Genomic DNA, 71,076 nt, shown 5'->3' on the forward strand with positions numbered 1-71,076 from the left:
TGCAGGGTACAGTATGTGGTCTTCATAGTTTGATACCACTGATATCAAATGCACGTTAGTCTTGATGCACACGAATATAAAATCCACCACAGTATGTGTTTCAGTCCAGTTATTTCTGATATGAACTTGTGGATGTGCAAATTGCATGAGAGCTGCTGGTTACTTTGCATATAATCTAAAATGACCTTGCTAAAGTGCCAGTTTTATCTTACTGTACATTCTCCACTTTCAGACTTAAAGGAATTCATTTATGAAGTACAGTAACTAAGTTATCTTGCTAATTTTCAAAATGTCCAACGGTAGGCTTGGATAATTGCTGTATATATCCTACATCTTTATATTGGAAACTGAAGTCTTAATGAAACTGTACTCAGGTCTCATTATCCTATTTCCTGTTTTTTTTTTGTTTTTTGTTTTATTCATCCAGGAGCAATATCTTCATGGGTGGTGATATTCATACTCCCAATCAACAGTGCCCTCAAACCAATCTTGTATACTCTGACCACGAGTTTCTTCAGAGAGAAAGTGGAACTACTGCTGTGCACATGGCAGAGGAATTCAGCTCATAGAAAAGGCAGAAAACGTCTGTCTAGTTCAGGCAACTATACAGACAGTTCAAGATTTTCCTTAGGATTTCTGCAACGATTTCAGAGAGGTGAATTCAAGACGTGGATGACAAAAGATATTGAAAGAAAAGATAAGGCAAACTTTACGTTTTTTGCATCTCCATGGTGGGGGGCGGGGGGAGGCACATGGTGGTGGTTGGTTTCATCTGCACTGTGCCATTACTTTCCAGGCTAGCTATGTCATGAGTCCTGGACCCTAGAAGCAGCCAACATATTTTTATTTAGTTCTCTGCCGCCCTCTGCTGGATACCTATTTTCCTAGTGAAAGTAGAGGTAGTGGAAAAAAACTGGAAACACCTGGGTAAATGAGGGACACCAAGTATATTGAAAGCAAGGGCTTCCACACAGGTGTGGCTGATGCGTTAATTAAGCAAATACCATCCCAGCATGCTTAGGGTCATGTATAAAAATGCTGGACAGGCCTGGTTGCCTATAATTATGGCTAGCATGGCTGCAAGAGGTGACCTCAGTGACTTTGAAAGAGGGGTGATTGTTGGGTCGCGTTTGGCAGGAGCTTCAGTGACCAAGACAGCTCAACTTGCTGATGTTTCACGAGCAACGATGTCTAAGGTGATGTCGGCATAGAACTCTGAGGGAAAGACATCATCAGCCAAGGGCAACAGTGGGCGGAAGCACATACTCCAGGATCGTGATATCCGTGCATTAATTCGAAGTGCAAGGCAAAACAGGTGAGCAACTGCAGATCAATTGACTGCAAATTTCAACCTGGGGCGCGAGCAGCCAATTTCATCAAAAACGGTCCGCCGAGAACTCCACAGAGCAGGATACCATAGTTTTCAGGATGGTGATTTGTTGGCTCATTAAATGGGTAACTTTAACAGTGAGTTGACTTACTAAGATATTCAGCAGACGTGGGTTTAGACTCATTCCCCACAGTCTTCTATTAGCCATGGGGGAATAAAGAGTTTCTAGCTGCAGCCAGCTGCTGTCAGCTCTGTGCGTGGAATAATATACAAGAGAAAAGAATTACACTGTCTTAAGGTTTTACAGTTTGCTCCAAATGTTCCCAAAGTTGTTGTGGGTCAGGGATTGGTGGTAAAGAATAACAGGTGAGATTCATTAATTGGAGGTCCAAAGTTAATCTATTTTAAACCTCATACCGCAACAGTGGCACAGTCCTGCTCTCCTTCACAGTCGTGTTACAGACCAAATGTGACTTGGAGCTGAATGAAACCGAGCAAAAGACTCAACATTCTCAAACCTAATTCACAGTATTTAGTGGTATGAATATATTGTATTAACCAAAGTCAATTTAAGATGTTTGTTAAACTACAGTTTTTTAATTGGACAGGCCATTGGGAATATTAAGTACTAATTATGCTCTATAAACTAGTGATTAACTAAAACATGTGTCATGACACTCCAACTGCCAGATCTCAAACCATTACGACAGAGTGTGATAACGTTAACTGACAAGCACATACAGTAGATAACTGTACTTGATTGTGAAACTTTGCCAAAGTCCAGGATTAATGGCCGTGTTCCAGTTCCGTTTCCAGACCGCTTGCGCTACACTGAAAGTTCTGGACTGTAGTGTCATTCCGTTATACACTCCCCACACCCCAACACAACTACAGCCCTGAAACTTAAAGACCTGCAATGGACCAAGCTCAATTCCTGGAGTTCCTGCAGGAGCAGGAGTGTCGACAGGATGCGCAGGAGAGTCAAAAGCAACTGCAGTGGGCAGGGCTTTTTAATCAATTGGCTGAGAAAGTAGCCACCAACCTTGGGTCCAGTATGGATGCGATTGTTGCTCGGACCATGGCCGTGACCCCCAAACTGACCAAAATAGCCCTGTGCCTGATGGGGGAAGCCCAAGCGGTGTACCGAGCCCTGGAGGCAGAAGAAGCTCAAGACTGTGAGCTGGTTAAAAAGGCCAAACTCCACCGCATGGGGATCAATCCCGAAACGTACCAACTACGGTTCAGAAAATTCCAGATGGAGGAGGGAATGCGGCCGCGAGTGGCTGCCACTTGTGCCATCACTGGTTGGAACCGGAGGACCAAACGGGACCTCGGGTGGCGGATTGAATTTTCACGGAAGAGTTGCTGGAAGTACTGCCCCAGCGGGTCAGTGCATGAGTCCGACGGCTCCAGCACAAAACCACCGCAGAGGCGGTAGATCTAGCAGAAGAGTACAAGGAGGCGGCCAAACCAGCCCCTTCACCCAAGCCTGCGAGAGAGGGGGCGGGGAGCCCGAGGGCAACTCTCCGGGCAGGAGGTAAGGTAAATCCTTGTGGGGCCTACCAACAAGTCACGCCACAACCCCCTTGGCCGGACCCCAGGTGCGGTATAGAAAACCTCCCTAGCCCACCCCTGGCTGGGCGAGACAATGATAAACCTTTCTCCCCGAGCTTGCGTCTGTTCATAAGGCATAAGATTGCTACCTGCTCCCTGATGGAGTGTGACCTCAAGTGGACGGGACAGCCGGTGCTGGAAAGTATGGGGGGAACTGGGTGTCGGGGGTCTTCCTATCTAGTGGCGGTACAGGTGGTCAAACCTTAATTTGACTAGAGCTCCTGGGGTGCACGACCTGGCAGTCCAAACAGCCGGTAGCCATCTTCTGTATTCACAGGGATACCAGGTGGTACCCTACCACTAAGATTAGGATGACAGTGGGTCATCGGACAGCAGACATAAATGTTGCAGTCGCAAAAAGGCTACCACATTCGGTTATATTGGGACAAGAGTGGCCATTGATTAATGAAATGTTGAAGGAGAGTACAGTGTGTGTGGCCACTCGGTTTCAACCAACAGGGGAACAATTGATTGGCGTGATTTCCCCCTTGCAGTCTGACCTGTTTAATCCCTGCATCCGCCTTAGGAAAACAAGAAAGGAGCATAGGGCTGAGATAGTAGAGGGTACTAGATGTAGACTGGAAGAGGGGGAGGGGTCAGATCAAACCCCACCGAGAAAAGGGGGGGGGGGGAGTAGGGGTGCAGTGTGAGCTTCAGGGTGTACCCAACCATGAACCCCCCATTTGATCGGATCCTGATGGATATCGTGGGCCCGTTGGCTGGCACAGACACAGGGTATCGGTTTGTTCTGTGACTGGTTAGTTTAGTTTTGTGTTGCCCCCTTGTGGTCACCTTTTATATATTTCCTAAGTGTCATGTTCTTCTGTTAATTTCTCGATTGGTTTGGAGGCATCACATGACCAGAAGTAAAAGTCTCCATTGCCTCAGCACATTGTAGTACACTGTTCAGTACTCAATCTGTTTGCATCTGTAATCGTTGCTGCCTTGGAAAGCATTATTTGTAAGTATCTGTTGAATATATATATATATTAATTGTGATTTTGACATGATTATTATATTGATGATGTGCTTTATTTCGCTATTTCCAAGTTCTGTTAGTCCAGAGGCTGTGTAAATAAACAGCATTAGCGGATTGATAGCCAGCAGTATTTTATGTTTGTTTCATTATAAGTATGGCTTAGTGTTATACGATATACAAACTAGGATTGATGGGTGTATATGCTTAGATTTAATCGCTATATTGTTACATGTTTAGTATATACTGTACTTATTGGTTATGTAAGTACTGTGCAGACTGAAAATAGGTATATTTTATATATTATAAAAATATGTCCAATGAGGATGGTGTTATGCGGTTATATTGCACTGTATGTACACCTTGTAAGGAACATCTGCAGTTGTGATTAAGTACTGTACTTCTTTCTTTCTTAGTTTCACACCATTTTTTACTGCTGCATGAGTGGCTAAACAATAAACATCGGCATTCAAATGTTCTTCACGTTTCTTCGTGTAGTGGTGAAAGAAGGAGTTTAGCTGCCTGTTAAATTGTACAGAGTTACGTGCAAGGAGAACAGAACACGGTTCATTTTACCAATAGTGGACTACGCAACCCGATACCCTGAAGCTGTCTCAATGCGCAGCCTCAGCGCAGAGTCAGTGGCAAATGAGTTGGTGAAACTGTTTTCTTGCGTAGGTATACCTAGGGAGACTCTGACTGATCAGGGGACAGCCGTTATGTCTCAATGCATTCAACAACTTTGTGGGTCCCTTAAAATACATTCCATCAGAACATCGGTTTACCATCCACAATGTGATGGGCTTGTGGAACGGTTTAATAAGACTAAAACAAATGCTGCGCCGACTCGCCAAAAAGGAAGCAAAGAATTGGATCAAAATGCTTCCCTATCTTCTATTTGCTATCCGAGAAGTACCACAGGCATCAACTGGCTTTTTGCCCTTTGAGCTCCTGTATGGAAGACAACCCTGGGGTATTCTCGATTTAGTAAAGGAAGGGTGGGAAGCAAACCAAAGCCGAGCACAGAATATAGTAAAGTACGTGCTCGAATTGAGAGACCGTCTGGAGTTGGTTGGTCGTTTTGCTAAGAAAAGCCTGGAGGCGGCGCAGCATACACAGGAGCAACAAAATAATAAAAATGCTCGCATCAGGACTTTCCAACCTGGGGACCGAGTGCTATTACTCCTCCCCTCGGCGAAATGTAAATTGTTTGTAAAATGTTGCATTGACTCTGGCCCTCCTGTGGGCCAGGAGGCAAAATTATCAGGGTTTGTTTCTCCTCACCACAGTGGACCCTACTGGCCAGGTGCTCAAGCGGACTCCTGGTGGACTGGCCTTTGTCCACCAGGGGCCAGTAACTCGCTGACACCAGTTCTTAAGCTCCGGGAAGTAAAAAGGGAATTGGTTTGGGTGACGGATAGGAGGAATCACTGTCCTTCAGAACTGCTGCAATGAGGGAACTTACTGTAATTGGACATTACAAAGTGTGGAAAGAACAAGTGTCAAATAATTGAGCACTCTAAGTATGTGGATATACAACACATTTTGTCAGGTTCTCAGGATGAATCTATCGTATTCTAGATTACGATTGTGTTCTAATAATTACATGTGGGTTGTATATTGGTTTGTGAACTGTACACACACTGTACGGTAGTACAGTAAACAAAAAGATAATTATAAAACACTTGGATAGATGTACAGTAGCACACCCTATTGACCAAACACATGCCAGTTGCATCTCAAAAAGGAATCATAATGAAACATCATTTCAGAACGTTAATGCCACAGGAACCGAAGAAGGTGTGAATATGCTAATACCTTTATCATTGCATGTATTGCCTGCATCTTGGCTCTAATAGTGTAGTTAGGCTATGTGAATGTACTGTACTTAATGCTTCATAACTATTTCAAAGAATCAGTGGATTCCCTAACTGAGCATCTTTACAGTATTTTGTGGTGAAGTAGATAAATACCATTAACTTTGCAACTGTTATCTAATAACTTTATATAGCACTTTTCATAGTGGACCACCATCACAAAGCACTTTACAGCGGTAGGCTGTGAACTGTGCATTATATGCAGAGCCACTTACATTGATTTAACATCTCATCCGCAGGATGGAGCACAAGGTTAAGTGACTAGCTCAGGGTTACACAGTGAGGTAGTCAGTCAGTGGTGGGATTTGAACCAGTGACCTTCTGGTTACAAGCCCCTGGACTTTAACCACTGGACCACACTGCCTCCTTGTAAATCTATCAGGGGCGGAGCGTACATTGAAGCAGCCGAGGCAGCTAGGTACATTTTTTAAAAAATAAAAGTACAAAAATATATCTATAGATTTTTTTTTTTTTTTAAATTATGTGCCCACTTTCATTTTTAAGAGTGTGTGGCAAAGTGGTTAAAAGTGTGCAGGTGCAGGAATGCAGCTAGTGATCAATGAACAGACAGACACCGGTAATCCAGGTGCAATGTTATTTATTTTTATACTCCAATGTCTGATGACAAAACGGCAGTAAACAATAACAATGAGAAGTAGGCAATACAACACCGTTTATTGCACTGTTTTCATCCACGGGTTGGTCCCGAAATAATAGTCCCGATCTTATACACCCAGACGTAACACAAAACACAAACACAAGTCCACAGTGAGTGCTAAAGTGCTCGTGGTGTAAATACAGTTATTCGTGAAACAAAGTGCAGTGTAGTCCGGATAAGTGCTGGCCTTTTGTGACAGCTCCGGATCGTGTTAGCCGTGTAAATAACAGTATATTTAATAACGACAAAACACTCACGATAATAACACACGTCTTTCCTTCTGGTTCAGCTTAACCATAACAAGGAACAGATCACTTCGCTGCTCCCCCTTTCATGACCCCTTGGTTAACTAGAGCAACTGCTCCTCCAATCCACAGCTGCCATGTCGTTTCCCTTCCAGGTCGATGATTTAGTGTATCGTACTTTTTGAGTAACTCATTTGTGTGAAAAGAAACATTTGTACGAATAAACCGTTAGTTAAAACAAAAAGGAGCTAGCTTTAATTCACCTATACCTTTTACAGTAGAATACACAAACAGCTTTATAAAGGACTATAATATTTACACAGTATGCAAATCATGTAATGGTCTGAAACTTGTACATCTGTTGGGTTCAGTTAATGGGTTCAGTTAAAACAAACTGTAAAGACCTTAAAGACTCTGTCAATGTGTCTGTGAACATGCAGCCTGGGTCTGCATTAACCTTTTTCCAAAGCAGGAGGAATACATTTGAGCCATTCTTGTCCTTTAAAATTACCTGACAATAAATGTGTAACTGTATACATTATATATATAGAAAATGTGAGTTATAATTACATTAAGACACGATTGAGTATATTACATAGAAATACATTCTATATCTCATGTAACTTGTTTGCCTTCTTAGAGTGGTCACTTATACAATGCATACTTGATAATTTAAGACATTTTCTGTAAACGGATCCAAGAGACACAGATGAATACATAGTTAAGGTAATCGTGTCTTGGCTCTGATTGCATCATTATACAGTTTCCAACAAGAGACCATTAAGGATATATGTAATGAATTCTTTGTAACTGTTCTGAATCAAGTAATTCCAGCTGGTGTAGGTGATTAACACTCAGTCAACGATGTCCCTCTATCTCTTTAATTTGCTCATCTGCTTTCCCATGAGGGGCAAGGGAGCATATGCCATTGTAAACCCAGACAGCATAGCATGCTGCTTGCACCAAGCAGACAAACACAATCCATCTTCCTATATACACACACACACTATACCTTCTCCAGCAACAGAAGAAATGCTGGAAACATAAGCAGTGTATTATTTCAAGTAGAGACTTGCATATCATTTTTAGAACATTGGTCTTTTTATTGTTGAACACCATATTGAAAAGTGATAACACACAAATACAGCCACTGTAAAACTAAAAATCCCTAAAACCATCTGCAGTGCACTGCAAGATGTCCGTTGACAAAACCCGTTTTAACAAATGTTTTGTTAAGGAGTGTTGAAGATCATTTTGATTACATAAATCACACATGCAGTTCCTAACCCTTTATTTTTTGTTTTACTGTTTTTCAAAGCATTAAATTGACAACAGTTTTGATTAGGGCCCATTGCCTCCAAGTGTATTTGTTTTGTCTCATTTGTAGAGACAAGGATTTCTATTTAAACAGTGGCAGTATATAGAGCCACAGCCATTTCAAAACAATAGAATTCAGAATGTATTCCATTGAAGTCCTATACTGTATAATACCTTTAGTGCATCCACTGCATTATCTAGTCAATGTAATGCCTTATTTTGTTGTGTGTACTTTTAACTGGTAGAAGAGGATTTAAAAATTTATATATATATATATATATATATATATATATATATATATACATATATATATATATATTACACACACACACGTAATGCAAGTCGGAGGGTGGTGAAGTATTGAGACTACACATCTGATTAGGAATATATACAAAAAAAAAAAAAAGAAGCAAGACAGGAGAACATTTATGACATTTTCAAGGGAGGCCTGGCCAAGTGCTGACTTCAGTGCTGTAAATGTTGCAAACCCCCGGTATATGAAGTGGCAAGAAAATGTCATCACTGTTCCGTATGACTTTCAAAAACAGCCTGTTGGAAAACATGGATTGAGAATTGATTAGCAGTTTGCTACACATGTGGACTGGCAGAACTATACTGGTGTTCTTTTCTGAAAAGACTAATATTGCAGATAGCAGACTGGTTGGTTCAAATTGCATGTACTGCTAACAATTGATGAGACCTTGAGTCTACAAGCTTCTTGTCCAACATTGACTGCAAGCTAACTATGCTGTGGACCAGAAGGGGCCAGGCTCCAAGACTTTTGGAATACAAAGCATAAAAGGAGCTAAAAGGCTCCCAGGGACTGCCGTTGGACCCAAAGGTTCACAGGGAGAATAAGAGATAATGCCACTGGACGCAAAGGGTCTCAGGCAAAACTGAGAGATAGGAACAAGGAAGATGACAAAAACCCAGATGTAGGGACCTTTTGGGGTACCAGGGGTCTGAAGAATGCACAGAGTTCAGAGGTCGCCGAATTAGACTAGAAACACACACATTAATTAAATGCATATGGTACACGGCAATTGTATTAACTGTATTGTTTTCTCTTTACATTGAGTAAAGAGATAGTAATTGTTTGTTGCTCATGACATACGTACATGGAGAAACAGCAAAGGCACAGTAGATACCTACACATAATGTAGAGATTTAGAATGGGAGGACAGATGCTTTACTATAATACATCATAACAACATGTTACTTGGTGCGACTGCTCAGAATCGGCGAAGAGGACGTCAGATGGTTCAGGGGTACCTCATGTATGGACAAAATGTCATGGTAGGACCCCACCCATCTTATATTTTAAAAGTGGGGTTATGTTGGAAAACATGAAACAAGCATTGAATAGCAGTTTGCGACGCATGAGGAATGACGGCTGTATTCATGTTATTTTTCTGAAAAGTGATTTAACATTGGATAGAAAAAAAAAAAAGCTTAGTTCAAAAAAATGCAAGCACTACTGTAATAGATGAAGGCTGGCTATATACTCTGGGTATATAGATACTTGCACTGCATTGACTCCGAGCAAGCAAGAAATAGCAGCTTCATGGAGCAATGGATGGTAGCAGAGAGCTGAGAAACACCAAGTTAACGTATATTTAACTATTTAAACAACCGCACATTAGAAGTAAATTGAAGGCAATATGGTAGAGAAGTTACGACAACTGAAAAGTTGATTCTTTTGTGTCAAAGCAAAAATGACTGGCCAGCAGCACAAGGTTGTACAAACAAGTCCTTTGACCTCCAGCCCCGACATGAAAGACGTTTGCCCTTCGGGGAGTCCGCTGTGGGGTATAAAACTAATTAAACAAGTTTTTGCTTCGAATATACAGCTGGTTTATGAGGGGTCATAAAGCTAGTCTTCAGGGGGATCTGGAAGGAGCCAGACACTTCAAAAGGGGCCGATAAGAGATTTGTATAAACTAATCAAGAGAAACTTGTTTTTTCCTGATTGGAGTGCACATGGTACATAGTGACCAGAATAATGCATTGTCCCTTTGCCATTGGTTGAGTGTTCGAGAGAGAGAGAGAGAGAGAGAGAGAGAGAGAGAGAGAGAGAGAGAGAGAGAGAGAGACACACACACCTATGCAGAAGGGTATTTAATGTCATGTAAAAGATGTAACAACTGGTAATCGGTTCTATACTTTGACTGGTTTCCCTGCGTGTATGAAATAAACTTAACACCGATTAAGAAATGGCATCTGTGCAGTTTAAGAAACACCGATACTCACGTTTTAAGTTACATCACAGCCAAAGACCGATTAAACACTAGTGCCACATGTATTCCAGCTGAATATGCCCACACAAGATCATATGTTCCAATTGTATAGATCAGCAAGTCAATGGTTCTGGGGGCAATGTACCAACTCCTTTACTAGCACCAGATGAAGCGCTCTAAAAATAATGCAGCAGTCATTTTTTAAAAAAGCCAGCAAATTTACTAACATACAAGTCAGTTTCTCTAATCCTTCTTGACAATAATAGTGCAGGATTTTAAAAGTTAGTTGGCAGGGGAAATAAACCCACAAGGAGGAGACAATGTCAACACAAGATAAAAGGTTTATTCAAGTTAGAGACTGCTTCTCTAGGACCTGGCCATTTGCAAGACAACCCATTTTTTGAGGAAGAGCATTACAACAGATACCGAGACCAGCAGAGCAAGCAGCCCCAGGAGACCATGGAAGTGTGTCCAGTGCTTCTCTGCAAGAGGAAGAAATAAAACGGTTACTGGCAAAGCATTCTGGTGTTCAAGTGAGGAATAAGCTTCAGGTCTGGCTTTGGCCCAAAGAGGGCAACCTCCATCTTCAAGTTAACAATACATGAAAAAGGGTAGTACTGCTTTAGTCCACATGATCTCAAAAATCACTTACCCATTTGTTCATGGGGCACAGGCTCATCCAAAAGGAAGGTTCCTTCACCGACAGCGATGAGGCCAGTATGACCATGAGCAGCTCGCTTGACTACATTGGATTTCCCAGGACAGGGCTTTCCTGCACAGCGCCCTCCCACACCAAGATCTACTGGAACAGGCATATCTGTGGAAGGGGAAAGTTATCTGGAACATTTTAAATCAAGTGGTATAACGATCGCCCAAATGTTAGTCAGGGGAGCAGAACGTAAATACTTCAGGGGAAGTCAAAAATTACATTATATATATATATATATATATATATATAGCAAGATGCAATAAAATTTAAGGCTAGACCTAAAAATAGCCAAACTTCAAAAAGGACTAACATCCTCAGAAACTGTGGGTCTAGAGTGCTTTTCAGCAACATACCTCTCCCATCAAAGCATCCTTCATTACAAACACGGTGTTCTGGGGAACACACTTCAGTTGAACACATAAAATAGATCTAAAAAGAAAGTAAATGGCATTAGAGCAGCTGTAGATCGGCATTTGTCTAAAATATACCATTTATGACTAGGCATTTGGAGACAAGCTTGGAGTACATGATTGGACCACTATTAAAACAAACAAAAAACTCACTTCCTCATCCAAATGCTGCTTGGTCTTGTAGTCCAGGAACTGGAAGCTTTGTATTTCAAAGCGTCGAGTGTGCTTGGATACAGGCATGTTATTGTATTTCACATGGAGGCCAGCAGCACTGCTGTAATCCAGGATGTTGGGACAACTGTGGGGTAGAAATTCAGAAGGGAGTCTGACAGCTGCCAACTAGGAGGCTTGAAGTGCATGGCAGCCATACTGCCACACTTCTAGCAGCTGCGACAGTCCAAATAGCGTGCAAAGATTTACTTCAGGCGTTTGCAGCCAATAGTATTGGATAATCTGAGCCACTCCCTTAACCTGTTGCCGAAATTACAAATCCTGTATAAAACAGCTCCAATACAAGTAGGTGCTGATGCAGCCGTTGAGTGGGTAAGAGTATGAAGGGTTGACTTCAGAAGGAGAGAATAAAAAGGTCAGCAATTTGGTCAGTAGTCATATCTGGCATGTTGCTTTGTCCAGACAAATGGAGACATCAGGATACTTGAACACCGTCGATGATTCAGGATACTCACCCTTCATAGAGGATCACCCAGGCAGCTTGAGAGGACTGGGGATAGGCGATGCAGTAGTGGACCAGCAGAACTACATTGGGGTTAGGAGGGTTTACAAGCTGCACTTCCAGATACACCTTGCTTCCAAGCAAGAAGCTCAGGGGCAGATGGGACCGAGGGTAGAAGCTAGTGTAGCTGGTGTCTGCAAGAGACAAGTGCTTTAGAATAACTGGACACCAGGTACTCCGTGTGCATCTCTTCATACACCAGCCATTGAAAGAGGGACTTCAGCCAGTCAAACCTAGCAGTCATTACGGGACATGATGCCCAACATAGGGCTACAGCACCACAAGACCAAGTGGGAGGAGAAGTTCTACTGACATCCACGACCCTCTCATCAAGAACTGTAGTGTACTTATTAATGGAATAAAAATAAATAAAGGTTAGACATCATGCATGATGTTCAATTACCTGTGGCAATCCTTAACCTAACCCCAAGTGAGCCAAAAGCCAAGGCTGCTGATGGAGGCGGTGGGTTCACCACCAAGTAACCAGTGCTGGCCAAATGCCCTTTAGAATAGCGACATTCCACCTGGAAACTGCAGTGCAGAGAGGAGACAGTGAAGAGAAAGAATCAATGTAGATACCAGTTGGCAGAGATGGTCCATTCCTTGACAAAACCCATACTCCGATCATGGGGTCCCAACCCACCCATTACAACCAGCAACGTATGCTGGAAAACAGGTGTCTTTCAGCAAGTGGGTTAACTGACACTTCCCAGCTTGTAAAAGAAATTACCGATAAGGGCCATCTCTGGTAATTTGTCCATACATCTGCTGGTTCCCCCGAACCAAGCCATGAACTTCAGCAAGATAAATTGTAGTCTCCGCCACCGTCTACAGAAACAAAAAAAGCTTGTGGGTGAGAACTGAAGCAGATAGGAGGACTGGAAAATCAACTGGGCCAGTGCAAAACCAGTGGTATTGCATTAGATTAGCACCCTACCACCATCCTTTAAAAAACATATGTAGCCTAAAGTCCTAACCTTTGATGTAGTGACAAAACTAGCAAACCCCAGAGGAGGAGTGAACTTACAAAGACATGTGTCCCACAGCCAGTCACAGGAAATTTGAAGACGGCAAAGTCTGGAGTGCAGATTACTGGGGCACATGACCGGTTTCCTGCAATTACTAGACTGCCAGGATCAATTTCTGGCTTAGTTGAGGTGCGGTCTACGGAGAATACAAAATGGCCATCTGCAGTGCATGCTGAAAAAGTAGAAGCAAAGAATTCCATTAATGCAAATAGTGAAGCTTGTGAAAGTGTTTACCTGAAGGACCAGGTCTCCTGTACAGCAAGATTGCAATTGAAGTCAATTATCTCCCCGCCCTCCCCAAATACTCCACAAGTTTTCCTATACCAGCTGTTCAGTTAATCTGGATTGCTCATTAGATGAGCAGTGCTATATTAAAACCAAGCCATACCATTCAAAGGATAGTAACACTGGGAAGTTGTTGCATCCACACAACATCCATTGGCCACACACAGTTGTGGATCAGCATTAGGTGGACCACAAGCAACCTGCTGACTTCTTGGTATCTTGCACCCTGCAAAACGGTACACTTAAATGTTTCACATTGTATAGGGAAGACCCTGTAGTTTAGGTTAATATCTTGGGTAGGGAAAGCTGAGACCGACGTCGTCAAGAGGCACATGGCATTCAAGTAAAAGAAACATGCAGCAACAGCAGGATTTGGTAGACTAGCAGCACCAGACTTGAGCATTCCTGCATTATGAAGAAGTGTCCAGTGAATAAACACTTACCCTCACGTGGTACTAGACCAGGAACAGGACACTTGGCCTGTATATCTCCTCGCTCCCCAGTAAGAGTGGTGTAAATGACTCTCAGGATGTAGAAGTTGTTCTAGAAGTGGAAAGGGAGTTGCTCATTCCTGACAGTATTTTGATCACTCCTAATACAAATGGGGATTACAGCTGCAATTGCCCTCCGCTTACCAGTATCTTGACATTGCAGGCCTTGTAAGGAGCGGTCAAGATGTTCTTGCCGTTCCCCCTCACCAAACTGAGGCCACAAGTCTTGGGAGCACTGGTAACAGCTACCAAGTTGTTGGATTCATCTACAACAGATGCCACATTTAGAGCATGCTTTCTGTTTTACAGCACCCAAATTACTGTGTACCAAGCCAACTCACCCATTAACTGGATATCTTGTAGCAGTCCCCCAGGAAGTTCCACTGTCATGCAAGTATCACTGCAGAGGACAGAAACCCCAAAGGGAGGGAGCGGCAACCCTGTTGGTAAAGCTGCACTGACTGGACATTTCATCTGCACCAGTACCCTTTCCCCAGTAAGGGTTACATATGCTAGAGTCAGGACATAATTCCCATTCTGGAAGAGAATTAAGGGAGGGGAGAGCATATGTACATGCTTTTAAAATTCATATGCAACAATACAAAAAGCTAAATATTTACCAGCATCTTCACATCACAGGCTGTGTAAGGGGTTGTGAAGAGGTTCTTTCCTCTCCCATGCACCAAGCTGTAGCCACACTTTCTGGTATCATCTTTGACAGTTACCAGAGTGTTGGATTTATCTGCAAAAGGCAAGGATGCCACGAAATTGGGTTTCCAGGGTTATCCTCACTGCCAAGCAATTCGGGAGGAAAGTTACCTGGGCCAAGGCACAACTTACCTATCAGGGCTACTTGTTCAATTGGTCCTTCAGGCAGCTCTATTGTCATGACTGAGGCTTTGCAGACAGTGGGTATTGGTGGTTTTCCAGTAGTGGTTGTAGAGGAAGGTGTTTTTGTGGGTGCTGCAGCACTGGTGGGGCATTTCATGTGAACATAAACTTGTTGCCCAGAAGTTGTATAGCGGAGGGTCAAGATGTAGTTCTCATTCTAGAACAAGGAGGAAGTTGGCTTCAGAATGTAGAACAAGCAAATTGCAGGCTTCGGGTAGTAGTCCAGACATTTTGGTCATGTCAGCAGGTGTCAAATGGCTTGCTTTGATGCAGACCAGAAGATCTACTAGGCACACTCTTGCAATAATGCCTTCAATTTGTTGTCCCACTTCAGTGGGATCACACTTACCTGGACTAGTTTCAAAACTAAATCCGTTTACATTTCAAGCCTGCAGTGTGTTGCTGAAGTTTCAGGATGGAGCTGCACTTTGGTAGTTGCAAACAATATTGCCAGCAAGATGCATTTATACTACTTCCAAATATCTGACATCACTTCAAAATTTCTATGGATTTGATGCTCAGATTTCCTGGAGAATGAGTTTGAGCAAGAAATGGCAGGTTACCAATCTGTCTGATCTACTTCCCCAAACTGCAACAATTTTTTTTTTTTTTTTTATATATATATAGAACCTTGGGCTAAGCAGCCATAAAACAGGGTTCAAAATGTCATGTCAAAGCTTAGGGTGTACATGGATTGCATTACGCAATTACCCAAATTAAAATGCAACATACAAAATGGACCATGCAGCTTTATGCAATTAAAGCAGCTTATACATATAGCCGTGTGATGGAGAGAGAGGAAGGATCAATGCTGTAAAATCTCCCTCCCAACTAGAAAGGGCGCTGTGTAAGGGGGGGGAAGGTATGCTGCCTCCTAGATCTGCCACCTCTGTGGTAGGTGGAAGCCGGGAGGTGACCATATTAGGAGGGGCGCATAGCTGCAAGTACTCGGGACGATTCCATTGCAGTCAGCTGCAGGGCCGCCCTCTATTGGAGAAACCATGGCGACGCATTAACCGCGGGCAGGAGTTTGCTGGGTACAAAGGGGAAGCAGCTACGTCCGTACCTCCCCTTGCGCTGAGAAAATAGAGCAACTGGCTGGAGCCGTTTATTTTCTGTGCGTTAAGGGTTTGTGTTTTCTAGAGGAGCAGGAGGACGGGAGGCTGTAGCCGGAGAGCCAACTTTTACCCCAGAGCACGCCCCTCACCACGATCCCCCTAAAGGAATAAAGCACTGTTTACGGGCACGGAGGATTGTGGCTATCGTAGTGTCTGGTTTATCTTTTTTGGACTCCAAACTGTTTTGCCCCAATACCATCGTTGGTAGCGGGGCTTATTTATTTGGAATTATTATTGATGGACTTTGATATTAAAAAAGGCTTTTTTGGGAAAACAGCAGTTTGGACATTACATTCTTTGCACTGCACCAGGTCAGTCACAAGCTGATATGCATTTAACCATATCATACAATCATCCATCCATCTAATCACACACAAAAACACCCATGTACCATTGTTCAGGTGTTTTAAAATATCCCACACCTCCCTCCCCATGATTACCAGTATCCTGACATCACAGGCTTTGTAGGGGGTTATGAAAAGGGTCCTTCCACTTCCCTGCAGCAAGGTGTAGTTGCAGTACATGGGAGCCTTGTTGACAACTACCCATTTGTTGGCATAATCTACAACAAGAAAAAAGTTACCGTAAGATTCCACTACTGTCCCATGGACAAATTTGCAGGTGTCGGCCAAAAGTCCAACTCACCTAGAAGCTCCACTAGGTCTAAAGAGTCCTTGGGCAGCTCCACCATCATTCCGGATGAGTTGCACACCACATCTGGTGCTGGGGGGGTCCTTGTTGATTTCCTGGTCGTGTTTGTAGTTGCAGGATCTTTTGTTGGTTCTCCTGCACTGGTTGGACATTTCATCTGCACATACCCTACTGTACCATCAATTGTTGTATAGCGCAAGGCCAAGAAGTAGTTCTCATTCTAGAATTCAATTTGCATATAAAAAAAGGTTTAGGGTAAAAGGAAAGTAAACTCACAAGCAGAAACTGGAACCAGCTAATCCCCAATGAGGGTCTTTGGAGTACTTCATACAACATAAGGAAATCCAAGAGCAGTACAAGTCAGGGTATGTGAAACCAGCCCCATCTGTTTTGCAAGCACTACTTTGGGTTCATTCTCTACCCCCCTCCCCTTATGGCATTAGACCATCACCTTGCAGAAACCCCTTTACAGTTGTGTATTTACAGTCCAAGTTTGAATAGAAGTACAGGAGTAGCCTATTTTGCTAGAAATGGGATTACCAGAATCTTTACATCACACGCCGTGTAGGGGGTTTTGAAGAAGTTCCTTTCTCGGCTCTGAACCAAGGTGTAGTTGCAATCCTCAGGAGCATCAATGACAGCTACCCACTTGCTGGATTCAGCTACAAGAGAAGAGTGCATAAAAATTCCCCTAGTGCCCTTGCCAAGTTCATCCACATGGGATCAAAAAACCCAACTCACCTAGAAGCTCTACTAGTACCAGAGGTTCCTTGGACAGCTCCACTACCATACTAGAGGCTGTGCAGACTACAGTTGGCTCCCCACCAGTGGTTGTCATAGTTGTCTTCGTAGCAATTCCAGTGGTCCTGGTCGGTTTGGTTTGCTCCCATGTAGTGGGAGTAGTTGTTGGGGCTTTTGTGGGTTCTCCAGCACTGGTTGGGCATTTCATCACCACATACCCTTTTATGCCACCAGTTGTCAGATACCATATCTTCAAAACATAGTTGTTATTCTAGAACAAATATATAATACCAACATTGATTCCATGGTTAATCACACAAGATGGAAATATGAACTTAATTTAACAGAAGGACAAGAGGAAAGCAGAGCAAGTTGGGCCAATCGTACCATTGCCTAAAAATTTATATACTGAGCAACAAAAGAAACTGGACTATTACAACACATTTAAAAAAAATGCCCAAGATCAGATCATTTTGCAGCATCTTCGTGATGTCAATTGTTAAATCAGCACAATAAAAAGTCACTGCACCTGCTCTAAAACAGAAGTCATTTTTCAATCACATTTAGTGAATTTTATCCAAATACAAAGACACGTTTCTTTTGATGCTCAGTATATGAAGCTTTAATGAAAGCACAGAAGTTTGGTTGGAGGGGAGAGAAGGCACACAGTACAGTGTTGAGTAGCTAGGTGAGCTTGGACACAAGGATTACCAATATCCTGACATCACAGGCCGTGTAGGGGGTTATGAAGAAGTTCCCTCCCCTTCCCTGCAACAAGGTGTAGTTGCAGTACTTGGGAGCATCAATGACAGCTACCCACTGGTTGGATTTATCTACAAAGAGAGAAAGTTACCATAGCCTCCATTAGTGTCACACGATGCCCCTCAAATACCCAACTCACCTAGAACCTTGACCAGTCTTAGAGGTTCATTGGGCAGCACCACCACCATACTGGAAGCTGTGCAGACCACAGTTGTAGGGGCCTTGGTTGTCTTCCCAATGGTGGTCCTGGTCGGCTCCCCAATGGTGGTTGTGGTGGTCTTCCTGCTGGTGGTCCTAGTTGGCTCCCCAATGGTTGTTGTAGTCCTCCTGCTGGTGGTCCTGGTTGGCTCCCCAATGGTTGTTGTGGTAGTTCTCCTGCTGGTGGTCCTGGTAGGCCTCCTGCTGGTGGTCTTCCTGCTGGTGGTCCTGGTTGGCTCCCCAATGGTTGTTGTAGTAGTCCTCCTGCTGGTGGTCCTGGTTGGCTCCCCAATGGTTGTTGTGGTAGTTCTCCTGCTGGTGGTCCTGGTAGGCCTCCTGCTGGTGGTCTTCCTGCTGGTGGTCCTGGTTGGCTCCCCAATGGTTGTTGTAGTAGTCCTCCTGCTGGTGGTCCTGGTAGGCCTCCTGCTGGTGGTCTTCCTGCTGGTGGTCCTGGTTGGCTCCCCAATGGTTGTTGTAGTAGTCCTCCTGCTGGTGGTCCTGGTTGGCTCCCCAATGGTTGTTGTGGTAGTTCTCCTGCTGGTGGTCCTGGTAGGCCTCCTGCTGGTGGTCTTCCTGCTGGTGGTCCTGGTTGGCTCCCCAATGGTTGTTGTGGTAGTCCTCCTGCTGGTGGTCCTGGTAGGCCTCCTGCTGGTGGTCTTCCTGCTGGTGGTCCTGGTTGGCTCCCCAATGGTTGTTGTAGTAGTCCTCCTGCTGGTGGTCCTGGTAGGCCTCCTGCTGGTGGTCCTGGTAGGCCTCCTGCTGGTGGTCCTGGTAGGCCTCCTGCTGGTGGTCCTAGTTGGCTCCCCAATGGTTGTGGTGGTAGTCCTCCTGCTGGTGGTCCTGGTAGGCCTCCTGCTGGTGGTCTTCCTGCTGGTGGTCCTGGTTGGCTCCCCAATGGTTGTTGTGGTAGTCCTCCTGCTGGTGGTCCTGGTAGGCCTCCTGCTGGTGGTCCTAGTTGGCTCCCCAATGGTTGTGGTGGTAGTCCTCCTGCTGGTGGTCCTGGTAGGCCTCCTGCTGGTGGTCTTCCTGCTGGTGGTCCTGGTTGGCTCCCCAATGGTTGTTATGGTAGTCCTCCTGCTGGTGGTCCTGGTAGGCTCCCCAATGGTTGTGGTAGTCTTCCTGCTGGTGGTCCTGGTAGGCCTCCTGCTGGTGGTCTTCCTGCTGGTGGTCCTGGTAGGCCTCCTGCTGGTGGTCCTAGTTGGCTCCCCAATGGTTGTGGTGGTAGTCCTCCTGCTGGTGGTCCTGGTAGGCCTCCTGCTGGTGGTCTTCCTGCTGGTGGTCCTGGTTGGCTCCCCAATGGTTGTTGTGGTAGTCCTCCTGCTGGTGGTCCTGGTAGGCCTCCTGCTGGTGGTCCTAGTTGGCTCCCCAATGGTTGTGGTGGTAGTCCTCCTGCTGGTGGTCCTGGTAGGCCTCCTGCTGGTGGTCTTCCTGCTGGTGGTCCTGGTTGGCTCCCCAATGGTTGTTATGGTAGTCCTCCTGCTGGTGGTCCTGGTAGGCTCCCCAATGGTTGTGGTAGTCTTCCTGCTGGTGGTCCTGGTAGGCCTCCTGCTGGTGGTCCTAGTTGGCTCCCCAATGGTTGTGGTGGTAGTCCTCCTGCTGGTGGTCCTGGTAGGCCTCCTGCTGGTGGTCTTCCTGCTGGTGGTCCTGGTCGGCTCCCCAATGGTTGTTATGGTAGTCCTCCTGCTGGTGGTCCTGGTAGGCTCCCCAATGGTTGTGGTAGTCCTCCTGCTGGTGGTCCTGGTAGGCCTCCTGCTGGTGGTCCTGGTAGGCTCCCCAATGGTTGTGGTAGTCCTCCTGCTGGTGGTCCTGGTAGGCCTCCTGCTGGTGGTCCTGGTAGGCTCCCCAATGGTTGTGGTAGTCCTCCTGCTGGTGGTCCTGGTAGGCCTCCTGCTGGTGGTCCTGGTAGGCTCCCCAATGGTTGTGGTAGTCCTCCTGCTGGTGGTCCTGGTAGGCCTCCTGCTGGTGGTCCTGGTTGGCTCCCCAATGGTTGTTATGGTAGTCCTCCTGCTGGTGGTCCTGGTAGGCCTCCTGCTGGTGGTCTTCCTGCTGGTGGTCCTGGTAGGCTCCCCAATGGTTGTTGTGGTAGTCCTCCTGCTGGTGGTCCTGGTAGGCCTCCTGCTGGTGTTCCTGGTTGGCTCCCCAATGGTTGTTGTGGTAGTCCTCCTGCTGGTGGTCCTGGTAGGCCTCCTGCTGGTGGTCTGCCTGCTGGTGGTCCTGGTCGGCTCCCCAATGGTTGTTATGGTAGTCTTCCTGATGGTGGTCCTGGTACTCTTGGTTGGCTCCCAAGTAGTTGGTGCTTTTGTGGGTTCTCCAGCATCGGTGGGGCATTTCATCACCATATACCCTTTTTTGCCACCAGTTGCCAAATACCAGATCTTCAAAACATAGTTGTTATTCTAGAATGAGAGGAAACATCTTTAATATACCCAACTGATCAACGCTTTTAAATTGCACCACACAAGATGCAGATATCCAATCGGATATTAACACTAGAACCTCCACAGCAGCCATTTTGACAAGGCTTTCAAAAATTAAGTAACTCTGCATGGCTGAATGTTATGCGGTTGTCCGTTTAGGACTCACTACATGTATTCAATATCCCGACAGTATTGGAAAGGCAGGATCACAAAAGGGAAGATACAATCCCTCCCACATAGAACTGCCAGCAGTTATTTTGACTGCCTTTTACAATAGATGCTTTTTTTTGTTATTTAATACAAGCCGGTTATCTGTACTAGACCCGACAACCACCAATTCCTTCATTTTGTACAAGGAATGCACTGGGGAAAATCTCTCTTGAAGCTAGCCACAGCGCTTCAGCAAAAACATTGATCAGAGAAATGTAAAAGCAGCAGGCTGCTGAAGTTCATCCTGGATTCAGTGCTACACAGAGGAAACGCATGTTACGTCTGTTTTAAAAGTAAACACATTTGTTTTTAGTATGTACATATACCCATTTACACACTAGTTTCATTTAAAAGTAGTGCTTTGTGGCACGCTAGAAAGTAACCCCTTATGTTTAATTGTTCCTTTTAAATAGTGTTTGGTCATGCAGATGTTTGCTAGGACATGCTTGAATAAAAGTTGTTGCATCATAGTTGCCTTCCATTTTAATACGGATGTTTAAAATGAAAATCACAAATACTGCGTGCGGTGGTTTTAGGTACAAGTAACTGCAGCGGTTCTAGTGTGAAGTCACAAGTGTTGGAGAGTCATGATAAAAACTTGGACAAGAGGGAAGCAGAGAAAGTTGGGCCAATCACACCACCACTAAACACTTCAGGAAGCTTGATTTAAAAGAATGCTCGACACGGAGAGAGCAAGTGTCTTAATTACATTGCCTTTAGGCAAAGGCAGAAGCCATATGGACTTGATAATGTGAAACAATTGGACAGGGTTCACCACCTCCAATTACACAAAAGGATTACCAATATCCTGACATCACAGGCCGTGTAGGGGGTTATGAAGAAGTTCCCTCCCCTTCCCTGCAACAAGGTGTAGTTGCAGTACTTGGGAGCATCAATGACAGCTACCCACCGGTTGGATTTATCTACAAAAGAAAAGAGAAATTTGCCATAAAGACTCCCCCTACAGTGTCAGACATGATGCCCCTCCAATATCCAAAGCCTAACTCACCTAGAACCTTCACAAGTCTTAGAGGTTCCTTGGGCAGCTCCACCACCATACTGGAGGCGGTGCAGACCACAGTTGCAGGGGCCTCGGTCACCCCTACAGTGGCGATACTGGTAGTCTTCCTAGTGGTGGTTCTAGAAGTCTTGGTTGGCTTAGTAGTGGTTTTTATTGGACATCTCATGTGCACGTAGCCTCCCTTAGCAATGGTTATGTAGAGTAAGGTTAAGATGTAGCTTCCATCCTGCAAGTGAAGGGACAGAACTAGTTGAATGCAGAAGGATGTTATGCCTTTGTTTTTCCACTGCAGAGCTACCGACGTCACACGCAGTGAAAGACAGTTACCGAGTTAGTCAAAAGCACAAACTGTTCAAAAAAAAAAAACCCAACAGTACAGCTGTATTGCTATAGTTTCCAAATATTTAGGAATGTCTAAAAATCCCTGAATTGATTTAGTTAAAATTAGTTTTGTTGAAGGGGGGGTTTAAATAGGATTTGACAATGATCTCATTTAAGGATAGTCATCTAGTTTGTTTGGGTGCTAAAAGAATTCTGTGCAGTTTGGTTCGGCTTGAGAAAGCCAGTTGAGAACTACCTGTACCCGTACCCTATCGAGCCCTCGCAGGTCGGATGTGCTAGTGGAGAAGGGGGATCAAGGTTGTAGTATTGGAGATTAATCTTCAGATTAGCATACAATGTACGATTCCTACCTGTATCCGGACATCACAAGCCCTGTAGGGGGTTGTAAAGAAGTTCCTGCCGCCTCCTCCCTGCACCAAACTGTAGTTGCAGTAACTGGGAGCATTACTGATATCTACCCATTCATTGGATGGACCTATACAAAAACAAAGTTACTTTACCTACCAAGATGGATCAGTTCCCTCCCAAAAGTGTTTGGGCCAAATTCAAACTCACTCAATAGTAGAACTTGAAGCAACTCAGAGGGCAATTCTACAGTCATGCTGGAGGCTCTGCAGAGAGCAGTGTCAGGGAGAGTAGGCATTGTAGGTTTCCAAGTAGTTGTCGTTTCTCCAGCAGTAGTTCCGGTCAGCTCCCCACCAGAGGGGCTAGTAGTCTCTGTTGGCTCCCCACCAGTGGTGGGACATCTAATGTCCAAGTACCCTCGTTTATCAGCAGCAGTTATGTAAAGCAAGGTCAACATGTAGTTTCCATTCTGAAAGTGAAGGGACACAACAAGTTGAAGACTGGAAGGACTATTCCACGACAGTGTACATCATCTCATCTGCTTCTCAACTCTGGGAGGCTTCCATAGCTGGCAACCATCTTGCCTCAAAAGTGGAGTTTAGTGTGTTACAGTAAAATTTAAAAATGTACTCCAGCTCTACATCCCACCCATATTCATGCTTAAAATGTGTCTAGCATCAGCAACATTAAATTGTGGTGCCAGATTAGATAGCAATGCACTACATTCTAGCGCCATCATGCCAAATTTGCACCACTGGGATAGCTTAGGCTTGAACACACCAATGCTTTCAAGTGTAGTCCTGCGGTGAAAAAGGTACCAGAGACATTGAACATATCAAAATGCATTGCGAGACTAGTTAAACCTAAACTGTCCCAGTGAACACATTGTCATACGAGGACCTGAATGCATGCCTGCCACAGGCATAACCTGGGTCCTAAAAAAGTGTGACAGGCAGCAATTGTGCTGCAGTAACAGAGATTTTTAGAACCCAAAACATTGGAGAGAAATTACTTTTGCAAAAATGCAAGTTTAAAATATGGGAGAAAAAAAAAAATCAGCCAAGGAGAAGGGCCTAAAGTAAGGGAGACGCCCAGTAAAAAGGGGAGTCGACAGGTCCGAGTGCAGGTGAAATGTATTGCTTGGAGAGAAGGAGACAGGGGATAATACGGTTATGTTTGTGAAGATTTGCTTTACAATAGCCAGTTGTCCAAGCTAATTGGGACAAATACTAGTTTGCATAATCTATTCGTATGGATAAGCAAACAGGTATTAATTACTGCAACTAATGTAAAGTTTACACAAGTACAGATGAACCCGTTTCATATCACCTCGCTTATCACGACTTAAATCCACCACTTGCCATACACCGTAGGTTCTTTGAGAACTTTGAATATCTTCACAAAGCTGCTTCGGTCACATTTTGTACAGCCGGTCAAATGCTTCATGGCTGGGCTTTACCAAGTAACCACAAGAGGATGTCAGTGCTTATACACCCTACAACAAATCATCTCGTTGCCAAAATCCATCAAGTTATACAAATGCACACACAAGAAAGCGCAACACCTAACTGATGGTGCAGTCGAATTCATGCCTTGTATAAACAGACTCATTCCAACCAATGACACAAATGTCCTGTAGTACACTATGCGTTTGTTTAAATGAAAGAATGACAGGGTACAGTATTACACACCTAATTCTCCATCAAACTTTGAAAATCAAATACAAATTTCAGTACAACTGCCAAATTACACAACTTCAGCAATCATTAACTTCAAACATTTAGTAAAAGTGTTTCTATACTTGCTGTTAAGGCATTGGAAGAACATGCAATTAAACAAAAAGTTCTTAGCTGCTCAAATACAGGATCTCCAGCCCCTCCTGACACAAAACAATGACGGGACGGTTTAAGTTTGCTTAACTGCAACAGTTTAAAAACACACTATAATCCATCTAAGGTTTTGGCGGTCAGAATTCCTTAACTGGCATTTGCCTCCGTCTGATGCTCCTTTTTGGTAGATAAATCTCAGCCATGTCTAGCAGTAGAAGCTGTGTGCACCACACACCTATACAATTCACCACGAGACTACTGTACAGAGGAACCGTTTTGAATTGCTTATTTTGGACTGGGTTTACAATTTCAGATTGCAATTTACATAGTTTCAAAACGAGGGATAAAAGGCTCAGCCCTTCCCCAAGAGAGTTAGGACAAAGTTTAGTTAGGGCTCAGAGGGAACTAGGTTTTGTTTCCCCATTTGTTATAAAAGAAAAGAGTGCGCTGGAACACACTTCACTGTGTTGGTATCATTGAACAAGTCCTGGCAAGAGGCTAGCAATCCTGCGTTCCCAAATTACCTAAAATTTTAGGATTGAGAACACATAGTAGGCAGCAGTGTGGAGTAGTGGTGATGGCTCTGGACCACAGGGTCGGGAGTGCAGTCTCAGATGGGGGACACTGCTGCTGTACCCTTGAGCAAGGTACTTGACCTAGATTGCTCCAGTAAAAACCCAACTGTATAAAAGGGGTAATTGTATGTAAAAAAAAAATAATGTGATATTGCAAGTCACCCTGGATAAGGGCCTCTGCAAAGAAAGAACTACATAGTAAAACTTCACATAACCGCCGGTCTCCACTAAGCACCAGGGCTGCTGTGAAATAAGGTAGATAGACGCCGGGTGTCTAAAATGGCAAGTTATGAATACTGCAAGACAAGAATTTCGTGAGCAAGAAATGTTTGCTAATTTAGCGTTCGTTAAATCTGTAAAGTTAACGTGCCGGAAAATAAAAGCGCAAACATTTATTGCAGCAAAGATGGACCTTGAAGGCCATTAGCAAAGTGAAGCTGCCGCAAGAAAACAAACCTGTTCCAGTAATAGAATGCAAGCCATACATTATAACGTTATTCATTTTAAAACCAGTTGAAGCTTTGAGCGTGCTGAAAGTAATTCAGAACTTGTTTCCCGATATTAACACGGGTGCCGTGGTGTATTTGTACTATTTTGTAGAACAGTATTTTGTGCATTTGAGTCTTGCAACATAGTATTACCCCTTTTCCAGCGGTTTATTAATGTACACGTTATAAAAACACAAATTAATCACTTTTGCTTGTGATGAAACTGGTACTTGAGTTTATTGTGAATCAACAGTTTGAAGCATAGGAGTGTTGAGCCAACAGTATGAACTTGTTTCATATTAAACACAGTATTTCATGTGGTTGTTTTGCAATGAAGATTCTTTGCTGGTTAATTTCTCAGAGAGTCCATGCCTACCAATGTACACGTTTTGTGGGTTAATAAATGGGTTAAAGATACCAATTAATTTTAGAACCATGTTTGTGCTGCAGGCCTACCTTAATACACAGTTGTGTTCCAATATTCACAGGGTTCTCTAGTGGATTTCTGTTTTTATTACTACTACACCACATGGTTATTACCCACTTACACGAATGCATCTGTGTCAGCATGAAAATCAAAGGACACAGAATTCTATTAGGTACAGAAATATACCACATTTGAAAACACCAGAATTCACTTTGATTGAACTTGCCTTTTTTTTAATTCAGCAAATCAAGAGCATTCGTTGTTGAGCTGTGGTACAGAATTTAACGTAGGCTTCAGTTTTATTCCCGAAATGTGTTTAGCACATCCTCTACAGTTTGTCATTCATTGTCAGTCATAAATTGACTGAATCATTTTAAAAAAATAAAATAAAAAGGTACAGGGCTAGTTTTAAAAGGCTACAATGTATAGAGGTGTGCATATATGTGGCCATTTGTTCAGGAGTAGGGGCCCACAAGCGTATGTGTGCCTAGGGCCCAGCAATAGGTTAATCTGGCACTGCATGCAAATCAAAAGAAACTACAATGTATCAAAGTCCATCAGAAGCCATAATACAGTATTTCATGTTACAAATTGAAATGTCACATTTATGAAGTATATGGAAACACATATATAGTGCCATGTAATTCCATAGCTTAAAAGTAACATTGAGCAGGTTTCATTCAACTTCATGAATGAACACTGGTTAATTCTATAGGGGGGGGGATGGAGATCGGTCACAGCTGTAAATCTTGGGATTGGCACATCAAGATTATGTAGTTGGGTACAAAGCCACTTCCTCTGAATTGCAATTCCATTTTCTCCCTTCAAATTAGTGAAGATTAACAGCAGTCATGCCCCCCAACCCCACCACAGATCAAATGGAGGATTACCATACAATGTATTCCTACCTGTATCCGGACATCACAAGCCCTGTAAGGGGCTGTAAAGAAGTTCCTGCCGCCTCTTCCCTGCACCAAACTGTAGTTGCAGTAACTGGGAGCAGCATCGATATCTACCCATTCATTGGACAGATCTACAAAGAAACCAGATTGACATGAACTACCAAGGACTACTCAGTTCCCTCCAAAAATGCTGGAGCCAAATTCAAACTCACTCAATAACAAAACTTGTAGTGACCCAGAGGGCAGTGCTACAGTCATGCTGGAGGCTTTGCAGACAGGAGTGGGAGGGAGAGTTGGTTTTGTAGGTTTCCCAGTAGTCACTGGCTTCCCAATACTTGTAGACCTAGTAGTAAGGGATGTTGTCTCTACAGCTGGACAAGTCATTTGCACCATCCCTCTTACCCCAGTTGCAGTTGTGTAGATTACAGTCAAGACATAGTTTTTATTCTGGAAAGAAAAGGGTAGACACAAGAACACCGGCACCAAGAGATTACAGTGGGGAACACTTCTCAACTTTCATTTAGTTGAAATCAAATGTTCTACGTCAAACATTCAAAGCCTAACTTACAGATACATGCAAGAAATTACTAGTAGACTTAAAGGCCAGCCATATGGCTCTGCGATTCTTCTAGTTAAGCCTTTAAAAAGGACCTGGATAGTGTGAACACGATCATAATGAAGTGGGCTTTTAGGACCACGATCATGTAAAACACAATAAAAATAAAGGTTTCTTGTGAATTTATAGGAAGAGCGTCAACTACAGCCAAAAAGCACCTGGTCCTGGGGAGTGTCTCGCGTCCAGACTACGGGGCGCATCCTGCACTCTACTCAAGTGCTTTTACTGGATGCGCCACTCAGGAGCCCCTGTACAAGGTTGCTTGAGGTACCTCAAAGCTGTCATGTTTGAAGGAGTAAGTATTCCTTGTCCCTGTAGTTGTAGTTTTTTTTCTGGTTCACCAGCACCACTTGGGCATTCCATTTCCCAAACACCCCAATATCCCAGTGGATGCAAGAATATTGTTAGGACAATTGTTCTGGCTATAGAAAAGTTGGGATTAGGGTCATTTCTATTTAGAATGTGCATCCGTTTCCACAAGTTATTCTTGGTCGCCATAGTCTATCCTCACAAGGTCCCGTCCCCCCCCCACCCCAAAAAAAAAGGTGCTGGCCCAAAGTTGAAGCCATCAAAGTGGAGACCTAATCAATAATCCATTTTCTTACCACAATGCAATTCTATTTTGGTTCTTTGATCTACATATTGCGTATTAATGATCAAATACAACCGGTCCAGAATGCAGGCGCTTACTCCTGAAGTATCATTACAGCACATGTATGCTTAAATAAAAGCCAGGAAAAAAAACCCCAGCAAGAAGCTGCCATAATCTTAATGCCTTTCTTCATTACATATGCATAGTGCATGGAACCCAATACCATGGGCCCTGCTCATTTATATCATGTTGCCCAGATCAGAGGGTTAGTCATTACCAGTATCCAGACATGACAGGCCTTGTAGGAGGTTATGAAGAGGTTTCTTCCTCTTTCCTTCATCAGTGTGTAGTTGCAGTTCTTTGGGACATCCTTTACAGCTACCCATAGCCCATTGGAGGCATCTACAAAAGTAAACCAGTTTCCATGAGGATCATCATAACCATTACATACACACAATGATCATATACAATATAAATAAAATATTCTTACTCATTATCTTGACTTGTTCCAGAGGCCCCTCAGGCAGCGCCACGATCATGCTGGAAGCGCCACAGACAGGAGTTGGAGGAATGGGTTTTGTAGAGGGAGGGGGTTTTGTTGGTTCTCCAGTGGTAGGGCATTCCATCTGCACTGACGCAAAGCCTCCAGAATAACTTGTATACATAATGGCCAGGACATAGTTTCCATTCTACATGTACAAGGGGAGAAGGACAGTGGCAAAGTATGAAAGCATTAATTGGACAAAATGTCACTCTATAAGCTAAAGTTGATTTGATGCCATTAATATAATTCATGGAGGGGAGGCCATTTGGCCCATCCAAGCCAATTCAGTAGTCAACCACCCAAAAACTCAGTTACCACTATAAAATTCAAAATAAAATGTTGTACCAATTTTGCTATGAAGTAGAAGTAAATTTAGGATTAAAAAAAATATATATATTTATCAGTCTCATCACAAGTTGTGTAGGGGGATATAAACCTGCAACGTTAGCCATCAGTTATGGAAAAAGTTGATTACCAGAACAGTATGTACAGAACAGGGGGGGGGACGGGGACGACAGACCTCCAGAGTCAGATGCAAGGGACATGCAGATGAACAGACACATGGGTCCCCAGAAACTGATACTCAAGCTAAAATGTTAATACCACCTTCCATGACAATTAAACGAGGGGTTCTCCAGACATGCAAAACAGTGATAGGCTGACTGAAGGCAAACATGCTTTCAAAATTACATTAAGCCAGCCCCACTTTACCAAGACATTTCATAGCGTTACAGGGTTCCAATATACCCCAAAACATTGGTGCTTTCAAGTTATTTTCAGCAAATGCAGAGTATTTGCCTATATAGTGGAGAGTACACAAAAACTGAAGACAATTACCAGGATCTTGACATCACAGGCACTGTAGGGAGCTGTGAAGAGGATCTGTCCTCTTCTCTCCACCATGCTGTAATTGCATGACTTGGGCGCATCAATGACTTTTACTGGCCTGTTGAGGTGATCTGCAACACAAATGTATCCATGAGTTCACATCCAGGATAGGACTAGTCCTTGATACTTGGTAGCCCAAGTACCCCACCACAAAAAAAAGTTCTAGTATCCAAATCTATCTTGTAAACACACCTAGAACCAAGACTTTTTCCAGAGATCCTGCAGGCAGCACCACAGTCATGTTAGAGGACCTGCAGACACTAATGGGTTTCCCCACAGTGGCTGAAAGAGGAGGCAATTCTGTAGGGCTTCCAGCACTGGTTGGGCATTCCATCCGCACAGACCCTCGATTCCAAGTAGCTGTCCTGTACATTACAGTCAGGACATACCGATCTCCCTAGTAGGAACATAAAATGACCAAGGCATGTAAAAGCATATACAATTTCGCACAAGTACCACTGCCATGCAAGGATGTACAAACAATGTCCAGTCCCATTCAACTTTATGGATGAAAATGTTAGCTCAAGGTCAAACCGAAATATTAAGAGATTACATATCAAGCTAGCCCCCAGGTAACCATGAAAACTGTTCTAGTGTCACGTGAAATGTACTTACCACTTGCTCAACAAAACAGCCAGTGTAGGTAGTTGTAAAGATTATTTTCTCCAGATGCAGAGAGAGATTGTAATGGCATCGTTCTGCAAAATCACTAGTCACAGTGATCTCTTTGCCAGAAAGATCTGCAATAAAGGAGACATTACAGCAAGTACAAGACTATGAAATGTCACTACAGCTTTAAGCCAAAAAAAAAAAAAAAAAAAAAGGGATCACAAGACACATTCACCATGCATTGGTTAATCAAATACACCAGCTAAAAAGCGGGCATCAGTACTCCGATAGTCACCAGTTGTTTAGATCGCTTTCCAAGAGCCAAGAATAGTGGACAACATTGTGATAATCAGTGCTGTGGAATGCCCACCCTAAGGCACCAAGGAGAGTGAATGAATAAATGTGAATCTGTATGTATAGGTGCCTCCATTAGTCAATTCACAGGAGGTTTTGCACTGGGGGGGGGGGGGGGGGAGGAAAGAAGAAAATCGGTCACTCACCTTTCACTCTAATCCCCCACCAAGGACCATTGGGTAGAACTACTGTCATGCCATCCTTGTTGCAGATGGTAGCAGACACATCCGCAGGAATTACTGTAGACAGTATACTGGAAGTTACATCTCGAGTTGTAGGAGTATCAGGTTGGGAAGTTGGTTTTGGTCCCCCACCTGCATGGCAAAGCGCAGAGACCTCTCCCATTACACGATCAGCATGCTGGAACTTGATATTCAAGGCAAAGCAACCATCCTTAAAAACAAAGAAACTGCACACTCAGTATTGCTTGTACTAAAGCAGTTTACTGGAAGCATGCAGCAACATTTAATAATCATGGCCGCAATATTCTTACCACAAACGCAACTTGACAGCTTTGGAAGGAAGCAATCAAGATGATGTGTCCAGTCTTCATTTGAAAGAGTTGATAATTACATTTCTTGGCAATATTACCAACAGGTATTGCCTTGCCAAAACCATCTGCAGAAGACAAATTCCATGAGTTCCCTGCACAGCAAGTTTTTCTAAATGCTTATTATACTACTCCAGTAGTAGCCAGCAAGCCAAGAACCATCTGCAATTGAACCTGCGAATGGCTCACAACTTCAATTTCTATGTCCATCAGAAAGGGTTGACACTATCAGAATTCATAGGACCATAGATGCAGCTCACCTATCACTTTGACTGCATCAAGACGTCCCTTAGGCAATTTGATTATCATGCCAGACTTGGCACAAAATACAGACGGCAAAGACGCTTCAGGTGGGACTGTGACATTAATTCCGGTCCTACAAGACATGACTGCCTGTCCTAGCTTCCCTGGAGCCATTTGATAGTAGATGTTATAGAAGTAACGATCCATCTAGGAGGGTCAAAAAATAAAAAAAAAAATGGCATCACTGGAGTTTTAATCGCCACAGTACTCTGTTCCTCTGGGTAGGAAGGCTCTCCTAGTTTTAATTATAGAAGTGAACAGCCAAATTGAGTGCAACAATTCCAATATTTAAATAGGAAAATAAACCCATTATATAATTATATATATATATATATATATATATATATATATATATCACACAATTTGTATGGGCACACAGGTGAAATACTGTATTGGTCCATTCTTCCTAGGTTACAATGCAGGCTGTATACAGAGCATAACGTTTCGTATACTGGTGGAAAGCAGGATACACGTACCGATCTCCTCACGTGACATCCATTGTAGGAAGTAGTGAAAGTGATCCTTCCCTCTGAATCACGCAACAGTTGATATTTGCATTTAACAGCAACTTGGTGAATGGATACCCATTTGTTTAATTTATCTACAATTAGAAGAAATTTAGAGAGATCTATTAATAGGCAGCATTTCTCAATTGGCTACACAGCAGCGAGAGGAAACTGGCTACAATATACATCTATTTCGTTACTCAGAACCACTACAAAAAAAAGAAAGAAACCCACCATCACCTCCTCACAGATCCCAGTATTATCCATCACTGAAGTGCACCCAAGACTGACCACCACAGTACTTTAAAACTGTAATCCAAAATGCTTTTGAAAAGCGTGCTATAGTCCTTTTGTTCAAGGACATTTACTACTTTAAACATGTACTGCAGCATATATGCAACAGTTTCAAATGCATGCAAGGAGTTGCAGCAAGATATATGGTGAAGCAAATACACCCATACATTCCAAAGTAGGTCATTTAGCGACAGGCAGGAACAACTCACTTTTTACACGAAGTGCTTCTACTGGTCCTGCTGGGAGTGTGATGGTCATGCTACTCGTACCACAGATTGTAACAGGTTTATCAGGTGTAGAAATTGGACAGGTCATATGCACATAGTGGTTTCTCCACATCAGGGTCAGGACATATTGCCCACCCTGCAAGAAAAGGTAAGAAGTCAGGTTGAATGGGAATGTTATAGCCAACATCTGCAATTGTAAAGTCTCAAAGTTGAAAGCAGATACACTAGTTCACAAAAAAAAAAAAAAAAGAAATTAAGTTAATTGTATACATGGAACAGCAGTCCCGTGGCATTTGCTTTGTCAGTTTAACATTTATACTGCACAAGACCAGCAAGTGCGTATCTGATGCCATAGTAGCAGACTTTTGAAGTTATTAATCCAACTCTTACCTGTATCTTCACATTGCAACCTTTGAAGGCAGTTGTAAAGTGGACAACTCCATTTCTCTCAAACACTTTGTATCTGCACCTCTGCGTAATCTTGCTTACTTCAACAAATATGAAGGCAGCTGTGGGAGAAGTTAGTGAGATTTGATAATCGTACCTCTTCCAGAATTAAACAGATACCAAGTTAACAAGAACCCTTACCTCGCACTTTGAGGTCTGTTAGCCTTCCACCAAACAATTTGATGGCCATGTCTGCAACACCACATGTAGTTGCTGAAGCCAGGGTGGTTGGCTCTCCTGTGCTATGGGGAGGAGGGTTTGGTGGGGTAATAGGTCGATTAAATACACCATAGGGCCCCATAGAGGCATCATAGATGCTGCTTGGCACCCTGGGACCTCCGGAGAGATCAGGAGAGTTGAGTGCACTGGCAATCTTAAGAGCTGGAGAAAGAGCTTCATCCAACTCCAGATTTATATCAGTAAGTACAGAGCGGTCAAAAGAAGAAACATGCATTTCATTGAGGTCACCAGTAACTTGGTCCTTACGATGATAGGAATGCACACCAGGATGCAAAGTATCAGTGCCTTCCTTTTCAAGATCTGCAAAGGCAACAGAATCATAGCCTAGGGTTTCAGAATAGGTACCAGACTTGTGGTCAGAAGAATCAAACTCTTTGCCAAGTTCACCTATACCCATTTCTGCTGCAAGATTAACCGAATCATTGAGATCAAGGCTAGCAATATTAGACACATTTTCTTTATCTGAAGTAGCTAAATGAGCATATGCTGAGACTTCTGGGAAGTCATCGGGGTCATTACTCCGATCAGTAAAAAGTGCATGTTCCACATCGCCTTCAGAGTCTGAAGCCATAGGGTAGTCGTCAGCAGCAAAAGGGACAGAGTTCTTGGTCAAATCAGAATTGAAGTCATCACTATCTGGATTGGAAAAGCCAGGCTGTTCAAGAGCATCCACATCATACCTATAATGCTGGCTGAAATCAAAAAGCCCATCGTTTGTAGAATCAGACTCAGAAAACACATGATCAAGAGACTGCATCTGTTGTTCTGCAGAATAACCAGCAATCTCAGAAAGTTCACTTTTTCCATTTGGTGAAAAGTAATCCGGTTTAGAAAAAAGGTCCTCAGCATAAGGAATGGCTAAATCAGTAGCTAAGCTCAAGTTCCCTCCACGATCCAAGTTTCCTGTCCCTGACATGGAATTTGCAGCTGCTTCATCCTGCAGGCGATCATGAGCTGAAGCAAGAGCTTGTGTGAGCCTCAAGACCCAGGCCAATAAGAAGAAAGGCAGCATCGCCTGCCCTCTCCGTAACATCGTTGTTGTAACTAAAATCCAACCAAAAAACAACACAAAAAAAAGCAGTCAATATGTCTGCGTTCTACGGGCGCGGGTATTTAAGTTGTGAGGCTTAAAGTGTTTTAATTGAATTTGTAATTGGCAAGCCAATTGCTGCCGTTGAATTATCAGCATTCTTAGATCATTATTAAATCACTGCTAGGCTATTTCTGCACGAGAGAAAATCACCTGATTTAATTTTCAAAAAACGTCAGTATGTGTATACTGAGAAACGTGTGTAAACGTGCCCTATACTTAAAAGATGAAAATAGCATTACATTAGATATAGGGATGAATGTAATGAAAGAAACAATAAAAATGAAGAAGCAATGGATCTTGTAAACGATAATCACCAGTGCTTAATGTGTAAACAAAGAGGTGCCGGGGCGCAAGCAATGACAATAATATCGATCGACCGCACATTCAAAATCATAACAAGTTTATTTGGAAGAGCATGTACAAGTATTAGATTTTATAATCGCATATTCTACATCACTATACAAAGTAGTAGTATGTGTAGAAAAATAAATTAAAGGGACGGGGGGGTTGGGGGGAGACTATTTTGCCCGTCCACTTTATTTTTGTTCTGTGTATATGCACTATTATTGTGTTTGGTTTTGTTTGTTATTTAAAGGGTTTCAAATGAAATAAAAAATGGAAAGGCATTCAGATGACTCCAAAAAAAAAAAAAAAAAAAAAACGATACACCGCACCCTACACAAACATTGATTTGAACCATGGTCCGCGCTGTCAGGTATGCATGCAAGCGTTTAATGTCAACATCCCTAAATAACATGTTGTTCCTGTTAGTAGGCCTAGTAATAATCGGATGCAGTGGTATTTAAAAATAACAAAGGCCAGTTTTCACTATAGTGAAGTAGGCTACACCTTTCTTTTCATTTAAAACGTGTTGTTTATTGAAATTCATGTTCAGCTTTCATACTGAAACATGTTGTGTACTATTCATTCAATCAAGCAGTCATATATAAGAATCTGCTTGTATCGTTCAAAACGTTTTTCAAAGCAACTAAGCTTATTTGTGTATAAAAAACGACATCTTTATGGCACGTAGCTGAAATCGTAAAGTAATTAAATGTTTCTGGCAGCGGACTGTGTTGACAATTTTAAGAAAACGCATTTGCGAGCAAAACACTTTATGATATTTTTAACTAGCTGAAGAGGTGCCGGGGTACGCCTCGTCAAGCCCCGTAACCACTGAATCCATGAGGTGTTGTAATATATCATCGATAACTTTAAAACACATTCTATCAGTGGTAGAATATGTAGTACACTGAAAGACAAAACATACTAAGGGGATGTTTTAGGCACTGGGTTTCCATTGACAAGACTGTCAGGGTCTCAAAAGTGATGAATAAGATGAACTTGCAAAAGAAGAGGGCCAGCGGTACCGTCCATCACCAAGCGCATTTGGGCAGCAGCTAAGGATGTGCTCTAGTGTTTTCTTTACTAAAACGTATATTAATGTTCACTTTTATTTTAGATTAATGGTAACCACACAGACACACATAAATGCCGACGCGCTGTCATTTCATACCTTTTGTTAGGATGACAAAGCAAGTCATATCTCAGCCATCCAACCAGCAAACTTGTTTTTTTAAAGCGTGGGTCATAGCCATGACTACGGGGCGTGTCATGACACCATTGGTTTAGGGTTAGGGTGGGCGGGAAATATAATATATTGATTACAAGGACGATTCTCTGCCGACGCCAGCAATAGGTCTATCGCATGTGATGCCAAAAGTTAGGTGTTTGTGGACGTCTGTTTATTAGCTCATTTTCGTTTACTTTTTCTTGTCGATTCATTATTTATCTGTAGTCGTTATTATTATTTAGAAATGCATTTATTATTTTTTTAACGTAATATTTTTTTATTCGATGTGTAAAATAATGAGGAATAATTATTTGGTTGTTATTATTATTATTATTATTATTATTATTATTATTATTATTATTATTATTATTTAGCCATGTATTTGCCAACAATGGACATATGAGGAGGAACACACAATGGACAAATAGGGCTTAGGCCAGTAGTGTTCAAAGCAGCCTGGAAAGTCTCTGCCTGGAGAGAGGGGGAGAGGTGCCTCACCAGTAGAGGTCACTGAAGTGTAATGAGGTGAAATATCCCAACCCCATGTGAGCACAAAGACCACCCCTTAGAAAAGTTTCCCACAGTAAAAAGCATAGTGTAATAAGGTATGGTGAAAACAAGTGGCCAATTAAAATATAGATTTTTCTAAAACAAATTATACAAACTCACGTTTTATTTGTACATTGAACTTGAGGTAACATTTAATAAGTATTGCATGTGTCTCGCATGCAACTTTTAGGTTACTCCCCCAGTGCTGCCAGATTGGCATTTTTCCAGCTAAATCTGGCTTGTTTTGAAAGCATCTACCAGGATAATGTTGTCTTTGGGGATGTGGCAGGGCGAGGAGCCCTGCACATGAAAAGGGGGCGAGGCAAAGCCCTGCTATAAATGTATTCTTTATTTTTAGAACGGGGTACCCCTCTGGCCCTGTGCAATTTATTATTTTGTATTTGTTTTGTTGTATTATATTATTATAATGATTTATTGATTTATTTATTTATAAATATATGACGGCATAGCCCTGTTTTTGTTATTGTTTTATTAAATGTGACCGTGAAGAGCAGTAGGTTTTGGTTAGCAGCGTGGATGGGAAGCTCCATCCACAATTTAAAAACCTTGTGTAGAAGGTGGCCATCTCCCAAATTAATTAAGTGATTAATTTGTTGCTAATCGGGTGATGGTCACCTCCATATAAGCCTGCAGTTCTCCCTGCTCTGGGTGGGTGTTCAGAGGAGAGAACAGGTGTGATGAACAGGTGTGATGTAATTTGTATGTAATTTGCAAATTAGTTAGTTCATTTTACAAATAATTTGACTTAAAGAATAAATACATACCTTGTTTTTGGAGGTTTTAGATACCAGTATGTTTGTTTGCAAACACAGGGTGTGGCCTGCAGGTGAGTTTAGATTTTGATTACTTTTTAAAATGTTTTTTGTTATGTGCAGGGTACAGTATGTGGTCTTCATGGTTTGATACCACTGATATCAAATGCACTTTAGTCTTGATGCACACGAATATAAAATCCACCACAGTATGTGTTTCAGTCCAGTTATTTCTGATATGAACTTGTGGATGTGCAAATTGCATGAGAGCTGCTGGTTACTTTGCATATAATCTAAAATGACCTTGCTAAAGTGCCAGTTTTATCTTACTGTACATTCTCCACTTTCAGACTTAAAGGAATTCATTTATGAAGTACAGTAACTAAGTTATCTTGCTAATTTTCAAAATGTCCAACGGTAGGCTTGGATAATTGCTGTATATATCCTACATCTTTATATTGGAAACTGAAGTCTTAATGAAACTGTACTCAGGTCTCATTATCCTATTTCCTGTTTTTTTTTTTTGTTTTGTTTTATTCATCCAGGAGCAATATCTTCATGGGTGGTGATATTCATACTCCCAATCAACAGTGCCCTCAAACCAATCTTGTATACTCTGACCACGAGTTTCTTCAGAGAGAAAGTGGAACTACTGCTGTGCACATGGCAGAGGAATTCAGCTCATAGAAAAGGCAGAAAACGTCTGTCTAGTTCAGGCAACTATACAGACAGTTCAAGATTTTCCTTAGGATTTCTGCAACGATTTCAGAGAGGTGAATTCAAGACGTGGATGACAAAAGATATTGAAAGAAAAGATAAGGCAAACTTTACGTTTTTTGCATCTCCATGGTGGGGGGCGGGGGGAGGCACATGGTGGTGGTTGGTTTCATCTGCACTGTGCCATTACTTTCCAGGCTAGCTATGTCATGAGTCCTGGACCCTAGAAGCAGCCAACATATTTTTATTTAGTTCTCTGCCGCCCTCTGCTGGATACCTATTTTCCTAGTGAAAGTAGAGGTAGTGGAAAAAAACTGGAAACACCTGGGTAAATGAGGGACACCAAGTATATTGAAAGCAAGGGCTTCCACACAGGTGTGGCTGATGCGTTAATTAAGCAAATACCATCCCAGCATGCTTAGGGTCATGTATAAAAATGCTGGACAGGCCTGGTTGCCTATAATTATGGCTAGCATGACTGCAAGAGGAGACCTCAGTGACTTTGAAAGAGGGGTGATTGTTGGGGCGTGTTTGGCAGGAGCTTCAGTGACCAAGACAGCTCAACTTGCTGATGTTTCACGAGCAACGATGTCTAAGGTGATGTCGGCATAGAACTCTGAGGGAAAGACATCATCAGCCAAGGGCAACAGTGGGCGGAAGCACATACTCCAGGATCGTGATATCCGTGCATTAATTCGAAGTGCAAGGCAAAACAGGTGAGCAACTGCAGATCAATTGACTGCAAATTTCAACCTGGGGCGCGAGCAGCCAATTTCATCAAAAACGGTCCGCCGAGAACTCCACAGAGCAGGATACCATAGTTTTCAGGATGGTGATTTGTTGGCTCATTAAATGGGTAACTTTAACAGTGAGTTGACTTACTAAGATATTCAGCAGACGTGGGTTTAGACTCATTCCCCACAGTCTTCTATTAGCCATGGGGGAATAAAGAGTTTCTAGCTGCAGCCAGCTGCTGTCAGCTCTGTGCGTGGAATAATATACAAGAGAAAAGAATTACACTGTCTTAAGGTTTTACAGTTTGCTCCAAATGTTCCCAAAGTTGTTGTGGGTCAGGGATTGGTGGTAAAGAATAACAGGTGAGATTCATTAATTGGAGGTCCAAAGTTAATCTATTTTAAACCTCATACCGCAACAGTGGCACAGTCCTGCTCTCCTTCACAGTCGTGTTACAGACCAAATGTGACTTGGAGCTGAATGAAACCGAGCAAAAGACTCAACATTCTCAAACCTAATTCACAGTATTTAGTGGTATGAATATATTGTATTAACCAAAGTCAATTTAAGATGTTTGTTAAACTACAGTTTTATAATTGGACAGGCCATTGGGAATATTAAGTACGAATTATGCTCTATAAACTAGTGATTAACTAAAACATGTGTCATGACACTCCAACTGCCAGATCTCAAACCATTACGACAGAGTGTGATAACGTTAACTGACAAGCACATACAGTAGATAACTGTACTTGATTGTGAAACTTTGCCAAAGTCCAGGATTAAAGGCCGTGTTCCAGTTCCGTTTCCAGACCGCTTGCGCTACACTGAAAGTTCTGGACTGTAGTGTCATTCCGTTATACACTCCCCACACCCCAACACAACTACAGCCCTGAAACTTAAAGACCTGCAATGGACCAAGCTCAATTCCTGGAGTTCCTGCAGGAGCAGGAGTGTCGACAGGATGCGCAGGAGAGTCAAAAGCAACTGCAGTGGGCAGGGCTTTTTAATCAATTGGCTGAGAAAGTAGCCACCAACCTTGGGTCCAGTATGGATGCGATTGTTGCTCGGACCATGGCCGTGACCCCCAAACTGACCAAAATAGCCCTGTGCCTGATGGGGGAAGCCCAAGCGGTGTACCGAGCCCTGGAGGCAGAAGAAGCTCAAGACTGTGAGCTGGTTAAAAAGGCCAAACTCCACCGCATGGGGATCAATCCCGAAACGTACCAACTACGGTTCAGAAAATACCAGATGGAGGAGGGAATGCGGCCGCGAGTGGCTGCCACTTGTGCCATCACTGGTTGGAACCGGAGGACCAAACGGGACCTCGGGTGGCGGATTGAATTTTCACGGAAGAGTTGCTGGAAGTACTGCCCCAGCGGGTCAGTGCATGAGTCCGACGGCTCCAGCACAAAACCACCGCAGAGGCGGTAGATCTAGCAGAAGAGTACAAGGAGGCGGCCAAACCAGCCCCTTCACCCAAGCCTGCGAGAGAGGGGGCGGGGAGCCCGAGGGCAACTCTCCGGGCAGGAGGTAAGGTAAATCCTTGTGGGGCCTACCAACAAGTCACGCCACAACCCCCTTGGCCGGACCCCAGGTGCGGTATAGAAAACCTCCCTAGCCCACCCCTGGCTGGGCGAGACAATGATAAACCTTTCTCCCCGAGCTTGCGTCTGTTCATAAGGCATAAGATTGCTACCTGCTCCCTGATGGAGTGTGACCTCAAGTGGACGGGACAGCCGGTGCTGGAAAGTATGGGGGGAACTGGGTGTCGGGGGTCTTCCTATCTAGTGGCGGTACAGGTGGTCAAACCTTAATTTGACTAGAGCTCCTGGGGTGCACGACCTGGCAGTCCAAACAGCCGGTAGCCATCTTCTGTATTCACAGGGATACCAGGTGGTACCCTACCACTAAGATTAGGATGACAGTGGGTCATCGGACAGCAGACATAAATGTTGCAGTCGCAAAAAGGCTACCACATTCGGTTATATTGGGACAAGAGTGGCCATTGATTAATGAAATGTTGAAGGAGAGTACAGTGTGTGTGGCCACTCGGTTTCAACCAACAGGGGAACAATTGATTGGCGTGATTTCCCCCTTGCAGTCTGACCTGTTTAATCCCTGCATCCGCCTTAGGAAAACAAGAAAGGAGCATAGGGCTGAGATAGTAGAGGGTACTAGATGTAGACTGGAAGAGGGGGAGGGGTCAGATCAAACCCCACCGAGAAAAGGGGGGGGGGGAGTAGGGGTGCAGTGTGAGCTTCAGGGTGTACCCAACCATGAACCCCCCATTTGATCGGATCCTGATGGATATCGTGGGCCCGTTGGCTGGCACAGACACAGGGTATCGGTTTGTTCTGTGACTGGTTAGTTTAGTTTTGTGTTGCCCCCTTGTGGTCACCTTTTATATATTTCCTAAGTGTCATGTTCTTCTGTTAATTTCTCGATTGGTTTGGAGGCATCACATGACCAGAAGTAAAAGTCTCCATTGCCTCAGCACATTGTAGTACACTGTTCAGTACTCAATCTGTTTGCATCTGTAATCGTTGCTGCCTTGGAAAGCATTATTTGTAAGTATCTGTTGAATATATATATATATTAATTGTGATTTTGACATGATTATTATATTGATGATGTGCTTTATTTCGCTATTTCCAAGTTCTGTTAGTCCAGAGGCTGTGTAAATAAACAGCATTAGCGGATTGATAGCCAGCAGTATTTTATGTTTGTTTCATTATAAGTATGGCTTAGTGTTATACGATATACAAACTAGGATTGATGGGTGTATATGCTTAGATTTAATCGCTATATTGTTACATGTTTAGTATATACTGTACTTATTTGTTATGTAAGTACTGTGCAGACTGAAAATAGGTATATTTTATATATTATAAAAATATGTCCAATAAGGATGGTGTTATGCGGTTATATTGCACTGTATGTACACCTTGTAAGGAACATCTGCAGTTGTGATTAAGTACTGTACTTCTTTCTTTCTTAGTTTCACACCATTTTTTACTGCTGCATGAGTGGCTAAACAATAAACATCGGCATTCAAATGTTCTTCACGTCTCTTCGTGTAGTGGTGAAAGAAGGAGTTTAGCTGCCTGTTAAATTGTACAGAGTTACGTGCAAGGAGAACAGAACACGGTTCATTTTACCAATAGTGGACTACGCAACCCGATACCCTGAAGCTGTCTCAATGCGCAGCCTCAGCGCAGAGTCAGTGGCAAATGAGTTGGTGAAACTGTTTTCTTGCGTAGGTATACCTAGGGAGACTCTGACTGATCAGGGGACAGCCGTTATGTCTCAATGCATTCAACAACTTTGTGGGTCCCTTAAAATACATTCCATCAGAACATCGGTTTACCATCCACAATGTGATGGGCTTGTGGAACGGTTTAATAAGACTAAAACAAATGCTGCGCCGACTCGCCAAAAAGGAAGCAAAGAATTGGATCAAAATGCTTCCCTATCTTCTATTTGCTATCCGAGAAGTACCACAGGCATCAACTGGCTTTTTGCCCTTTGAGCTCCTGTATGGGAGACAACCCTGGGGTATTCTCGATTTAGTAAAGGAAGGGTGGGAAGCAAACCAAAGCCGAGCACAGAATATAGTAAAGTACGTGCTCGAATTGAGAGACCGTCTGGAGTTGGTTGGTCGTTTTGCTAAGAAAAGCCTGGAGGCGGCGCAGCATACACAGGAGCAACAAAATAATAAAAATGCTCGCATCAGGACTTTCCAACCTGGGGACCGAGTGCTATTACTCCTCCCCTCGGCGAAATGTAAATTGTTTGTAAAATGTTGCATTGACTCTGGCCCTCCTGTGGGCCAGGAGGCAAAATTATCAGGGTTTGTTTCTCCTCACCACAGTGGACCCTACTGGCCAGGTGCTCAAGCGGACTCCTGGTGGACTGGCCTTTGTCCACCAGGGGCCAGTAACTCGCTGACACCAGTTCTTAAGCTCCGGGAAGTAAAAAGGGAATTGGTTTGGGTGACGGATAGGAGGAATCACTGTCCTTCAGAACTGCTGCAATGAGGGAACTTACTGTAATTGGACATTACAAAGTGTGGAAAGAACAAGTGTCAAATAATTGAGCACTCTAAGTATGTGGATATACAACACATTTTGTCAGGTTCTCAGGATGAATCTATCGTATTCTAGATTACGATTGTGTTCTAATAATTACATGTGGGTTGTATATTGGTTTGTGAACTGTACACACACTGTACGGTAGTACAGTAAACAAAAAGATAATTATAAAACACTTGGATAGATGTACAGTAGCACACCCTATTGACCAAACACATGCCAGTTGCATCTCAAAAAGGAATCATAATGAAACATCATTTCAGAACGTTAATGCCACAGGAACCGAAGAAGGTGTGAATATGCTAATACCTTTATCATTGCATGTATTGCCTGCATCTTGGCTCTAATAGTGTAGTTAGGCTATGTGAATGTACTGTACTTAATGCTTCATAACTATTTCAAAGAATCAGTGGATCCCCTAACTGAGCATCTTTACAGTATTTTGTGGTGAAGTAGATAAATACCATTAACTTTGCAACTGTTATCTAATAACTTTATATAGCACTTTTCATAGTGGACCACCATCACAAAGCACTTTACAGCGGTAGGCTGTGAACTGTGCATTATATGCAGAGCCACTTACATTGATTTAACATCTCATCCGCAGGATGGAGCACAAGGTTAAGTGACTAGCTCAGGGTTACACAGTGAGGTAGTCAGTCAGTGGTGGGATTTGAACCAGTGACCTTCTGGTTACAAGCCCCTGGACTTTAACCACTGGACCACACTGCCTCCTTGTAAATCTATCAGGGGCGGAGCGTACATTGAAGCAGCCGAGGCAGCTAGGTACATTTTTTAAAAAATAAAAGTACAAAAATATATCTATAGATTTTTTTTTTTTTTTAAATTATGTGCCCACTTTCATTTTTAAGAGTGTGTGGCAAAGTGGTTAAAAGTGTGCAGGTGCAGGAATGCAGCTAGTGATCAATGAACAGACAGACAACGGTAATCCAGGTGCAATGTTATTTATTTTTATACTCCAATGTCTGATGACAAAACGGCAGTAAACAATAACAATGAGAAGTAGGCAATACAACACCGTTTATTGCACTGTTTTCATCCACGGGTTGGTCCCGAAATAATAGTCCCGATCTTATACACCCAGACGTAACACAAAACACAAACACAAGTCCACAGTGAGTGCTAAAGTGCTCGTGGTGTAAATACAGTTATTCGTGAAACAAAGTGCAGTGTAGTCCGGATAAGTGCTGGCCTTTTGTGACAGCTCCGGATCGTGTTAGCCGTGTAAATAACAGTATATTTAATAACGACAAAACACTCACGATAATAACACACGTCTTTCCTTCTGGTTCAGCTTAACCATAACAAGGAACAGATCACTTCGCTGCTCCCCCTTTCGTACCGTCAATCATGACCCCTTGGTTAACTAGAGCAACTGCTCCTCCAATCCACAGCTGCCATGTCGTTTCCCTTCCAGGTCGATGATTTAGTGTATCGTACTTTTTGAGTAACTCATTTGTGTGAAAAGAAACATTTGTACGAATAAACCGTTAGTTAAAACAAAAAGGAGCTAGCTTTAATTCACCTATACCTTTTACAGTAGAATACACAAACAGCTTTATAAAGGACTATAATATTTACACAGTATGCAAATCATGTAATGGTCTGAAACTTGTTCATCTGTTGGGTTCAGTTAATGGGTTCAGTTAAAACAAACTGTAAAGACCTTAAAGACTCTGTCAATGTGTCTGTGAACATGCAGCCTGGGTCTGCATTAACCTTTTTCCAAAGCAGGAGGAATACATTTGAGCCATTCTTGTCCTTTAAAATTACCCGACAATAAATGTGTAACTATATACATTATATATATAGAAAATGTGAGTTATAATTACATTAAGACACGATTGAGTATATTACATTTACTATTACATAGAAATACATTCTATATCTCATGTAACTTGTTTGCCTTCTTAGAGTGGTCACTTATACAATGCATACTTGATAATTTAAGACATTTTCTGTAAACGGATCCAAGAGACACAGATGAATACATAGTTAAGGTAATCGTGTCTTGGCTCCGATTGCATCATTATACAGTTTCCAACAAGAGACCATTAAGGATATATGTAATGAATTCTTTGTAACTGTTCTGAATCAAGTAATTCCAGCTGGTGTAGGTTATTAACACAGTCAACGATGTCCCTCTATCTCTTTAATTTGCTCATCTGCTTTCCCATGAGGGGCAAGGGAGCATATGCCATTGTAAACCCAGACAGCATAGCATGCTGCTTGCACCAAGCAGACAAACACAATCCATCTTCCTATATACACACACTATACCTTCTCCAGCAACAGAAAAAATGCTGGAAACATAAGCAGTGTATTATTTCAAGTAGAGACTTGCATATCATTTTTAGAACATTGGTCTTTTTATTGTTGAACACCATATTGAAAAGTGATAACACACAAATACAGCCACTGTAAAACTAAAAATCCCTAAAACCATCTGCAGTGCACTGCAAGATGTCCGTTGACAAAACCCGTTTTAACAAATGTTTTGTTAAGGAGTGTTGAAGATCATTTTGATTACATAAATCACACATGCGGTTCCTAACCCTTTATTTTTTGTTTTACTGTTTTTCAAAGCATTAAATTGACAACAGTTTTGATTAGGGCCCATTGCCTCCAAGTGTATTTGTTTTGTCTCATTTGTAGAGACAAGGATTTCTATTTAAACAGTGGCAGTATATAGAGCCACAGCCATTTCAAAACAATAGAATTCAGAATGTATTCCATTGAAGTCCTATACTGTATAATACCTTTAGTGCATCCACTGCATTATCTAGTCAATGTAATGCCTTATTTTGTTGTGTGTACTTTTAACTGGTAGAAGAGGATTTAAAAATTTATAATATATATATATATATATAATATACACACACACAAGTAATGCAAGTCGGAGGGTGAAGTATTGAGACTACACATCCGATTAGGAATACATACAAAAAAAAAAAAAAAAAAAAGCAAGACAGGAGAACATTTATGACATTTTCAAGGGAGGCCTGGCCAAGTGCCGACTTCAGTGCTGTAAATGTTGCAAACCCCCGGTATATGAAGTGGCAAGAAAATGTCACTGTTCCGTATGACTTTCAAAAACAGCCTGTTGGAAAACATGGATTGAGAATTGATTAGCAGTTTGCTACACATGTGGACTGGCAGAACTATACTGGTGTTCTTTTCTGAAAAGACTAATATTGCAGATAGCGGACTGGTTGGTTCAAATTGCATGTACTGCTAACAATTGATGAGACCTTGAGTCTACAAGCTTCTTGTCCAACATTGACTGCAAGCCAACTATGCTGTGGACCAGAAGGGGCCAGGCTCCAAGACTTTTGGAATACAAAGCATAAAAGGAGCTAAAAGGCTCCCAGGGACTGCCGTTGGACCCAAAGGTTCACAGGGAGAATAAGAGAGAATGCCACTGGACGCAAAGGGTCTCGGGCAAAACTGAGAGATAGGAACAAGGAAGATGACAAAAACCCAGATGTATGGACCTTTTGGGGTACCAGGGGTCTGAAGAATGCACCGAGTTCAGAGGTCGCCGAATTAGACTAGAAACACACACATTAATTAAATGCATATGGTACACGGCAATTGTATTAACTGTATTGTTTTCTCTTTACATTGAGTAAAGAGATAGTAATTGTTTGTTGCTCATGACATACGTACATGGAGAAACAGCAAAGGCACAGTAGATACCTACACATTATGTAGAGATTTAGAATGGGAGGACAGATGCTTTACTATAATACATCATAACATGTTACTTGGTGCGACTGCTCAGAATCGGCGAAGAGGACGTCAGATGGTTCAGGGGTACCTCATGTATGGACAAAATGTCATGGTAGGACCCCACCCATCTTATATTTTAAAAGTGGGGTTATGTTGGAAAACATGAAACAAGCATTGAATAGCAGTTTGCGACGCATGAGGAATGACGGCTGTATTCATGTTATTTTTCTGAAGTGATTTAACATTGGATAGAAAAAAAAAAAAAAGCTTAGTTCAAAAAAATGCAAGCACTGCTGTAATAGATGAAGGCTGGCTATATACTCTGGGTATATAGATACTTGCACTGCATTGACTCCGAGCAAGCAAGAAATAGCAGCTTCATGGAGCAATGGATGGTAGCAGAGAGCTGAGAAAAACACCAAGTTAACGTATATTTAACTATATTTAAACAACCGCACATTAGAAGTAAATTGAAGGCAATATGGTAGAGAAGTTACGACAACTGAAAAGTTGATTCTTTTGTGTCAAAGCAAAAATGACTGGCCAGCAGCACAAGGTTGTACAAACAAGTCCTTTGACCTCCAGCCCCGACATGAAAGACGTTTGCCCTTCGGGGAGTCCGCTGTGGGGTATAAAACTAATTAAACAAGTTTTTGCTTCGAATATACAGCTGGTTTATGAGGGGTCATAAAGCTAGTCTTCAGGGGGATCTGGAAGGAGCCAGACACTTCAAAAGGGGCCGATAAGAGATTTGTATAAACTAATCAAGAGAAACTTGTTTTTTCCCCCCCCCGATTGGAGTGCACATGGTACATAGTGACCAGAATAATGCATTGTCCCTTTGCCATTGGTTGAGTGTTATAGGAAGAGGAGGAGAGAGACACCTATGCAGAAGGGTATTTAATGTCATGTAAAAGATGTAACAACTGGTAATCGGTTCTATACTTTGACTGGTTTCCCTGCGTGTATGAAATAAACTTAACACCGATTAAGAAATGGCATCTGTGCAGTTTAAGAAACACCGATACTCACGTTTTAAGTTACATCACAGCCAAAGACCGATTAAACACTAGTGCCACATGTATTCCAGCTGAATATGCCCACACAAGATCATATGTTCCAATTGTATAGATCAGCAAGTCAATGGTTCTGGGGGCAATGTACCAACTCCTTTACTAGCACCAGATGAAGCGCTCTAAAAATAATGCAGCAGTCATTTTTTAAAAAAGCCAGCAAATTTACTAACATACAAGTCAGTTTCTCTAATCCTTCTTGACAATAATAGTGCAGGATTTTAAAAGTTAGTTGGCAGGGGAAATAAACCCACAAGGAGGAGACAATGTCAACACAAGATAAAAGGTTTATTCAAGTTAGAGACTGCTTCTCTAGGACCTGGCCATTTGCAAGACAACCCATTTTTTGAGGAAGAGCATTACAACAGATACCGAGACCAGCAGAGCAAGCAGCCCCAGGAGACCATGGAAGTGTGTCCAGTGCTTCTCTGCAAGAGGAAGAAATAAAACAAACAGTTACTGGCAAAGCATTCTGGTGTTCAAGTGAGGAATAAGCTTCAGGTCTGGCTTTGGCCCAAAGAGGGCAACCTCCATCTTCAAGGATGGAATACATGAAAAAGGGTAGTACTGCTTTAATCCACATGATCTCAATCCCTTACCCATTTGTTCATGGGGCACAGGCTCATCCAAAAGGAAGGTTCCTTCACCGACAGCGATGAGGCCAGTATGACCATGAGCAGCTCGCTTGACTACATTGGATTTCCCAGGACAGGGCTTTCCTGCACAGCGCCCTCCCACACCAAGATCTACTGGAACAGGCATATCTGTGGAAGGGGAAAGTTATCTGGAACATTTTAATCAAGTGGTATAACGATCGCCCAAATGTTAGTCAGGGGAGCAGAATGTAAATACTTCAGGGGAAGTCAAAAATTACATATATATATATATATATATATTGCAAGATGCAATAAAATTTAAGGCTAGACCTAAAAATAGCCAAACTTCAAAAAGGACTAACATCCTCAGAAACTGTGGGTCTAGAGTGCTTTTCAGCAACATACCTCTCCCATCAAAGCATCCTTCATTACAAACACGGTGTTCTGGGGAACACACTTCAGTTGAACACATAAAATAGATCTAAAAAGAAAGTAAATGGCATTAGAGCAGCTGTAGATCGGCATTTGTCTAAAATATACCATTTATGACTAGGCATGGAGACAAGCTTGGAGTACATGATTGGACCACTATTAAAACAAACAAAAAACTCACTTCCTCATCCAAATGCTGCTTGGTCTTGTAGTCCAGGAACTGGAAGCTTTGTATTTCAAAGCGTCGAGTGTGCTTGGATACAGGCATGTTATTATATTTCACATGGAGGCCAGCAGCACTGCTGTAATCCAGGATGTTGGGACAACTGTGGGGTAGAAATTCAGAAGGGAGTCTGACAGCTGCCAACTAGGAGGCTTGAAGTGCATGGCAGCCATACTGCCACACTTCTAGCAGCTGCGACAGTCCAAATAGCGTGCAAAGATTTACTTCAGGTGTTTGCAGCCAATAGTATTGGATAATCTGAGCCACTCCCTTAACCTGTTGCCGAAATTACAAATCCTGTATAAAACAGCTCCAATACAAGTAGGTGCTGATGCAGCCGTTGAGTGGGTAAGAGTATGAAGGGTTGACTTCAGAAGGAGAGAATAAAGAGGTCAGCAATTTGGTCAGTAGTCATATCTGGCATGTTGCTTTGTCCAGACAAATGGAGACATCAGGATACTTGAACACCGTCGATGATTCAGGATACTCACCCTTCATAGAGGATCACCCAGGCAGCTTGAGAGGACTGGGGATAGGCGATGCAGTAGTGGACCAGCAGAACTACATTGGGGTTAGGAGGGTTTACAAGCTGCACTTCCAGATACACCTTGCTTCCAAGCAAGAAGCTCAGGGGCAGATGGGACCGAGGGTAGAAGCTAGTGTAGCTGGTGTCTGCAAGAGACAAGTGCTTTAGAATAACTGGACACCAGGTACTCCGTGTGCATCTCTTCATACACCAGCCATTGAAAGAGGGACTTCAGCCAGTCAAACCTAGCAGTCATTACGGGACATGATGCCCAACATAGGGCTACAGCACCACAAGACCAAGTGGGAGGAGAAGTTCTACCGACATCCACGACCCTCTCATCAAGAACTGTAGTGTACTTATTAATGGAATAAAAATAAAAAATAAAGGTTAGACATCATGCATGATGTTCAATTACCTGTGGCAATCCTTAACCTAACCCCAAGTGAGCCAAAAGCCAAGGCTGCTGATGGAGGCGGTGGGTTCACCACCAAGTAACCAGTGCTGGCCAAATGCCCTTTAGAATAGCGACATTCCACCTGGAAACTGCAGTGCAGAGAGGAGACAGTGAAGAGAAAGAATCAATGTAGTTACCAGTTGGCAGAGATGGTCCATTCAGTGACAAAACCCATACTCCGATCATGGGGTCCCAACCCACCCATTACAACCAGCAAAGTATGCTGGAAAACAGGCGTCTTTCAGCAAGTGGGTTAACCGACACTTCCCAGCTCGTAAAAGAAATTACCGATAAGGGCCATCTCTGGTAATTTGTCCATACATCTGCTGGTTCCCCCGAACCAAGCCATGAACTTCAGCAAGATAAATTGTAGTCTCCGCCACCGTCTACAGAAACAAAAAAAGCTTGTGGGTGAGAACTGAAGCAGATGGGAGGAGGATTGGAAAATCAACTGGGCCAGTGCAAAACCAGTGGTATTGCATTAGATTAGCACCCTACCACCACCCTTTAAAAAAAACATATGGCTACAAGGACTGTAGCCTAAAATCCTAACCTTTGTTGTAGTGACAAAACTAGCAAACCCCAGAGGAGGAGGGAACTTACAAAGACATGTGTCCCACAGCCAGTCACAGGAAATTTGAAGATGGCAAAGTCTGGAGTGCAGATTACTGGGGCACATGATCGGTTTCCTGCAATTACTAGACTGCCAGGATCGATTTCTGGCTTAGTTGAGGTGCGGTCTACGGAGAATACAAAATGGCCATCTGCAGTGCATGCTGAAAAAGTAGAAGCAAAGAATTCCATTAATGCAAATAGTGAAGCTTGTGAAAGTGTTTACCTGAAGGACCAGGTCTCCTGTACAGCAAGATTGCAATTAAAGTCAATTATCTCCCCGCCCTCTCCAAATTTTCCTATACAAGCTGTTCAGTTAATCTGGATTGCTCATTAGATGAGCAGTACTATATTAAAACCAAGCCATACCATTCAAAGGATAGTAACACTGGGAAGTTGTTGCATCCACACAACATCCATTGGCCACACACAGTTGTGGATCAGCATTAGGTGGACCACAAGCAACCTGCTGACTTCTTGGTATCTTGCACCCTGCAAAACAGTACACTTAAATGTTTCACATTGTATAGGGAAGACCCTGTAGTTTAGGTTAACATCTTGGGTAGGGAAATCCGAGAGACTTGGTCAAAAGGCACACGGCATTCAAGTAAAACAAACATGATGCAGCAACAGCAGATTTGGTAGACGAGCAGCACCAGACTTGAGCATTCCTGCATTATGAAGAAGTGTCCAGTGAATAAACACTTACCCTCACGTGGTACTAGACCAGGAACAGGACACTTGGCCTGTATATCTCCTCGCTCCCCAGTAAGAGTGGTGTAAATGACTCTCAGGATGTAGAAGTTGTTCTAGAAGTGGAAAGGGAGTTGCTCATTCCTGACAGTATTTTGATCACTCCCAATACAAATGGGGATTACAGCTGCAATTGCCCTCCGCTTACCAGTATCTTGACATTGCAGGCCTTGTAAGGAGCGGTCAAGATGTTCTTGCCGTTCCCCCTCACCAAACTGAGGCCACAAGTCTTGGGAGCACTGGTAACAGCTACCAAGTTGTTGGATTCATCTACAACAGATGCCACATTTAGAGCATGCTTTCTGTTTTACAGCACCCAAATTACTGTGTACCAAGCCAACTCACCCATTAACTGGATATCTTGTAGCAGTCCCCCAGGAAGTTCCACTGTCATGCAAGTATCACTGCAGAGGACAGAAACCCCAAAGGGAGGGAGCGGCAACCCTGTTGGTAAAGCTGCACTGACTGGACATTTCATCTGCACCAGTACCCTTTCCCCAGTAAGGGTTACATATGCTAGAGTCAGGACATAATTCCCATTCTGGAAGAGAATTAAGGGAGGGGAGAGCATATGTACATGCTTTTAAAATTCATATGCAACAATACAAAAAGCTAAATATTTACCAGCATCTTCACATCACAGGCTGTGTAAGGGGTTGTGAAGAGGTTCTTTCCTCTCCCATGCACCAAGCTGTAGCCACACTTTCTGGTATCATCTTTGACAGTTACCAGAGTGTTGGATTTATCTGCAAAAGGCAAGGATGCCACGAAATTGGGTTTCCAGGGTTATCCTCACTGCCAAGCAATTCGGGAGGAAAGTTACCTGGGCCAAGGCACAACTTACCTATCAGGGCTACTTGTTCAATTGGTCCTTCAGGCAGCTCTATTGTCATGACTGAGGCTTTGCAGACAGTGGGTATTGGTGGTTTTCCAGTAGTGGTTGTAGAGGAAGGTGTTTTTGTGGGTGCTGCAGCACTGGTGGGGCATTTCATGTGAACATAAACTTGTTGCCCAGAAGTTGTATAGCGGAGGGTCAAGATGTAGTTCTCATTCTAGAACAAGGAGGAAGTTGGCTTCAGAATGTAGAACAAGCAAATTGCAGGCTTCGGGTAGTAGTCCAGACATTTTGGTCATGTCAGCAGGTGTCAAATGGCTTGCTTTGATGCAGACCAGAAGATCTACTAGGCACACTCTTGCAATAATGCCTTCAATTTGTTGTCCCACTTCAGTGGGATCACACTTACCTGGACTAGTTTCAAAACTAAATCCGTTTACATTTCAAGCCTGCAGTGTGTTGCTGAAGTTTCAGGATGGAGCTGCACTTTGGTAGTTGCAAACAATATTGCCAGCAAGATGCATTTATACTACTTCCAAATATCTGACATCACTTCAAAATTTCTATGGATTTGATGCTCAGATTTCCTGGAGAATGAGTTTGAGCAAGAAATGGCAGGTTACCAATCTGTCTGATCTACTTCCCCAAACTGCAACAATTTTTTTTTTTTTTTTTATATATATATATATAGAACCTTGGGCTAAGCAGCCATAAAACAGGGTTCAAAATGTCATGTCAAAGCTTAGGGTGTACATGGATTGCATTACGCAATTACCCAAATTAAAATGCAACATACAAAATGGACCATGCAGCTTTATGCAATTAAAGCAGCTTATACATATAGCCGTGTGATGGAGAGAGAGGAAGGATCAATGCTGTAAAATCTCCCTCCCAACTAGAAAGGGCGCTGTGTAAGGGGGGGAAGGTATGCTGCCTCCTAGATCTGCCACCTCTGTGGTAGGTGGAAGCCGGGAGGTGACCATATTAGGAGGGGCGCATAGCTGCAAGTACTCGGGACGATTCCATTGCAGTCAGCTGCAGGGCCGTCCTCTATTGGAGAAACCATGGCGACGCATTAACCGCGGGCAGGAGTTTGCTGGGTACAAAGGGGAAGCAGCTACGTCCGTACCTCCCCTTGCGCTGAGAAAATAGAGCAACTGGCTGGAGCCGTTTATTTTCTGTGCGTTAAGGGTTTGTGTTTTCTAGAGGAGCAGGAGGACGGGAGGCTGTAGCCGGAGAGCCAACTTTTACCCCAGAGCACGCCCCTCACCACGATCCCCCTAAAGGAATAAAGCACTGTTTACGGGCACGGAGGATTGTGGCTATCGTAGTGTCTGGTTTATCTTTTTTGGACTCCAAACTGTTTTGCCCCAATACCATCGTTGGTAGCGGGGCTTATTTATTTGGAATTATTATTGATGGACTTTGATATTAAAAAAGGCTTTTTTGGGAAAACAGCAGTTTGGACATTACATTCTTTGCACTGCACCAGGTCAGTCACAAGCTGATATGCATTTAACCATATCATACAATCATCCATCCATCTAATCACACACAAAAACACCCATGTACCATTGTTCAGGTGTTTTAAAATATCCCACACCTCCCTCCCCATGATTACCAGTATCCTGACATCACAGGCTTTGTAGGGGGTTATGAAAAGGGTCCTTCCACTTCCCTGCAGCAAGGTGTAGTTGCAGTACATGGGAGCCTTGTTGACAACTACCCATTTGTTGGCATAATCTACAACAAGAAAAAAGTTACCGTAAGATTCCACTACTGTCCCATGGACAAATTTGCAGGTGTCGGCCAAAAGTCCAACTCACCTAGAAGCTCCACTAGGTCTAAAGAGTCCTTGGGCAGCTCCACCATCATTCCGGATGAGTTGCACACCACATCTGGTGCTGGGGGGGTCCTTGTTGATTTCCTGGTCGTGTTTGTAGTTGCAGGATCTTTTGTTGGTTCTCCTGCACTGGTTGGACATTTCATCTGCACATACCCTACTGTACCATCAATTGTTGTATAGCGCAAGGCCAAGAAGTAGTTCTCATTCTAGAATTCAATTTGCATATAAAAAAGGTTTAGGGTAAAAGGAAAGTAAACTCACAAGCAGAAACTGGAACCAGCTAATCCCCAATGAGGGTCTTTGGAGTACTTCATACAACATAAGGAAATCCAAGAGCAGTACAAGTCAGGGTATGTGAAACCAGCCCCATCTGTTTTGCAAGCACTACTTTGGGTTCATTCTCTACCCCCCTCCCCTTATGGCATTAGACCATCACCTTGCAGAAACCCCTTTACAGTTGTGTATTTACAGTCCAAGTTTGAATAGAAGTACAGGAGTAGCCTATTTTGCTAGAAATGGGATTACCAGAATCTTGACATCACACGCCATGTAGGGGGTTTTGAAGAAGTTCCTTTCTCGGCTCTGAACCAAGGTGTAGTTGCAATCCTCAGGAGCATCAATGACAGCTACCCACTTGCTGGATTCAGCTACAAGAGAAGAGTGCATAAAAATTCCCCTAGTGCCCTTGCCAAGTTCATCCACATGGGATCAAAAAACCCAACTCACCTAGAAGCTCTACTAGTACCAGAGGTTCCTTGGACAGCTCCACTACCATACTAGAGGCTGTGCAGACTACAGTTGGCTCCCCACCAGTGGTTGTCACAGTTGTCTTCGTAGCAATTCCAGTGGTCCTGGTCGGTTTGGTTTGCTCCCATGTAGTGGGAGTAGTTGTTGGGGCTTTTGTGGGTTCTCCAGCACTGGTTGGGCATTTCATCACCACATACCCTTTTATGCCACCAGTTGTCAGATACCATATCTTCAAAACATAGTTGTTATTCTAGAACAAATATATAATACCAACATTGATTCCATGGTTAATCACACAAGATGGAAATATGAACTTAATTTAACAGAAGGACAAGAGGAAAGCAGAGCAAGTTGGGCCAATCGTACCATTGCCTAAAAATTTATATACTGAGCAACAAAAGAAACTGGACTATTACAACACATTTAAAAAAAATGCCCAAGATCAGATCATTTTGCAGCATCTTCGTGATGTCAATTGTTAAATCAGCACAATAAAAAGTCACTGCACCTGCTCTAAAACAGAAGTCATTTTTCAATCACATTTAGTGAATTTTATCCAAATACAAAGACACGTTTCTTTTGATGCTCAGTATATGAAGCTTTAATGAAAGCACAGAAGTTTGGTTGGAGGGGAGAGAAGGCACACAGTACAGTGTTGAGTAGCTAGGTGAGCTTGGACACAAGGATTACCAATATCCTGACATCACAGGCCGTGTAGGGGGTTATGAAGAAGTTCCCTCCCCTTCCCTGCAACAAGGTGTAGTTGCAGTACTTGGGAGCATCAATGACAGCTACCCACTGGTTGGATTTATCTACAAAGAGAGAGAAAGTTACCATAGCCTCCATTAGTGTCACACGATGCCCCTCAAATACCCAACTCACCTAGAACCTTGACCAGTCTTAGAGGTTCATTGGGCAGCACCACCACCATACTGGAAGCTGTGCAGACCACAGTTGTAGGGGCCTTGGTTGTCTTCCCAATGGTGGTCCTGGTCGGCTCCCCAATGGTGGTTGTGGTGGTCTTCCTGCTGGTGGTCCTAGTTGGCTCCCCAATGGTTGTTGTAGTCCTCCTGCTGGTGGTCCTGGTTGGCTCCCCAATGGTTGTTGTGGTAGTTCTCCTGCTGGTGGTCCTGGTAGGCCTCCTGCTGGTGGTCTTCCTGCTGGTGGTCCTGGTTGGCTCCCCAATGGTTGTTGTAGTAGTCCTCCTGCTGGTGGTCCTGGTTGGCTCCCCAATGGTTGTTGTGGTAGTTCTCCTGCTGGTGGTCCTGGTAGGCCTCCTGCTGGTGGTCTTCCTGCTGGTGGTCCTGGTTGGCTCCCCAATGGTTGTTGTAGTAGTCCTCCTGCTGGTGGTCCTGGTTGGCTCCCCAATGGTTGTTGTGGTAGTTCTCCTGCTGGTGGTCCTGGTAGGCCTCCTGCTGGTGGTCTTCCTGCTGGTGGTCCTGGTTGGCTCCCCAATGGTTGTTGTGGTAGTCCTCCTGCTGGTGGTCCTGGTAGGCCTCCTGCTGGTGGTCTTCCTGCTGGTGGTCCTGGTTGGCTCCCCAATGGTTGTTGTAGTAGTCCTCCTGCTGGTGGTCCTGGTAGGCCTCCTGCTGGTGGTCCTGGTAGGCCTCCTGCTGGTGGTCCTGGTAGGCCTCCTGCTGGTGGTCCTGGTAGGCCTCCCAATGGTTGTTGTAGTAGTCCTCCTGCTGGTGGTCCTGGTAGGCCTCCTGCTGGTGGTCTTCCTGCTGGTGGTCCTGGTTGGCTCCCCAATGGTTGTTGTAGTAGTCCTCCTGCTGGTGGTCCTGGTAGGCCTCCTGCTGGTGGTCCTGGTAGGCTCCCCAATGGTTGTTGTAGTAGTCCTCCTGCTGGTGGTCCTGGTAGGCCTCCTGCTGGTGGTCTTCCTGCTGGTGGTCCTGGTTGGCTCCCCAATGGTTGTTGTAGTCCTCCTGCTGGTGGTCCTGGTAGTCATCCTGCTGGTGGTCCTAGTTGGCTCCCCAATGGTTGTTGTGATGGTCCTCCTGCTGGTGGTCCTGGTAGGCCTCCTGCTGGTGGTCTTCCTGCTGGTGGTCCTGGTAGGCCTCCTGCTGGTGGTCCTAGTTGGCTCCCCAATGGTTGTGGTGGTAGTCCTCCTGCTGGTGGTCCTGGTAGGCCTCCTGCTGGTGGTCTTCCTGCTGGTGGTCCTGGTTGGCTCCCCAATGGTTGTTGTGGTAGTCCTCCTGCTGGTGGTCCTGGTAGGCCTCCTGCTGGTGGTCCTAGTTGGCTCCCCAATGGTTGTGGTGGTAGTCCTCCTGCTGGTGGTCCTGGTAGGCCTCCTGCTGGTGGTCTTCCTGCTGGTGGTCCTGGTTGGCTCCCCAATGGTTGTTATGGTAGTCCTCCTGCTGGTGGTCCTGGTAGGCTCCCCAATGGTTGTGGTAGTCTTCCTGCTGGTGGTCCTGGTAGGCCTCCTGCTGGTGGTCCTAGTTGGCTCCCCAATGGTTGTGGTGGTAGTCCTCCTGCTGGTGGTCCTGGTAGGCCTCCTGCTGGTGGTCTTCCTGCTGGTGGTCCTGGTCGGCTCCCCAATGGTTGTTATGGTAGTCCTCCTGCTGGTGGTCCTGGTAGGCTCCCCAATGGTTGTGGTAGTCCTCCTGCTGGTGGTCCTGGTAGGCCTCCTGCTGGTGGTCCTGGTAGGCTCCCCAATGGTTGTGGTAGTCCTCCTGCTGGTGGTCCTGGTAGGCCTCCTGCTGGTGGTCCTGGTAGGCTCCCCAATGGTTGTGGTAGTCCTCCTGCTGGTGGTCCTGGTAGGCCTCCTGCTGGTGGTCCTGGTAGGCTCCCCAATGGTTGTGGTAGTCCTCCTGCTGGTGGTCCTGGTAGGCCTCCTGCTGGTGGTCCTGGTAGGCCTCCTGCTGGTGGTCCTGGTTGGCTCCCCAATGGTTGTTATGGTAGTCCTCCTGCTGGTGGTCCTGGTAGGCCTCCTGCTGGTGGTCTTCCTGCTGGTGGTCCTGGTAGGCTCCCCAATGGTTGTTGTGGTAGTCCTCCTGCTGGTGGTCCTGGTAGGCCTCCTGCTGGTGTTCCTGGTTGGCTCCCCAATGGTTGTTGTGGTAGTCCTCCTGCTGGTGGTCCTGGTAGGCCTCCTGCTGGTGGTCTGCCTGCTGGTGGTCCTGGTCGGCTCCCCAATGGTTGTTATGGTAGTCTTCCTGATGGTGGTCCTGGTACTCTTGGTTGGCTCCCAAGTAGTTGTTGGTGCTTTTGTGGGTTCTCCAGCATCGGTGGGGCATTTCATCACCATATACCCTTTTTTGCCACCAGTTGCCAAATACCAGATCTTCAAAACATAGTTGTTATTCTAGAATGAGAGGAAACATCTTTAATATACCCAACTGATCAACGCTTTTAAATTGCACCACACAAGATGCAGATATCCAATCGGATATTAACACTAGAACCTCCACAGCAGCCATTTTGACAAGGCTTTCAAAAATTAAGTAACTCTGCATGGCTGAATGTTATGCGGTTGTCCGTTTAGGACTCACTACATGTATTCAATATCCCGACAGTATTGGAAAGGCAGGATCACAAAAGGGAAGATACAATCCCTCCCACATAGAACTGCCAGCAGTTATTTTGACTGCCTTTTACAATAGATGCTTTTTTTTGTTATTTAATACAAGCCGGTTATCTGTACTAGACCCGACAACCACCAATTCCTTCATTTTGTACAAGGAATGCACTGGGGAAAATCTCTCTTGAAGCTAGCCACAGCGCTTCAGCAAAAACATTGATCAGAGAAATGTAAAAGCAGCAGGCTGCTGAAGTTCATCCTGGATTCAGTGCTACACAGAGGAAACGCATGTTACGTCTGTTTTAAAAGTAAACACATTTGTTTTTAGTATGTACATATACCCATTTACACACTAGTTTCATTTAAAAGTAGTGCTTTGTGGCACGCTAGAAAGTAACCCCTTATGTTTAATTGTTCCTTTTAAATAGTGTTTGGTCATGCAGATGTTTGCTAGGACATGCTTGAATAAAAGTTGTTGCATCATAGTTGCCTTCCATTTTAATACGGATGTTTAAAATGAAAATCACAAATACTGCGTGCGGTGGTTTTAGGTACAAGTAACTGCAGCGGTTCTAGTGTGAAGTCACAAGTGTTGGAGAGTCACGATAAAAACTTGGACAAGAGGGAAGCAGAGAAAGTTGGGCCAATCACACCACCACTAAACACTTCAGGAAGCTTGATTTAAAAGAATGCTCGACACGGAGAGAGCAAGTGTCTTAATTACATTGCCTTTAGGCAAAGGCAGAAGCCATATGGACTTGATAATGTGAAACAATTGGACAGGGTTCACCACCTCCAATTACACAAAAGGATTACCAATATCCTGACATCACAGGCCGTGTAGGGGGTTATGAAGAAGTTCCCTCCCCTTCCCTGCAACAAGGTGTAGTTGCAGTACTTGGGAGCATCAATGACAGCTACCCACCGGTTGGATTTATCTACAAAAGAAAAGAGAAATTTGCCATAAAGACTCCCCCTACAGTGTCAGACATGATGCCCCTCCAATATCCAAAGCCTAACTCACCTAGAACCTTCACAAGTCTTAGAGGTTCCTTGGGCAGCTCCACCACCATACTGGAGGCGGTGCAGACCACAGTTGCAGGGGCCTCGGTCACCCCTACAGTGGCGATACTGGTAGTCTTCCTAGTGGTGGTTCTAGAAGTCTTGGTTGGCTTAGTAGTGGTTTTTATTGGACATCTCATGTGCACGTAGCCTCCCTTAGCAATGGTTATGTAGAGTAAGGTTAAGATGTAGCTTCCATCCTGCAAGTGAAGGGACAGAACTAGTTGAATGCAGAAGGATGTTATGCCTTTGTTTTTCCACTGCAGAGCTACCGACGTCACACGCAGTGAAAGACAGTTACTGAGTTAGTCAAAAGCACAAACTGTTCAAAAAAAAAAACCCAACAGTACAGCTGTATTGCTATAGTTTCCAAATATTTAGGAATGTCTAAAAATCCCCGAATTGATTTAGTTAAAATTAGTTTTGTTGAAGGGGGGGTTTAAATAGGATTTGACAATGATCTCATTTAAGGATAGTCATCTAGTTTGTTTGGGTGCTAAAAGAATTCTGTGCAGTTTGGTTCGGCTTGAGAAAGCCAGTTGAGAACTACCTGTACCCGTACCCTATCGAGCCCTCGCAGGTCGGATGTGCTAGTGGAGAAGGGGTATCAAGGTTGTAGTATTGGAGATTAATCTTCAGATTAGCATACAATGTACGATTCCTACCTGTATCCGGACATCACAAGCCCTGTAGGGGGTTGTAAAGAAGTTCCTGCCGCCTCCTCCCTGCACCAAACTGTAGTTGCAGTAACTGGGAGCATTACTGATATCTACCCATTCATTGGATGGACCTATACAAAAACAAAGTTACTTTACCTACCAAGATGGATCAGTTCCCTCCCAAAAGTGTTTGGGCCAAATTCAAACTCACTCAATAGTAGAACTTGAAGCAACTCAGAGGGCAATTCTACAGTCATGCTGGAGGCTCTGCAGAGAGCAGTGTCAGGGAGAGTAGGCATTGTAGGTTTCCAAGTAGTTGTCGTTTCTCCAGCAGTAGTTCCGGTCAGCTCCCCACCAGAGGGGCTAGTAGTCTCTGTTGGCTCCCCACCAGTGGTGGGACATCTAATGTCCAAGTACCCTCGTTTATCAGCAGCAGTTATGTAAAGCAAGGTCAACATGTAGTTTCCATTCTGAAAGTGAAGGGACACAACAAGTTGAAGACTGGAAGGACTATTCCACGACAGTGTACATCATCTCATCTGCTTCTCAACTCTGGGAGGCTTCCATAGCTGGCAACCATCTTGCCTCAAAAGTGGAGTTTAGTGTGTTACAGTAAAATTTAAAAATGTACTCCAGCTCTACATCCCACCCATATTCATGCTTAAAATGTGTCTAGCATCAGCAACATTAAATTGTGGTGCCAGATTAGATAGCAATGCACTACATTCTAGCGCCATCATGCCAAATTTGCACCACTGGGATAGCTTAGGCTTGAACACACCAATGCTTTCAAGTGTAGTCCTGCGGTGAAAAAGGTACCAGAGACATTGAACATATCAAAATGCATTGCGAGACTAGTTAAACCTAAACTGTCCCAGTGAACACATTGTCATACGAGGACCTGAATGCATGCCTGCCACAGGCATAACCTGGGTCCTAAAAAAGTGTGACAGGCAGCAATTGTGCTGCAGTAACAGAGATTTTTAGAACCCAAAACATTGGAGAGAAATTACTTTTGCAAAAATGCAAGTTTAAAATATGGGAGAAAAAAAAAAATCAGCCAAGGAGAAGGGCCTAAAGTAAGGGAGACGCCCAGTAAAAAGGGGAGTCGACAGGTCCGAGTGCAGGTGAAATGTATTGCTTGGAGAGAAGGAGACAGGGGATAATACGGTTATGTTTGTGAAGATTTGCTTTACAATAGCCAGTTGTCCAAGCTAATTGGGACAAATACTAGTTTGCATAATCTATTCGTATGGATAAGCAAACAGGTATTAATTACTGCAACTAATGTAAAGTTTACACAAGTACAGATGAACCCGTTTCATATCACCTCGCTTATCACGACTTAAATCCACCACTTGCCATACACCGTAGGTTCTTTGAGAACTTTGAATATCTTCACAAAGCTGCTTCGGTCACATTTTGTACAGCCGGTCAAATGCTTCATGGCTGGGCTTTACCAAGTAACCACAAGAGGATGTCAGTGCTTATACACCCTACAACAAATCATCTCGTTGCCAAAATCCATCAAGTTATACAAATGCACACACAAGAAAGCGCAACACCTAACTGATGGTGCAGTCGAATTCATGCCTTGTATAAACAGACTCATTCCAACCAATGACACAAATGTCCTGTAGTACACTCTGCGTTTGTTTAAATGAAAGAATGACAGGGTACAGTATTACACACCTAATTCTCTATCAAACTTTGAAAATCAAATACAAATTTCAGTACAACTGCCAAATTACACAACTTCAGCAATCATTAACTTCAAACATTTAGTAAAAGTGTTTCTATACTTGCTGTTAAGGCATTGGAAGAACATGCAATTAAACAAAAAGTTCTTAGCTGCTCAAATACAGGATCTCCAGCCCCTCCCGACAAAACAATGACGGGACGGTTTAAGTTTGCTTAACTGCAACAGTTTAAAAACACACTATAATCCATCTAAGGTTTTGGCGGTCAGAATTCCTTAACTGGCATTTGCCTCCGTCTGATGCTCCTTTTTGGTAGATAAATCTCAGCCATGTCTAGCAGTAGAAGCTGTGTGCACCACACACCTATACAATTCACCACGAGACTACTGTACAGAGGAACCGTTTTGAATTGCTTATTTTGGACTGGGTTTACAATTTCAGATTGCAATTTACATAGTTTCAAAACGAGGGATAAAAGGCTCAGCCCTTCCCCAAGAGAGTTAGGACAAAGTTTAGTTAGGGCTCAGAGGGAACTAGGTTTTGTTTCCCCATTTGTTATAAAAGAAAAGAGTGTGCTGGAACACACTTCACTGTGTTGGTATCATTGAACAAGTCCTGGCAAGAGGCTAGCAATCCTGCGTTCCCAAATTACCTAAAATTTTAGGATTGAGAACACATAGTAGGCAGCAGTGTGGAGTAGTGGTGATGGCTCTGGACCACAGGGTCGGGAGTGCAGTCTCAGATGGGGGACACTGCTGCTGTACCCTTGAGCAAGGTACTTGACCTAGATTGCTCCAGTAAAAACCCAACTGTATAAAAGGGGTAATTGTATGTAAAAAAAAAATAATGTGATATTGCAAGTCACCCTGGATAAGGGCCTCTGCAAAGAAAGAACTACATAGTAAAACTTCACATAACCGCCGGTCTCCACTAAGCACCAGGGCTGCTGTGAAATAAGGTAGATAGACGCCGGGTGTCTAAAATGGCAAGTTATGAATACTGCAAGACAAGAATTTCGTGAGCAAGAAATGTTTGCTAATTTAGCGTTCGTTAAATCTGTAAAGTTAACGTGCCGGAAAATAAAAGCGCAAACATTTATTGCAGCAAAGATGGACCTTGAAGGCCATTAGCAAAGTGAAGCTGCCGCAAGAAAACAAACCTGTTCCAGTAATAGAATGCAAGCCATACATTATAACGTTATTCATTTTAAAACCAGTTGAAGCTTTGAGCGTGCTGAAAGTAATTCAGAACTTGTTTCCCGATATTAACACGGGTGCCGTGGTGTATTTGTACTATTTTGTAGAACAGTATTTTGTGCATTTGAGTCTTGCAACATAGTATTACCCCTTTTCCAGCGGTTTATTAATGTACACGTTATAAAAACACAAATTAATCACTTTTGCTTGTGATGAAACTGGTACTTGAGTTTATTGTGAATCAACAGTTTGAAGCATAGGAGTGTTGAGCCAACAGTATGAACTTGTTTCATATTAAACACAGTATTTCATGTGGTTGTTTTGCAATGAAGATTCTTTGCTGGTTAATTTCTCAGAGAGTCCATGCCTACCAATGTACACGTTTTGTGGGTTAAAAAAAAAAAAAATGATACCAATTAATTTTAGAACCATGTTTGTGCTGCAGGCCTACCTTAATACACAGTTGTGTTCCAATATTCACAGGGTTCTCTAGTGGATTTCTGTTTTTATTAATACTACAACACATTGTTATTACCCACTTACACGAATGCATCTGTGTCAGCATGAAAATCAAAGGACACAGAATTCTATTAGGTACAGAAATATACCACATTTGAAAACACCAGAATTCACTTTGATTGAACTTGCCTTTTTTTTAATTCAGCAAATCAAGAGCATTCGTTGTTGAGCTGTGGTACAGAATTTAACGTAGGCTTCAGTTTTATTCCCGAAATGTGTTTAGCACATCCTCTACAGTTTGTCATTCATTGTCAGTCATAAATTGACTGAATCATTTTAAAAAATAAAATAAAAAGGTACAGGGCTAGTTTTAAAAGGCTACAATGTATAGAGGTGTGCATATATGTGGCCATTTGTTCAGGAGTAGGGGCCCACAAGCGTATGTGTGCCTAGGGCCCAGCAATAGGTTAATCTGGCACTGCATGCAAATCAAAAGAAACTACAATGTATCAAAGTCCATCAGAAGCCATAATACAGTATTTCATGTTACAAATTGAAATGTCACATTTATGAAGTATATGGAAACACATATATAGTGCCATGTAATTCCATAGCTTAAAAGTAACATTGAGCAGGTTTCATTCAACTTCATGAATGAACACTGGTTAATTCTATAGGGGGGGGGAATGGAGATCGGTCACAGCTGTAAATCTTGGGATTGGCACATCAAGATTATGTAGTTGGGTACAAAGCCACTTCCTCTGAATTGCAATTCCATTTTCTCCCTTCAAATTAGTGAAGATTAACAGCAGTCATGCCCCCCAACCCCACCACAGATCAAATGGAGGATTACCATACAATGTATTCCTACCTGTATCCGGACATCACAAGCCCTGTAAGGGGCTGTAAAGAAGTTCCTGCCGCCTCTTCCCTGCACCAAACTGTAGTTGCAGTAACTGGGAGCAGCATCGATATCTACCCATTCATTGGACAGATCTACAAAGAAACCAGATTGACATGAACTACCAAGGACTACTCAGTTCCCTCCAAAAATGCTGGAGCCAAATTCAAACTCACTCAATAACAAAACTTGTAGTGACCCAGAGGGCAGTGCTACAGTCATGCTGGAGGCTTTGCAGACAGGAGTGGGAGGGAGAGTTGGTTTTGTAGGTTTCCCAGTAGTCACTGGCTTCCCAATACTTGTAGACCTAGTAGTAAGGGATGTTGTCTCTACAGCTGGACAAGTCATTTGCACCATCCCTCTTACCCCAGTTGCAGTTGTGTAGATTACAGTCAAGACATAGTTTTTATTCTGGAAAGAAAAGGGTAGACACAAGAACACCGGCACCAAGAGATTACAGTGGGGAACACTTCTCAACTTTCATTTAGTTGAAATCAAATGTTCTACGTGAAACATTCAAAGCCTAACTTACAGATACATGCAAGAAATTACTAGTAGACTTAAAGGCCAGCCATATGGCTCTGCGATTCTTCTAGTTAAGCCTTTAAAAAGGACCTGGATAGTGTGAACACGATCATAATGAAGTGGGCTTTTAGGACCACGATCATGTAAAACACAATAAAAATAAAGGTTTCTTGTGAATTTATAGGAAGAGCGTCAACTACAGCCAAAAAGCACCTGGTCCTGGGGAGTGTCTCGCGTCCAGACTACGGGGCGCATCCTGCACTCTACTCAAGTGCTTTTACTGGATGCGCCACTCAGGAGCCCCTGTACAAGGTTGCTTGAGGTACCTCAAAGCTGTCATGTTTGAAGGAGTAAGTATTCCTTGTCCCTGTAGTTGTAGTTTTTTTTCTGGTTCACCAGCACCACTTGGGCATTCCATTTCCCAAACACCCCAATATCCCAGTGGATGCAAGAATATTGTTAGGACAATTGTTCTGGCTATAGAAAAGTTGGGATTAGGGTCATTTCTATTTAGAATGTGCATCCGTTTCCACAAGTTATTCTTGGTCGCCATAGTCTATCCTCACAAGGTCCCGTCCCCCCCCCCCCCCCCCAAAAAAAAGGTGCTGGCCCAAAGTTGAAGCCATCAAAGTGGAGACCTAATCAATAATCCATTTTCTTACCACAATGCAATTCTATTTTGGTTCTTTGATCTACATATTGCGTATTAATGATCAAATACAACCGGTCCAGAATGCAGGCGCTTACTCCTGAAGTATCATTACAGCACATGTATGCTTAAATAAAAGCCAGGAAAAAAAACCCCAGCAAGAAGCTGCCATAATCTTAATGCCTTTCTTCATTACATATGCATAGTGCATGGAACCCAATACCATGGGCCCTGCTCATTTATATCATGTTGCCCAGATCAGAGGGTTAGTCATTACCAGTATCCAGACATGACAGGCCTTGTAGGAGGTTATGAAGAGGTTTCTTCCTCTTTCCTTCATCAGTGTGTAGTTGCAGTTCTTTGGGACATCCTTTACAGCTACCCATAGCCCATTGGAGGCATCTACAAAAGTAAACCAGTTTCCATGAGGATCATCATAACCATTACATACACACAATGATCATATACAATATAAATAAAATATTCTTACTCATTATCTTGACTTGTTCCAGAGGCCCCTCAGGCAGCGCCACGATCATGCTGGAAGCGCCACAGACAGGAGTTGGAGGAATGGGTTTTGTAGAGGGAGGGGGTTTTGTTGGTTCTCCAGTGGTAGGGCATTCCATCTGCACTGACGCAAAGCCTCCAGAATAACTTGTATACATAATGGCCAGGACATAGTTTCCATTCTACATGTACAAGGGGAGAAGGACAGTGGCAAAGTATGAAAGCATTAATTGGACAAAATGTCACTCTATAAGCTAAAGTTGATTTGATGCCATTAATATAATTCATGGAGGGGAGGCCATTTGGCCCATCCAAGCCAATTCAGTAGTCAACCACCCAAAAACTCAGTTACCACTATAAAATTCAAAATAAAATGTTGTACCAATTTTGCTATGAAGTAGAAGTAAATTTAGGATTAAAAAAAATATATATATTTATCAGTCTCATCACAAGTTGTGTAGGGGGATATAAACCTGCAACGTTAGCCATCAGTTATGGAAAAAGTTGATTACCAGAACAGTATGTACAGAACAGGGGGGGGGGACGGGGACGACAGACCTCCAGAGTCAGATGCAAGGGACATGCAGATGAACAGACACATGGGTCCCCAGAAACTGATACTCAAGCTAAAATGTTAATACCACCTTCCATGACAATTAAACGAGGGGTTCTCCAGACATGCAAAACAGTGATAGGCTGACTGAAGGCAAACATGCTTTCAAAATTACATTAAGCCAGCCCCACTTTACCAAGACATTTCATAGCGTTACAGGGTTCCAATATACCCCAAAACATTGGTGCTTTCAAGTTATTTTCAGCAAATGCAGAGTATTTGCCTATATAGTGGAGAGTACACAAACACTGAAGACAATTACCAGGATCTTGACATCACAGGCACTGTAGGGAGCTGTGAAGAGGATCTGTCCTCTTCTCTCCACCATGCTGTAATTGCATGACTTGGGCGCATCAATGACTTTTACTGGCCTGTTGAGGTGATCTGCAACACAAATGTATCCATGAGTTCACATCCAGGATAGGACTAGTCCTTGATACTTGGTAGCGCAAGTACCCCACCACAAAAAAAAGTTCTAGTATCCAAATCTATCTTGTAAACACACCTAGAACCAAGACTTTTTCCAGAGATCCTGCAGGCAGCACCACAGTCATGTTAGAGGACCTGCAGACACTAATGGGTTTCCCCACAGTGGCTGAAAGAGGAGGCAATTCTGTAGGGCTTCCAGCACTGGTTGGGCATTCCATCCGCACAGACCCTCGATTCCAAGTAGCTGTCCTGTACATTACAGTCAGGACATACCGATCTCCCTAGTAGGAACATAAATGACCAAGGCATGTAAAAGCATATACAATTTCGCACAAGTACCACTGCCATGCAAGGATGTACAAACAATGTCCAGTCCCATTCAACTTTATGGATGAAAATGTTAGCTCAAGGTCAAACCGAAATATTAAGAGATTACATATCAAGCTAGCCCCCAGGTAACCATGAAAACTGTTCTAGTGTCACGTGAAATGTACTTACCACTTGCTCAACAAAACAGCCAGTGTAGGTAGTTGTAAAGATTATTTTCTCCAGATGCAGAGAGAGATTGTAATGGCATCGTTCTGCAAAATCACTAGTCACAGTGATCTCTTTGCCAGAAAGATCTGCAATAAAGGAGACATTACAGCAAGTACAAGACTATGAAATGTCACTACAGCTTTAAGCCAAAAAAAAAAAAAAAAAAAAAAAAAAAAAAGGGATCACAAGACACATTCACCATGCATTGGTTAATCAAATACACCAGCTAAAAAGCGGGCATCAGTACTCTGATAGTCACCAGTTGTTTAGATCGCTTTCCAAGAGCCAAGAATAGTGGACAACATTGTGATAATCAGTGCTGTGGAATGCCCACCCTAAGGCACCAAGGAGAGTGAATGAATAAATGTGAATCTGTATGTATAGGTGCCTCCATTAGTCAATTCACAGGAGGTTTTGCACTGGGGGGGGGGGGGGGGGAGGAAAGAAGAAAATCGGTCACTCACCTTTCACTCTAATCCCCCACCAAGGACCATTGGGTAGAACTACTGTCATGCCATCCTTGTTGCAGATGGTAGCAGACACATCCGCAGGAATTACTGTAGACAGTATACTGGAAGTTACATCTCGAGTTGTAGGAGTATCAGGTTGGGAAGTTGGTTTTGGCCCCCCACCTGCATGGCAAAGCGCAGAGAGCTCTCCCATTACACGATCAGCATGCTGGAACTTGATATTCAAGGCAAAGCAACCATCCTTAAAAACAAAGAAACTGCACACTCAGTATTGCTTGTACTAAAGCAGTTTACTGGAAGCATGCAGCAACATTTAATAATCATGGCCGCAATATTCTTACCACAAACGCAACTTGACAGCTTTGGAAGGAAGCAATCAAGATGATGTGTCCAGTCTTCATTTGAAAGAGTTGATAATTACATTTCTTGGCAATATTACCAACAGGTATTGCCTTGCCAAAACCATCTGCAGAAGACAAATTCCATGAGTTCCCTGCACAGCAAGTTTTTCTAAATGCTTATTATACTACTCCAGTAGTAGCCAGCAAGCCAAGAACCATCTGCAATTGAACCTGCGAATGGCTCACAACTTCAATTTCTATGTCCATCAGAAAGGGTTGACACTATCAGAATTCATAGGACCATAGATGCAGCTCACCTATCACTTTGACTGCATCAAGACGTCCCTTAGGCAATTTGATTATCATGCCAGACTTGGCACAAAATACAGACGGCAAAGACGCTTCAGGTGGGACTGTGACATTAATTCCGGTCCTACAAGACATGACTGTCTGTCCTAGCTTCCCTGGAGCCATTTGATAGTAGATGTTATAGAAGTAACGATCCATCTAGGAGGGTCAAAAAAAAAAAAAAAAAAATGGCATCACTGGAGTTTTAATCTTCACAGTACTCTCTTCCTATGGGTAGGAAGGCTCTCCTAGTTTTAATTATAGAAGTGAACAGCCAAATTGAGTGCAACAATTCCAATATTTAAATAGGAAAATAAACCCATTATATAATTATATATATATATAACAATTTGTATGGGCACACAGGTGAAATACTGTATTGGTCCATTCTTCCTAGGTTACAATGCAGGCTGTATACAGAGCAGACTGTTCCGTATACTGGTGGAAAGCAGGATACACGTACCGATCTCCTCACGTGACATCCATTGTAGGAAGTAGTGAAAGTGATCCTTCCCTCTGAATCACGCAACAGTTGATATTTGCATTTAACAGCAACTTGGTGAATGGATACCCATTTGTTTAATTTATCTACAATTAGAAGAAATTTAGAGAGATCTATTAATAGGCAGCATTTCTCAATTGGCTACACAGCAGCGAGAGGAAACTGGCTACAATATACATCTATTTCGTTACTCAGAACCACTACAAAAAAAAGAAAGAAACCCACCATCACCTCCTCACAGATCCCAGTATTATCCATCACTGAAGTGCACCCAAGACTGACCACCACAGTACTTTAAAACTGTAATCCAAAATGCTTTTGAAAAGCGTGCTATAGTCCTTTTGTTCAAGGACATTTACTACTTTAAACATGTACTGCAGCATATATGCAACAGTTTCAAATGCATGCAAGGAGTTGCAGCAAGATATATGGTGAAGCAAATACACCCATACATTCCAAAGTAGGTCATTTAGCGACAGGCAGGAACAACTCACTTTTTACACGAAGTGCTTCTACTGGTCCTGCTGGGAGTGTGATGGTCATGCTACTCGTACCACAGATTGTAACAGGTTTATCAGGTGTAGAAATTGGACAGGTCATATGCACATAGTGGTTTCTCCACATCAGGGTCAGGACATATTGCCCACCCTGCAAGAAAAGGTAAGAAGTCAGGTTGAATGGGAATGTTATAGCCAACATCTGCAATTGTAAAGTCTCAAAGTTGAAAGCAGATACACTAGTTCACAAAAAAAAAAAAAAAAGAAATTAAGTTAATTGTATACATGGAACAGCAGTCCCGTGGCATTTGCTTTGTCAGTTTAACATTTATACTGCACAAGGCCAGCAAGTGCGTATCTGATGCCATAGTAGCAGACTTTTGAAGTTATTAATCCAACTCTTACCTGTATCTTCACATTGCAACCTTTGAAGGCAGTTGTAAAGTGGACAACTCCATTTCTCTCAAACACTTTGTATCTGCACCTCTGCGTAATCTTGCTTACTTCAACAAATATGAAGGCAGCTGTGGGAGAAGTTAGTGAGATTTGATAATCGTACCTCTTCCAGAATTAAACAGATACCAAGTTAACAAGAACCCTTACCTCGCACTTTGAGGTCTGTTAGCCTTCCACCAAACAATTTGATGGCCATGTCTGCAACACCACATGTAGTTGCTGAAGCCAGGGTGGTTGGCTCTCCTGTGCTATGGGGAGGAGGGTTTGGTGGGGTAATAGGTCGATTAAATACACCATAGGGCCCCATAGAGGCATCATAGATGCTGCTTGGCACCCTGGGACCTCCGGAGAGATCAGGAGAGTTGAGTGCACTGGCAATCTTAAGAGCTGGAGAAAGAGCTTCATCCAACTCCAGATTTATATCAGTAAGTACAGAGCGGTCAAAAGAAGAAACATGCATTTCATTGAGGTCACCAGTAACTTGGTCCTTACGATGATAGGAATGCACACCAGGATGCAAAGTATCAGTGCCTTCCTTTTCAAGATCTGCAAAGGCAACAGAATCATAGCCTAGGGTTTCAGAATAGGTACCAGACTTGTGGTCAGAAGAATCAAACTCTTTGCCAAGTTCACCTATACCCATTTCTGCTGCAAGATTAACCGAATCATTGAGATCAAGGCTAGCAATATTAGACACATTTTCTTTATCTGAAGTAGCTAAATCAGCATATGCTGAGACTTCTGGGAAGTCATCGGGGTCATTACTCCGATCAGTAAAAAGTGCATGTTCCACATCGCCTTCAGAGTCTGAAGCCATAGGGTAGTCGTCAGCAGCAAAAGGGACAGAGTTCTTGGTCAAATCAGAATTGAAGTCATCACTATCTGGATTGGAAAAGCCAGGCTGTTCAAGAGCATCCACATCATACCTATAATGCTGGCTGAAATCAAAAAGCCCATCGTTTGTAGAATCAGACTCAGAAAACACATGATCAAGAGACTGCATCTGTTGTTCTGCAGAATAACCAGCAATCTCAGAAAGTTCACTTTTTCCATTTGGTGAAAAGTAATCCGGTTTAGAAAAAAGGTCCTCAGCATAAGGAATGGCTAAATCAGTAGCTAAGCTCAAGTTCCCTCCACGATCCAAGTTTCCTGTCCCTGACATGGAATTTGCAGCTGCTTCATCCTGCAGGCGATCATGAGCTGAAGCAAGAGCTTGTGTGAGCCTCAAGACCCAGGCCAATAAGAAGAAAGGCAGCATCGCCTGCCCTCTCCGTAACATCGTTGTTGTAACTAAAATCCAACCAAAAAACAACACAAAAAAAAG

At 43.3% G+C, this 71,076-nt stretch overlaps 3 protein-coding genes across 3 annotated transcripts; all 3 read right to left on the bottom strand.

Moving 5' to 3' along the window:
• Nucleotides 1-10,575: 10,575 nt before the first annotated feature.
• Nucleotides 10,576-16,779, bottom strand: LOC131737725 (zona pellucida sperm-binding protein 4-like). The gene is made up of 16 exons (XM_059028566.1): nt 16,565-16,779; nt 16,360-16,481; nt 14,751-14,958; nt 14,531-14,652; nt 14,252-14,447; nt 14,055-14,176; nt 13,863-13,962; nt 13,523-13,645; nt 13,134-13,306; nt 12,837-12,934; nt 12,510-12,637; nt 12,060-12,240; nt 11,527-11,671; nt 11,317-11,392; nt 10,907-11,071; nt 10,576-10,736 (listed from the first exon to the last, which is right to left on the bottom strand). Exons 1-16 carry the CDS (start codon nt 16,725-16,727, stop codon nt 10,621-10,623), a joined length of 2,238 nt encoding a protein of 745 aa, XP_058884549.1. The 5' UTR covers nt 16,728-16,779; the 3' UTR covers nt 10,576-10,620.
• A 292-nt stretch (nt 16,780-17,071) lies between these two features.
• LOC131737724 (uncharacterized) lies at nt 17,072-34,075 on the bottom strand. The gene is made up of 22 exons (XM_059028565.1): nt 32,899-34,075; nt 32,701-32,819; nt 32,293-32,446; nt 31,760-31,884; nt 31,241-31,430; nt 30,924-31,048; nt 30,577-30,823; nt 30,083-30,207; nt 29,660-29,864; nt 29,417-29,538; nt 28,526-28,724; nt 28,313-28,437; nt 27,040-27,274; nt 26,834-26,958; nt 22,817-23,075; nt 22,612-22,736; nt 21,908-22,145; nt 21,700-21,821; nt 18,213-20,667; nt 18,023-18,144; nt 17,312-17,582; nt 17,072-17,232 (listed from the first exon to the last, which is right to left on the bottom strand). The coding sequence occupies exons 1-22, from the start codon at nt 34,028-34,030 to the stop codon at nt 17,087-17,089; spliced, it is 6,966 nt and encodes a 2,321-aa protein (XP_058884548.1). The 5' UTR covers nt 34,031-34,075; the 3' UTR covers nt 17,072-17,086.
• Nucleotides 34,076-47,624: 13,549 nt separating this feature from the next.
• LOC131737726 (uncharacterized) lies at nt 47,625-71,076 on the bottom strand. Its single transcript, XM_059028567.1, has 38 exons — nt 69,900-71,076; nt 69,702-69,820; nt 69,294-69,447; nt 68,761-68,885; nt 68,267-68,456; nt 67,950-68,074; nt 67,603-67,849; nt 67,100-67,224; nt 66,678-66,882; nt 66,435-66,556; nt 65,543-65,741; nt 65,330-65,454; nt 64,055-64,289; nt 63,849-63,973; nt 59,834-60,092; nt 59,629-59,753; nt 58,926-59,163; nt 58,718-58,839; nt 55,267-57,685; nt 55,075-55,196; nt 54,364-54,634; nt 54,163-54,284; nt 53,618-53,843; nt 53,413-53,534; nt 51,801-52,008; nt 51,581-51,702; nt 51,302-51,497; nt 51,105-51,226; nt 50,913-51,012; nt 50,573-50,695; nt 50,195-50,367; nt 49,880-49,977; nt 49,553-49,680; nt 49,100-49,280; nt 48,567-48,711; nt 48,359-48,434; nt 47,957-48,121; nt 47,625-47,785 (listed from the first exon to the last, which is right to left on the bottom strand). The coding sequence occupies exons 1-38, from the start codon at nt 71,029-71,031 to the stop codon at nt 47,670-47,672; spliced, it is 9,207 nt and encodes a 3,068-aa protein (XP_058884550.1). The 5' UTR covers nt 71,032-71,076; the 3' UTR covers nt 47,625-47,669.

The sequence above is a fragment of the Acipenser ruthenus genome, chromosome 8 (genome assembly GCF_902713425.1).
Source record: "Acipenser ruthenus chromosome 8, fAciRut3.2 maternal haplotype, whole genome shotgun sequence".
Classification (NCBI taxonomy): Eukaryota; Metazoa; Chordata; class Actinopteri; order Acipenseriformes; family Acipenseridae; genus Acipenser; species Acipenser ruthenus.

Excerpts from the sequence above, each read along its gene's own strand:
- LOC131737726 (XM_059028567.1), bottom strand. The coding sequence starts at position 71,031 with ATGTTACGGAGAGGGCAGGCGATGCTGCCTTTCTTCTTATTGGCCTGG. Across the intron at positions 65,455-65,542 it reads GGAACAAGTCAAGATAATGA|ATGCCTCCAATGGGCTATGG; the intron begins GTAAGAATATTT and ends TTACTTTTGTAG. Across the intron at positions 59,754-59,833 it reads GCTTCAAGTTCTACTATTGA|GTCCATCCAATGAATGGGTA; the intron begins GTGAGTTTGAAT and ends GTTTTTGTATAG.
- LOC131737725 (XM_059028566.1), bottom strand. The coding sequence starts at position 16,727 with ATGAAATGTCCAACCAGTGCAGGAGAACCAACAAAAGATCCTGCAACT. Across the intron at positions 14,448-14,530 it reads CCTGTGATGTGAAGATGCTG|AATGGGAATTATGTCCTGAC; the intron begins GTAAATATTTAG and ends ATTCTCTTCCAG. Across the intron at positions 13,646-13,862 it reads TGGTCTAGTACCACGTGAGG|GGTGCAAGATACCAAGAAGT; the intron begins GTAAGTGTTTAT and ends ACCGTTTTGCAG.
- LOC131737724 (XM_059028565.1), bottom strand. The coding sequence starts at position 34,030 with ATGTTACGGAGAGGGCAGGCGATGCTGCCTTTCTTCTTATTGGCCTGG. Across the intron at positions 30,824-30,923 it reads GCTGTCAAGTTGCGTTTGTG|GATGGTTGCTTTGCCTTGAA; the intron begins GTAAGAATATTG and ends TTTGTTTTTAAG. Across the intron at positions 22,737-22,816 it reads GCTTCAAGTTCTACTATTGA|GTCCATCCAATGAATGGGTA; the intron begins GTGAGTTTGAAT and ends GTTTTTGTATAG.